This window comes from Salvelinus alpinus, chromosome 25 (genome assembly GCF_045679555.1).
Source record: "Salvelinus alpinus chromosome 25, SLU_Salpinus.1, whole genome shotgun sequence".
NCBI lineage: Eukaryota > Metazoa > Chordata > Actinopteri > Salmoniformes > Salmonidae > Salvelinus > Salvelinus alpinus.
This window is the reverse complement of record NC_092110.1, coordinates 40,155,016-40,219,236: the sequence shown is the minus strand read 5'-3', so window position 1 is coordinate 40,219,236 and position 64,221 is coordinate 40,155,016. Positions and strand designations below refer to the sequence as shown.

The following is a 64,221-nucleotide window of genomic DNA, read 5'->3' as shown; positions in this document are numbered from 1 at the left end:
CGACTCATGACACTCACCTGGACTCCATCACCTTCCTGATTACCTCCCATATATCTGTCACTCCCATTGGTTCTTTCCTCGGGTGTTATTGACACTGTTTTTGTTGCATGTCTGTTTGCTTTTCCTGTTTCTTGTTTTGTACTATGTTCTATTTATTATAAAATTTGCACTCCCTGTACTTGTTTCCCGACTCCCGGCAGACACGTTACAATGCTATTTGGCCATAAACAGAGAGTACACAGTGGCAGAATACCTGATCATTGTGACTGACCCAAACTTAAGGAAAGCTTTGACTATGTACAGACTCAGTGAGCATAGCCTTGCTATTGAGAATGGCCGCCGTAGGCAGACCTGGCTCTCAAGAGAAGACAGGCTATGTGCACACTGCTGTCGTCATAGGACATGAAGGTCAGTGAATCTGGAAAAGTTCAAGAACTGTGAAATTTTCTTCAAGTTCAGTCGAATAAACCATCAAGCGATATGATGAAACTGGCTCTCATGAGGACCGCCACAGGAAAGGAAGACCCAGAGTTTCCTCTGCTGCAGAGGATACGTTCATTAGAGTTACCAGACTCAGAAATTGCAGCCCAAATAAATGCTTCACAGAGTTCAAGTAACAGACACATCTCAACATCAACTGTTCAGAGGAGAATGTGTGAATCAGGCCGTCATGGTCGAATTGCTGCAAAGAAACCAAGAAACGCGAGCAATGGTCATTAGACCAGGTGGAAATCTGTCCTTTGATCTTTTGGTTTGGTTCCATTCTTTGTGAGACGCAGAGTACCTGAACCGATGATCTCCGCATGTGTTGTTCCCACCGTGAAGCATGGAGGAAGAGATGTTATGGTGTGGGAGTGCTTTGCTGGTGACACTGTCTGTGATTTATTTAGAATTCAAGGCACACTTAACCAGCATGGCTACCACAGCATTCTGCAGCGATATGCCATCCCATCTGGCTTGAACTTAGTGGAACTATCATTTGTTTTTCAACAGGACAATGACCCAACACACCTCCAGACTGTGTAAGGGCTATTTGACCAAGAAGGAGAGTGATGGAGGGCTGCATCTGATGACCTGGCCTCCACAATCACCCGACCTCAACCTAATTGATTGAGATGGTTTGGGATGAGTTGCACCGCAGAGTGAAGGAAGAGCAGCCAACAAGTGCTCATCATATATGGGAACTCCTTCAAGACTGTTGGAAAAGCATTCCAGGTGAAGCTGGTTGAGAGAATGCCAAGAGTGTGCAAAGCTGTCATGAAGGCAAATGGTGGCTAATTTGAAGAATCTTAAATATATAATATGTTTTGATTTGTTTAACACTTTTTTGGTTACTACATGATTCCATATGTGTTATTTCATAGTTTTGATGTCTTCACTATTTTTCTACAATGTATAAAATAGTAAAAATAAAGAAAACCCCTTGATTGAGTAGGTGTGTCCAAACTTTTGACTGGTACTGTATGTAAATGTGATATTTCAATGTTTTATTTTTAATACGTTTGCAAAAAATGTCTAAAAACCTGTTTTTGCTTTTTTCATTATGGGGTATTATGTGTAGATTGATGAAGGAAAAAAACGATTCGATTTTAGAATAAGGCTGTAACGTAACAAAGTGTGTAAAAAGTCAAGGGGTCTGAAATTTAGGGATAGCCAGGGCCACACTCCAAAACTCAGACATCATACGAAGCATTTATGTTTAGTGAGTACGCCAGATCAGAGGCAGTAGGGATGACCAGGGATGTTCTCTGTTTAGTGAGTCCTCCAGATCAGAGGCAGTAGGGATGACCAGGGATGTTCTCTTGATAACATTTACATTTACATTTAAGTCATTTAGCAGACGCTCTTATCCAGAGCGACTTACAAATTGGTGCATTCACCTTATGATATCCAGTGGAACAACCACTTTACAATAGTGCATCTAACTCTTTTAAGGGGGGGGGGGGGGGGTTAGAAGGATTACTTTATCCTATCCTAGGTATTCCTTAAAGAGGTGGGGTTTCAGGTGTCTCCGGAAGGTGGTGATTGACTCCGCTGACCTGGCGTCGTGAGGGAGTTTGTTCCACCATTGGGGTGCCAGAGCAGCGAACAGTTTTGACTGGGCTGAGCGGGAACTGTACTTCCTCAGAGGTAGGGAGGCGAGCAGGCCAGAGGTGGATGAACGCAGTGCCCTTGTTTGGGTGTAGGGCCTGATCAGAGCCTGAAGGTACGGAGGTGCCGTTCCCCTCACAGCTCCGTAGGCAAGCACCATGGTCTTGTAGCGGATGCGAGCTTCAACTGGAAGCCAGTGGAGAGAGCGGAGGAGCGGGGTGACGTGAGAGAACTTGGGAAAGTTGAACACCAGACGGGCTGCGGCGTTCTGGATGAGTTGTAGGGGTTTAATGGCACAGGCAGGGAGCCCAGCCAACAGCGAGTTGCAGTAATCCAGACGGGAGATGACAAGTGCCTGGATTAGGACCTGCGCCGCTTCCTGCGTGAGGCAGGGTCGTACTCTGCGAATGTTGTAGAGCATGAACCTACAGGAACGGGTCACCGCCTTGATGTTAGTTGAGAACGACAGGGTGTTGTCCAGGATCACGCCAAGGTTCTTAGCACTCTGGGAGGAGGACACAATGGAGTTGTCAACCGTGATGGCGAGATCATGGAACGGGCAGTCCTTCCCCGGGAGGAAGAGCAGCTCCGTCTTGCCGAGGTTCAGCTTGAGGTGGTGATCCGTCATCCACACTGATATGTCTGCCAGACATGCAGAGATGCGATTCACCACCTGGTTATCAGAGGGGGGAAAATAACTGATAACTGAGGAAAATGTACCATTTTCCTGCCCTGCTAAGCATTCAAAATGCAATGAGTACTCTTGGGTGTCAGGGATGTAATTGCATAAAAAGTACATTATTTTAGGAATGTAGTGAAGTAAAAGTGAAAGTTGTCAAAAATATAAATAGTAAAGTACAGGTACCCCAAGAAAATACTTAAGTAGTACTTAAAGTTATTTTTACTTAAGTACTCTATACCACTGGCGGACAGAGGCAGGCAGGTGCAGGTCAAGCTCCCCGTCCCGGGTGTAGGGTGAGGTCGACCTTAGACAATGTTCGGATTGGGGGAAAGGAAACTGATCCTAAATCTGTACCTAGAGGAAACTTAACCCCTGATCCTAGATCCCATATGCATGTCCTGTTTCTAAAGTCCAGCATGTCAAAAAAACACCCTCCATTCCAGAACATTGGAAAAAAACTTATATGGCATCACTTCTGATGGCACAACATACACTAAGGTCCTAAAGTATTAACATCCTATATGAGCAATAACATCAAACATCAAATATGAGCAATAATTACTGTTTCAGAATATTTTGTGCCCAATAGAAATGAGTGGTAAATAACGTATTGTGTCTTTTTGGAGTCACTTTTAAATGTAAATAAGAATAGAATATGTTTCTAAACACTTTGGGTATTCATGTGGATGCTACCATGGTTACGGATAATCCTGAGTGAATCGTGAATAATGATGAGTGCAAAAGTTACAGAGGGTCACAGATCATACTCCCAATACATGCTAACCTCTCACTCTTACCAATTATTATGATATGGGCACATGCGACAGTTGAAAAGTGAGTAAATAGCGCCCTCGTGTGTCAACTGTAAAATAGGTTTATTAGTGCATTTAAGTTACTTCTCTCCTGCACTGTTGTGAACTCAGAACTGCGGAAGGACAATTCCTCTATCCTCGACTATGTTCCCTGCCCCCCGCCCCCCCCACTCCTCCCCGTCATACCCAAATTAAAAATGATATTTTTAATACAATGTGGGCGTGCTGTCGTCATATGTTCCAAAATCAGGAAGTAACGATACAGCCTGGGTGTGGCTTAGAAGTGTCAGAAGATTTCTTCACTACCGGCTGTAATTGTCACAAACACAAATACAGACAGCAGAGAGAGAGAAAGGCCTGTAGGCTGTGTATTATCCTTTACCGTCATCTCCTCTCCGCCACAATAACGGGTGCATGCATGGCAGAACTTTTAGGATACAGCGCGGGTTTTGAGCAGGTGGGTGAATTCAGTCATGTAATTGCGCACAGTCAGAGTACGGTCTCGATATTATGCTCTTAATATGTTGGCTCTGCCTACAATGTGTATATTATATCGATTATCAAAATGTTTGGTTCCTTATCAGAAGTTATTCTTCCTGTTAAGCCTATAGATTTAGATCGATAGATATAGTCGGATGTTGTACTGTCACTTTTACTTTTTATGTCCTGCATTAAGTTAAAACCAACCTTTTCATGTTCTTCCCTCTAAGGTTTATGCAGTTTATGGTGTATTATAGCAGCCTAGAGGGTTAACATGGTAGATAGATGGTTATTCCCCCCCCAAATGATATATATATATTTTAAGGAACTCAATTCTGCTTTCAACTTACTCTTGAAAGTTGTAATAGTAAAATGCACAAGGTGCAATTTCGAAATTGGGTAGTACATCTTCAGTTCCTCTTGTCATGTGTAAAGTACTTAAGTAGTTTTTGGGGGTATTTTTACTTAAGTAGTACTTTAAAGTATCTGTAATTTACTTTAGTATTTATATTTTCGACAACTTTTACTTCACTACATCCCTAAAGAAAATAATGTACTTTTTACTCCATACATTTTCTCTGACACCCAAAAGTACTCGTTACATTTTAAATGCTTAGCAGGACAGAAAATTGTCCAATTCACACACTTATCAAGAGAACATCCCTGGTCACCCCTACCTCCTCTGATCTGGCGGACTCACTAAACACAAATGCTTCATTTGTTAATGATGTCTGAGTGTTGGAGTGTACCCCTGGCTATCTGTACATTTTTTTTTTTAAACAAGAAAATTGTGTCGTTTAGTTTTCTTAATATAAGGAATTTTAAATGATTCATACTTTTACTTTTGATACTGAAGTATATTTAAAACCAAATACTTTTAGACTTTTACTCAAGTAGTATTTTACTGGGTGACTCACTTTTACTTGAGTGAATTTCTATTGTGATATCTTTACTTTTACTCAAGTATGATAATTGGGTACTTTTTCCACCCCTGAATTCATACCTTAAAGAGATATTAATAACTTGTCAGAAAAGTCCAGATCAACTACCACATGTCAGCTAACATTTTTTTTTTAGATAGATACATAGATTTTGTTGTCGTGTTTGAGTCACTCGAATATCACATGTATACACATAAGACGTGGCAAAATGTGTAGAATTGCAGGAAAATGTGCTTTTTAAACTGCACAATTCTCTTCACCCCATGACAAAATGTGTATAATTGCAGGAAATAAGCTTTAATCTTGCAAAATGTTCTCTCCGCCAACAAGGGGTGTGTGAACAGTTTGTGTCGTGAATAGTGCTTGTGTCTATAGAAATAGACCTGGGGGGGTGTTGGATGTACCCCAATGCTGGAGGGGGGGAGGGGGTGTTGGATGTATCCCAATGCTGGAGGGGGGGGGGGTGTTGGATGTACCCCAATGCTGGAGGGGGGGGGGGGTTGGATGTACCCCAATGCTGGAGGGGGGGGGGGGGGGGGGGGGGGTTGGATGTATCCCAATGCTGGAGGGGGGAGGGGGGGTTGGATGTACCCCAATGCTGGAGGGGGGGGGGGGGTTGGATGTATCCCAATGCTGGAGGGGGGAGGGGGTGTTGGATGTACCCCAATGCTGGAGGGGGGGGGGGGGGGGTTGGATGTACCCCAATGCTGGAGGGGGGGGGGGGTTTGGATGTATCCCAATGCTGGAGGGGGGAGGGGGTGTTGGATGTACCCCAATGCTGGAGGGGGGAGGGGGTGTTGGATGTACCCCAATGCTGGAGGGGGGGGGGGGGTTGGATGTATCCCAATGCTGGAGGGGGGAGGGGGTGTTGGATGTACCCCAATGCTGGAGGGGGGAGGGGGTGTTGGATGTACCCCAATGCTGGAGGGGGGGGGGTTGGATGTACCCCAATGCTGGAAGTGGAGGGGGGAGGGGGTGTTGGATGTACCCCAATGCTGGAAGTGGAGGGGGGGGGGGGGTGAGTGAAAATGTTTGGGAGCCCCTGGGCTAGGAGATAGTATGTGTATTACTAGTAATTATATTACTTTTGAAAGTTAGTGGTGTGCAGAGGTGACACACACATACACATACAGAGTGACTGACACAGGTAGTGTAGGATGGTGACGGATGGTAGGATGGTAGTGTAGGATGGTAGTGTAGGAGGGTGTGTTATCTGGAAGTTCTGATGTTTCCACGGTGATGTTGTCATATCGTAACTAAGGTAGCCCGCAGATATATTTCAAATGTACTGATTCAATTCAATACATTTCCAATTGCGAAACATCTTTCCCTCAGACTGGAGGTATACACAACCCTCTGCTCTCCTCTGCTCCCCTTTCACAGTGGTGGAAGTGATGGTTTGTGGTAGTGATGGTTGGTAATGTACCACAGTGCAGACAGGGTTTCCATCTGTCTCTGTCACTTCCTCTTCCTGTCCTCCTCTGTTTCCTCTTTTGTTTAGTGTGCATGTGTTTCTTTACCACCGCCTGTCTTTTTAGGTCTGAATTGACCGTGTTTTATCTGAAGTCAGAGCTTCCAAATCAGCTGGAGGTCCTCTGTAGCTCAGTCGGTAGAGCGCGGCACTTGGAATGCCAGAATAGTGGGTTCGATTCCCGGCACCACCCGTAAGGGGGAAAAGGTGTGTGTGTGTGTGTGTGGCTGTACATTTTATTTTGTATAAGAGCGTGTGCTAAATGAAGGAATGACATATATAATTGTATTGCCCTCTAGGTCCTGTCTCAGCTAGTGAGTGTGTGGCGTGTCTACCTGGGTAACGTGTTGAGTAAACCCTGTTGTCGGCACGGATGTGGTTTCTAGTGTTGACTAAGGAGTGCCATAGGAGTCCACACCTTTTATGCGTACACATACACACGCACACACACACACAGGAAGCGTTGCTACATCCCCACATGTGTGTACACGCTCAGCTTGTGTAACACACACACACACACACGCTGGAAAACTAGGAAACGGTGGCAAGCTCCAGGAATGACTTACCCACAACACAGTTCGATGTTTGTTCCAGTCTAATGTATTGACCTCTCTCTTTCCCTTTCTCCAGGTGTGAAGTGGGGATGCTGTGAGTGTGTGAGTGTGTGTGTGTCGTGGTGACCGGGTGTGCTGTGATGTCAGGTGACAGCAGCACATTGTCTTGGAAGGTTGTGGAGACCTATGGCCAATCAAAGTCCTCGGACACTTCCCAGACGACGGTTGCTGGGGACGGCGGTCCAACAAAGATTGTCAAAGTGTGTTTCACCAGCAACAGTGCTAACTTGGGGAAGAACTTTAAACTAGTCCGCTGTCATGAGGGCATGACTGTACGGGTTAGTGACATTACTGTACTATCATTGTCATTATACTGTAGTGTGCATATATATATATATATATAATACTTTTGAACGATAGTATATATATATTCATTCAAAAGTTTGGGGTCACTTAGATATATGTCCTTGTTTTGAAAGAAAAGCACATTTTTCGGTCCATTAAAATAACATCAAGTTGATCAGAAATACAGTGTAGACATTGTTAATGTTGTAAATGACTATTGTAGCTGGAAATGGCAGATTTTTTATTGAATATCTACATAGGCGTACAGAGGCCCATTATCAGCATGACTGTACGGGTTAGTGACATTACTGTACTATCATTGTCATTATACTGTAGTGTGCATATATATATATATATATATATATATATATATATATATATATATATATATATGCTGCCTAGAAGGCCAGCATCCCAGAGTCGCCTCTTCACTGTTGACGTTGAGACTGGTGTTTTGCAGGTACTATTTAATGAAGCTGCCAGTTGAGGACTTGTGAGGTGTCTGTTTCTCAAAATAGACACTCTAATGTACTAAAGCAGTGTTTGTTGCCCAAATGGTACACATTTTAGTTTTACACACCTCAACTCATCATCAAACCTTTGATTGTTGGAATCAAATCAAATGTTATTCATCAGATGCTTCGTAAACAACAGGTGTAGACTAACAGTGAAATGCTTGGTAAACAACAGGTGTAGACTAACAGTGAAATGCTTGGTAAACAACAGGTGTAGACTAACAGTGAAATGCTTGGTAAACAACAGGTGTAGACTAACAGTGAAATGCTTGGTAAACAACAGGTGTAGACTAACAGTGAAATGCTTTGTAACAACAGGTGTAGACTAACAGTGAAATGCGTTGTAAACAACAGGTGTAGACTAACAGTGTAATGCTTTGTAACAACAGGTGTAGACTAACAGTGTAATGCTTTGTAACAACAGGTGTAGACTAACAGTGTAATGCTTTGTAACAACAGGTGTAGACTAACAGTGAAATGCTTACTTACGGGACCTTGGTTAGTTTCTTTTCCTCTGCTTAGTAATATTTCCAACAATGTGGAGAGAAAGAACATAGAGAAATAATAGAAAGGTAAACCATGTAATAGTAAATACATAATATGTAACAATATTTAACATTTGCATTTTAGTAATTTAGCAGATGCTCTTATCCAGAGTGACTTACAGTTAGTGAGTGCATTCATCTTAAGATGGCCAGGTGGGACAACCACATCACAAAAGTCAGAGCTCGAAATGTTGTGAGTCAAGTGCAAGTGTTGGTGAATGTTTTATTGTTGTTGGGTTTTTTTTTTGGGGGGGGGGGGGGGTTTCTTTCAGATTCTCTTTTGAAGAGGTAGGGTTTCAAATGTTTTCAGGAGATGGGCAGGGACTCTGCTGTCCTAGCTTCAGGGGGAAGATGGGCAGGGACTCTGCTGACCTAGCTTCAGGGGGAAGATGGGGAGGGACTCTGCTGTCCTAGATTCAGGGGGAAGATGGACAGGGACTCTGCTGTCCTAGCTTCAGGGGGAAGATGGGCAGGGACTCTGCTGTCCTAGCTTCAGGGGGAAGATGGACAGGGACTCTGCTGTCCTAGCTTCAGGGGGAAGATGGACAGGGACTCTGCTGTCCTAGCTTCAGGGGGAAGATGGGGAGGGACTCTGCTGTCCTAGATTCAGGGGGAAGATGGACAGGGACTCTGCTGTCCTAGCTTCAGGGGGAAGCTGGTTCCACCATTGGGGTGCCAGGACAGAGAAGAGCTTGGACTGGGCTGAGCGGGATCTTCCCTCCCGTAGGCATGGGAGGGCCAAGAGACCAGAGATGGCAGAATGGAATGCTCGAGTTGGGGTGTAGGGTTTGAGCAGAGCCTGAAGGTAGGGAGGGGCAGTTCCTCTTGTTGCTCCGTAGGTAAACACCATGGTGGAGTGTGTGGAGGAGTGAGGTGACATGGGAGAATTTGGGAAGGTTGAACACCAGGCGGTCTGCAGCGTTCTGGATAAGTTGCAGGGGTTTAATGGCACAGCCGTGGAGCCCAGCCAACAGCGAGTTGCACTAGTCTAAACGGGAGATGACAAGAGCCTCAATTACAGTTTATATAAAGGAAATCAGTCCATTGAAATAAATTCATTAGGTCCTAATCTATGGATTTCACATGACTGGGAATACAAATATGCCTCGGGTTGGTCACAGATACCTTAAAATAAAAAGGTAGTGCCCGTCGATCAGAACACCAGTCAGTGCCTGGTGTGACCACCATTTTCTTCATGCAGCATGACACATTTCCTTCACGTAGACTTGATCAGGCTGTTGATTCTGGCCTGTGGAATGTTGTCCATCTCCTCTTCAATGACTGTGTTGAAGTTGCTGGATATTGGCGGGAACTGGAACACGCTGTCGTACACATCGATCCAGAGCATCCCAAACATGCTCAATGGGTGACATGTCTGGTGAGTATGCAGGCCATGGAAGAACTGGGACATTTTCAGCTTCCAGGAATTGTGTACAGATCCTTGCGACATGGGGCCGTGCATTATCATGCTGAACACGAGGTGATGGTGGTGGATGAACGGCACCACAACGGGCCTCAGGATCTCGTCACCGTATCTATGTGCATTCAAATTGCCATCAATATAATGCAATTGTATTGGTTGTCTGTAGCTTATGCCTGCCCATACCATAACCCCACCACCACCATGGGGCATTCTGTTCACAACGTTGACATCAGCAAACCTCTCGCCCACATCACGCCATACATGTTGTCTGCGGTTGTGAGGCCAGTTAAACAAAATGCCAAATTCTCTAAAATGACATTGGAGGCGGCTTATGGTAGAGAAATGAACATTCAATTCTCTGGCAACAGCTCTGGTGGACATTCCTGCAGTCAGCATGCCAATTGCATGCTCCCTCGAAACCTGAGACATCTGTGGCATTGTGTTGTGTGACAAAACTGCACATTTTAGAGTAGCCTTTTATTGTCCCCAGCACAAGGTGCACCTGTGTAATGATCTTGCTGTTTAATCATTTTCTTGATATGCCACACCTGTCAGGTGGAAAGGCGAAATGCTCACTAACAGGGATGTCAACAAATTTGTGCACAACATTTTAGAGAAATAAGCCTTTTGTGCATATAGAACATTTCTGGGATCTTTTATTTCAGCTCATGAAACGTGAGACCAACACTTTACATATTCTTTATATATTTTTTCAGTTATCATACTTAGTGACAGTACAATATTGGCACCATTTCAATTAACTTTCATATAACGTCCACTTAGCAGCGCAGAGACAGCATTCAAATGTGTGCAGGCCCGGTACAACTTTAGCTTTAATCACCAAGAGATTTTGCCTGTCTGTGACCAAGAGAAAGTGGTCTTGTTTCCATTATATGAAATGGTTTAGAATATCACAGTGTGATGAGAACACAGCTATTTGATTTTCTAGACTGTCACCTTTCATATGCCGTCTCCCAGGCTGGGCTCTGTCGCTTAGAAGGAGAGCGAATTCATTATTTTGTCAGGATAGGCCATAAAATGTGACACATTGTGCCACACCCTGTTCAAATGTGGTGTCTGAAACCTGACACTTCAAGTCACCTCCACGGAGAGAGTGGAAACAGAGAGCAGACAGATGGGTCTTTCTGGCATTATAAAGCACGGGACCTTACGGCTTTCACACACCGCTCTGTACACCAACACGTCAGTCTGAACCGGTTCAGAACTTCTCAACGTCCCCCATATACACTGGAAAAGAAGGGTTCTTCAGGCTGTACCCATAGGAGAACCCTTTTGGGTTCCAAGTAGAACCCTCTGTGGAAAGGTTTCTACACAGAACGCAAAATGGTTTTACCTGGAACCAAAACAGTTCGACCTAGAACCAATAAAGGTTCTTCAAAGGGTTCTCCTATGGGAACAGCCAAAGAACCATTTTAGGTTCTAAATAGCACCTTTTTTTCTAGGGAGTGTAGGGAACTTAACATCTAAACTACTAGTTTACTGTAGAGAGTACTGAACTCTATGGGTCACTACTATATATACAGTATACTATTATTATAGTATTGACGTACTAATATTACTACTGTAGTATTATTCATATTTCTACTATAATATATTTCCCCTATAATATATTTATACTATAATATATTTCCACTAATATATTTCTACTATAATATATTTCTTATATTTCTACTATAATATATTTCCGCTATAATATATTTCTACTATAATATTATTATGTTACGGTGTTGTCCTCTGGATGTGTGGGTCCAGACATTCAACATACCCTCTGCTACGACCCCCTACACTACTATACTGTATCGTGTACTATAATACCTTAACCGTTCCAGAATATAATACCAGACATTCAACATACCTACGACCCCCTACACTACTATACTGTATCGTGTACTATAATACCTTAACCGTTCCAGAATATAATACCAGACATTCAACATACCTACGACCCCCTACACTACTATACTGTATCGTGTACTATATTACCTTAACCGTTCCAGAACATAATACCAGACATTCAACATACCTACGACCCCCTACACTACTATACTGTATCGTGTACTATATTACCTTAACCGTTCCAGAATATAATACCAGACATTCAACATACCTACGACCCCCTACACTACTATACTGTATCGTGTACTATATTACCTTAACCGTTCCAGAATATAATACCAGACATTCAACATACCCTCTGCTACGACCCCCTACACTACTATACTGTATTGTGTACTATATTACCTTAACCGTTCCAGAATATAATACCAGACATTCAACATACCTACGACCCCCTACACTACTATACTGTATCGTGTACTATAATACCTTAACCGTTCCAGAATATAATACCAGACATTCAACATACCTACGACCCCCTACACTACTATACTGTATCGTGTACTATATTACCTTAACCGTTCCAGAACATAATACCAGACATTCAACATACCTACGACCCCCTACACTACTATACTGTATCGTGTACTATATTACCTTAACCGTTCCAGAACATAATACCAGACATTCAACATACCTACGACCCCCTACACTACTATACTGTATCGTGTACTATATTACCTTAACCGTTCCAGAATATAATACCAGACATTCAACATACCTACGACCCCCTACACTACTATACTGTATCGTGTACTATATTACCTTAACCGTTCCAGAATATAATACCAGACATTCAACATACCCTCTGCTACGACCCCCTACACTACTATACTGTATTGTGTACTATATTACCTTAACCGTTCCAGAATATAATACCAGACATTCAACATACCTACGACCCCCTACACTACTATACTGTATCGTGTACTATAATACCTTAACCGTTCCAGAATATAATACCAGACATTCAACATACCTACGACCCCCTACACTACTATACTGTATCGTGTACTATATTACCTTAACCGTTCCAGAACATAATACCAGACATTCAACATACCTACGACCCCCTACACTACTATACTGTATCGTGTACTATATTACCTTAACCGTTCCAGAATATAATACCAGACATTCAACATACCTACGACCCCCTACACTACTATACTGTATCGTGTACTATATTACCTTAACCGTTCCAGAATATAATACCAGACATTCAACATACCCTCTGCTACGACCCCCTACACTACTATACTGTATTGTGTACTATATTACCTTAACCGTTCCAGAATATAATACCAGACATTCAACATACCTACGACCCCCTACACTACTATACTGTATCGTGTACTATAATACCTTAACCGTTCCAGAACATAATACCAGACATTCAACATACCTACGACCCCCTACACTACTATACTGTATCGTGTACTATAATACCTTAACCGTTCCAGAACATAATACCAGACATTCAACATACCTACGACCCCCTACACTACTATACTGTATCGTGTACTATAATACCTTAACCGTTCCAGAACATAATACCAGACATTCAACATACCTATGACCCCCTACACTACTATACTGTATCGTGTACTATATTACCTTAACCGTTCCAGAATATAATAACAGCGGTGTTGTCCAGTGGATGTGTGGGTCCAGACATCCAACACTCCCTCTGCTACGGCCTGCTGCTGAAACACCTGAAGTCAGCTGAGGTCCACTGGCTGCACCCCGGCCTCACCGTGTCAGAACTGCAGCTACGCTACGAACAACAGCATCTGGAGGCAGAGTGGAGGTAACTCCTGACCTCTAGCACATGATCTCTTGCTCCGGGTTCCCACTACATCGCCAAGCAAAGTCAAAATTGGCTATATTGTAAAACTATATGAAAACTAAAATGTGCTTTTCGGTCTTAATGTAAGATTAGGGTTATGAATAAGGTTTGTAGTGTGGTTAAGATTAGGGTTAAAGTTAGGTTTAAAATCTGATTTTTAAGAGACATTTTAGAACTAGGCATGGCTTACAACTTTGTCATTTGTCCAGATAGTGACTGCCTCTTTCTCCTGATCTCTAAACCTTAACCTCTAACCCCTGTGTGTGTCCAGATAGTGACCTCTAAACCTTAACCTCTAACCCCTGTGTGTGTTCAGATAGTGACCTCTAAACCTTAACCTTTAACCCCTGTGTGTGTCCAGATAGTGACTGCCTCTTGCTCCTGACCTCTAAACCTTAACCTCTAACCCCTGTGTGTCCAGATAGTGACCTCTAAACCTTAACCTCTAACCCCTGTGTGTGTCCAGATAGTGACTGCCTCTTGCTCCTGACCTCTAAACCTTAACCTCTAACCCCTGTGTGTGTCCAGATAGTGACCTCTAAACCTTAACCTCTAACCCCTGTGTGTGTCCAGATAGTGACTGCCTCTTTTTCCTGACCTCTAAACCTTAACCTTTAACCCCTGTGTGTGTCCAGATAGTGACTGCCTCTTGCTCCTGACCTCTAAACCTTAACCTTTAACCCCTGTGTGTGTCCAGATAGTGACCTCTAGACCTTAACCTCTAACCCCTGTGTGTGTCCAGATAGTGACCTCTAAACCTTAACCTTTAACCCCTGTGTGTCCAGATAGTGACCTCTAAACCCTAACCTCTAACCCCTGTGTGTCCAGATATGACCTGCGCATTAGGTACATCCCTGCTGACTTCATAGAGAAGTTTAAAGAGGACAGAACCACACTGCTCTACTTCTACCAGCAGGTTGGTGACTGTTGCAGACTGTCTCTCTCTCTGACTGTCTCTCTGACTGTCTGTCTGTCTCTCTGACTGTCTCTCTGACTGTCTCTCTGACTGACTGCCTGTCTGACTGTCTGTCTCTCTCTCTGACTGCCTCTCTGACTGTCTCTCTGACTGACTGCCTCTCTGACTGTCTGTCTCTCTGACTGTCTGTCTGTCTGTCTGTCTCTCTCTCTCTCTCTCTCTCTCTCTCTCTCTCTGACTGTCTGTCTAACTGTCTGTCTGTCTGTCTGTCTGTCTGTCTGTCTGTCTGTCTCTCTCTCTCTCTCTGACTGTCTGTCTGTCTAACTGTCTGTCTGTCTAACTGTCTGTCTGTCTGACTGCCTCTCTGTCTGTCTGTCTGTCTGTCTGTCTGTCTGTCTGTCTGTCTGTCTGTCTCTCTGACTCTCTATGACTATCTCTCGGACTGTCACTGTCTGACTGTCTGTCTGTGGTGTTTTACTTGTAAGCAGGATTGTTGTACAGTTCTGATCCTTAAAGTGTATTTTTTTAAACACCTTGTCAGGTGAGAAGTGACTACATGCAGCACTATGCCAGTAAAGTGAGTGATGGGATGGCCTTGCAGTTAGGTTGTCTGGAGATCAGGTAACAACCCTCCGACACAAACATATTACTTTTACTATCCTTGTGGGGACTAAACAATTAATTCCCATTCAAAATCGTATTTTTTCTAACCCTTAACCTAACCCTTTTAACCCTAAATAACACACACAACCTTCCATTAAATCCACCCAATACTCACATGCGTGTGTTTCTCCCTACAGGAGATTCTATAAAGACATGAACCCCAATGGACTGGAGAAAAAGTCCAACTATGAACTGTTAGAGTAAGTACTGCCTGGGAAGGTTGGTTATGGTTCTGTAATTGGGTGTGGTGGGGGCTCATTGATTGTGTGTGTAAGTAATGGAAGGTTTGTTATGGTTCTGTAATTGGGTGTGGTGGGGGCTCATTGATTGTGTGTGTAAGTAATGGAAGGTTGGTTATGGTTCTGTAATTGGGTGTGGTGGGGGCTCATTGATTGTGTGTGTAAGTAATGGACGTTGTGTCTGTTTTTGCTTGCGTCTGTACAGGAAGGATGTAGGGCTGGGACTGTTCTTCCCCAAGGAGATGACTGACACCATGAAGGTACTGGATTGATTTAATTATTTTATTTTATTGACTTTAACATTTTATATTGATAACTAGTTGGTCCAGCAACTATTCCAGAGGTATTAGTTATCTATTCACCATGTGTTGATAAGTGATGTATATATGTATTAAGTGATGTATTGACAAGTATGTATGTATTGATAAGTCGCTCTGGATAAGAGCGTCTGCTAAATGACTTAAATGTAAATGTAAATAAGTGATGTATTCACCATGTGTTGATACGTGATGTATAGATTATTGATGTATATATTTTTTTTATTTATCCTTTATCTAACTAGGCAAGTCAGTTAAGAACAAATTATTATTTTCAATGACGGCCTAGGAACAGTGGGTTAACTGCCTGTTCAGGGGAAGAATGACAGATTTGTACCTTGTCAGCTCGGGGATTTGAACTTGCAACCTTTCGGTTACTAGTCCAACGCTCTAACCACTAGCCCCATATGTGTCGAGCATGTGTTGTTAAGTGATGTACAGTTGAAGTCGGAAGTTTACATAAACTGAGTTTAAAGGTCTTTCACAATTCCTGACATTTAATCCTAGTAAAAATTCCCTGTTTTAGGTCAGTTAGGATCACCACTTTATTTTAAGAATGTGAAATGTCAGAATAATACTGGAGAGAATGATTTATTTCAGCTTTTGTTTCTTTCATCACATTCCCAGTGGGTCACAAATTAGTATTTGGTAGCATTGCCTTTAAATTGTTTAACTTGGGTCAAACATTTTGGGTAGCCTTCCACAAGCTTCCCACAATAAGTTGGGTGAATTTTGGCCCATTCCTCCTGACAGAGCTGGTGTAACGGAGTCAGGTTTGTAGGCCTCCTTGCTCGCACACGCTTTTTCAGTTCTGCCCACAAATGTTCTATAGGATTGAGGTCAGGGCTTTGTGAAGGCCACTCCAATACCTTGACTTTGTTGTCCTTAAGCCATTTTGCCACAACTTTGGAAGTATGCTTGGGGGTCATTGTCCATTTGGAAGACCCATTTGCGACCAAGCTTTAACTTCCTGACTGATGTCTTGAGATGTTGCTTCAATATATCCACATCATTTTCCTTTCTCATGATGCCATCTATTTTGTGAAGTGCACCAGTCCCTCCTGCAGCAAAGCACCCCCACAACATGATGCTGCCACTCCCGCGCTTCACGGTTGGGATGGTGTTCTTCGGCTTGCAAGCATCCCCCCTTTTCCTCCAAACATAAAGATGGTCTTTATGGCCAAACAGTTCTATTTTTGTTTCATCAGACCAGAGGACATTTCTCCAAAAAGTACAATCTTTGTCCCCATGTGCAGTTGCAAACCGTAGTCTGGCTTTTTTAATGGCGGTTTTGGAGCAGTGGCTTCTTCCTTGCTGAGCGGCCTTTCAGGTTATGTCGATATAGGACTCGTTTTACTGTGGATATAGATACTTCTGTACCTGTTTCCTCCAGCATCTTCACAAGGTCCTTTGCTGTTGTTCTGGGATTGATTTGCACTTTTCGCACCAAAGTACGTTAATCTCTAGGAGACCGAACACGTCTCCTTCCTGAGCGGTATGACGGCTGCGTGGTCCCATGGTGTTTATACTTGCGTACTATTGTTTGTACAGATGAACGTGGTACCTTCAGGCGTTTGGAAATTGCTCCCATGGATGAACCAGACTTGTGGAGGTCCACAATTTTTCTTCTGAGGTCTTGGCTGATTTCTTTAGATTTTCCCATGATGACAAGCAAAGAGGCACTGGGTTTGAAGGTAGGCCTTGAAATACATCCACAGGTACACCTCCAATTGACTCAAATGTTGTCAATTAGCTTATCAGAAGCTTCTAAAGCCATGGCATCATTTTCTGGAATTTTCCAAGCTGTTTAAATGCACAGTCAACTTAGTGTATGTAATCTTCTGACCCACTGGAATTGTGATACAGTGAAATAATCTGTCTGTAAACAATTGTTGGAAAAATTACTTGTGTCATGCACAAAGTAGATGTCCTAACCGACTTGCCAAAACTATAGTTTGTTAACAAGAAATTTGTGGAGTGGTTGAAAAATGAGTTTTAATGACTCCAACCCAAGTGTATGTAAACTTCCGACTTCAACTGTATATATTGACCATGTGTTGATAAGTGATGTATTGATGTATAAACTCAGCAAAAAAAGAAACATCCTCTCAAAGTCAACTGCACTGGTGATAAGGCCTGCCAAGAAACGTCCTCTCACTGTCAACTGCATTTATTTTCAGCAAACTTAACATGTGTAAATATTTGTATGAACATAAGATTCAACAACTGAGACAAACTGAACAAGTTCCACAGACATGTGACTAACAGAAATGGAATAATGTGTTCCTGAACAAAGGGGAGGGGTCAAAATCAAAAGTAACAGTCAGTATCTGGTGTGGCCACCAGCTGCATTAAGTACTGCAGTGCATCTCCTCCTCATGGACTGCACCAGATTTGCCAGTTCTTGCTGTGAGATGTTACCCCGCTCTTCCATCAAGGCACTTACAAGTTCCTGGACCTTTCTGAGGGGAATGGCCCGAGCCCTCACCCTCCGATCCAACAGGTCCCAATGGGATTGAGATCCGGGCTCTTCGCTGGCCATGGCAGAACACTGACATTCCTGTCTTGCAGGAAATCACGCACAGAACAAGCAGTATGGCTGGTGGCGTTGCCATGCTGGAGGGTCATGTCAGGATGAGTCTGCAGGAGGGGTACCACTTGAGGGAGGAGGATGTCTTCCCTTTGAGATTGCCTGCAATGACAACAAGCTCAGTCCGATGATGCTGTGACACACCGCCCTTGACCATGACGGACCTTCCCTCAAAATCAATCCCACTCTAGAGTATAGTTGTTGTTACACGTGGTCTGCCACTGCGAGCACGATCAGCTATCCATCCTGTCTCCCTGTAGTGTTGTCTTAAGCGTCTCACAGTACGGACGTTGCAATTTATTGCCCTGGCCACATCTGCAGTCCTCATGCCTCCTTGCAGCATGCCTAAGGCACGTTCACACAGATGAGCAGGGACCCTGGGCATCTTTCTTTTGGTGTTTTTCAGAGTCAGTAGAAAGGCCTCTTTAGTGTCCTAAGTTTTCATAACTGTGACCTTAATTGCCTACCGTCTGTAAGCTGTTAGTGTCTTAACGACCGTTCCACAAGTGCATGTTCATTAATTGTTTATGGTTCATTGAAAAAGCATGGGAAACAGTGTTTAAACCCTTTGCAATGAAGATCTGTGAAGTTATTTGGATTTTTACAAATGATCTTTGAAAGACAGGGTCCTGAAAAAGGGACGTTTCTTTTTTTGCTGAGTTCATATGTATTGACCATGTAGTGATGTGTGTGTGTGTGTGTGTGTGTGTATATATATATATATATATATATGTTACGTACACCTCTTGGAGGGAGCACAACACCCTGCTACACCCAACTCCCCGTGGAGGTAAAGAGGTATGTGATTGTAGGTGCGGGTAAGGATGAAAAAGGCAGAGAATATTACCGTTTACTGGGAATATATTTCCTTAACACGGTAATGTGGGGAAAAGGGTCTGGACCGAACCAAAGAAAAGTAAAAGTTAGAGTCCCCTCTCCTACCTTACCCATAATCCATTACTTACCTCTCTTAGCACCACCTGGCGCGCTAACCAAAATACAGGGAATGGTCCGCCCAGGTCTTATCTAGTGTGCATAGACATAGTAAATACTACAGGTATATGTATGCCCGCAGGCCTCTTGCCTAAGCACTCCCATGGTGCCTTCCCCTTCCCCCCTGGGAACAAATGAAACAGAATAAGTCACCAAACTCCGTGAACAATTTGAATAAACAAAAAAAACACTAGGTACTATGGCAAAAACATACCTCTGCAGGAGCGGCTACAGAATACTTTCAACAACTTTACAGACCAGTACAGAACATACCAAGAAGGTATTCCTAACAAAGGAACACTGACTTTCCAAGCTGCAGAAGGAGTCGGTAATTGTAGACAGCTGTATCCCCTGACGAGAAGGCAGGTCAGAGTGCCAATCTGCAAGGGGCCAATCAGCTTCTTGGAATCCAGGAAGCCATCCTGAAACACACACATACACACCCAAAACAACACAGAAACTGGCGAATGTAACTATATATGTATTGACCATGTGTTGATAAGTGATGTATATATGAATTGACCATGTGTTGATAAGTGATGTATTGACCATGAGTTGATAAGTGATGTATTGACCATGAGTTGATAAGTGATGTATTGACCATGTGTTGATAAGTGATAGACACAACCGGTCAAAAGTTTTAGAACACCTACTCATTCAAAGGTTTTTCTTTATTTTTTACTGTTTTCTACATTGTAGAATAATAGTGAAGATATCAAAACTATGAAATAACACATATGGAATCATGTAGTAACCAAAACATTGTTAAACAAATCAAAATATTTGATGACAGCTTTGCACACTCTTGGCATTCTCTCAACCAGCTTCATGAGGTAGTCACCTGGAATGCATTTCAATTAACAGTTGTGCCTCCTTAAGTTAATTTGTGGAATTTCTTTCCTCCTTAATGCTTTTGATCCAATCAGTTGTGTTGTGACACGGTGGAGGGGGGTATACAGAAGATAGCCCTATTTGGTAAAAGACCAATTCCATAATATGGCAAGAACAACTCAAATAAGCAAAGAGAAACGACAGTCCATCATTACTTGAAGACATGAGGGTCAGTCAATGTAGAATATTTCAAGAACTTTGATCGTTTCTTCAAGTGCAGTCGCAAAAACCATCAAGCGCTATGATGAAACTGGCTCTCATGATGACCTCCACAGGAATGGAAGACCCAGAGTTACCTCTGCTGCAGAGGATAAGTTCATTAGAGTTACCAGCCTCAAATTGCAGCCCAAATAAATGCTTCAGAGAGTTCAAGTGACAGACACATCTCAACATCAACTATTCAGAGGAGACTGTGTGAATCAGGCCTTCATGGTCAAATTACTGCAAAGAAACCACTACTAAAGGACACCAATAATAAGAAGAGACTTGCCTGGGCCAAGAAACACGAGCAATGGACATTAGACCGGTGGAAATGTGTCCTTTGGTCTGGAGTTCAAATTTGAGATTTTTGGTTCCAACCGCCGTGTCTTTGTGAGACTCAGTGTGGGTGAACGGATGATCTCTGCATGTATATTTCCCACCGTGAAGAATGGAGGAGGTGGTGTGATGGTGTGGGGGTGCTTTGCTGGTGACACTGTCTGTGATATCTTTAGAATTCAAGGCACACTTAACCAGCATGGCTACCACAGCCATGTGCAACGATACACTGTCCCATCTGGTTTTGGCTTAATGGGACGATCATCTGTTTTTCAATAGGACAATGACCCAACACACCTCCAGGCTGTGTAAGGGCTATTTTACCAAGAAGGAGAGTGATGGAGTGATCAGATGACCTGGCTTCCACAATCACCTGACCTCAACCCAATTTAGATGGTTTGGGATGTGAAGGAAAAGCAGCCATCAAGTGCTCAGCATATGTGGGAACTCCTTCAAGATTGTTGGAAAAGCATTCCAGGTGAAGCTGGTTGAGAGAATGCCAAGAATGTGCAAGGCTGTCATCAAGGCAAAGGGTGGCTATTTGAAGAATCTCAAATATAAAATGTTTTCAATTGTTTAACACTTTTTTTGGTTACTAATTTGTTATTTCATAGTTTTGATGTCTTCACTATTATTCTACAATGTAGAAAATAGTAAAAATAAAGAAAACCCCTTGAATGAGTAGATATTCTAACACTTTTGACCGGTCGTGTGTGTATATATATATATATATGTGTATATGTGTATGTGTATTGACCATGTGTTGATAGGTGATGTGTGTGTATAAATGTATTGACAAGTGATTAATTGATGTATACAGTGGGCTCCAAAACTACTGGCACCACTGACTGGCAATTCACAAACAATACTTTAAAACATATAAACAATATAATTATAGAGAGAAACTCAAAATACCACTTTAAAAAATATATAATTTAATTCATCTAAGTCTTAAGGAACTATATTAAGCCATTACATCACTTCCTGTTTCACTAAGGTATAAAAATGAGGTAACACGCCTGTAATATCCCACTGTCATCCAACACCATGAAGAAAACAAAAGAACTGGCAGTTCAAAAGAGACAGATGGTTGTAGACCTTCATAAATCTGTTAATGGCAACAAGAAGATCCACAAACGATTGAATATACCACTGTATTTGTATTTCTTATGGAGTCCTATTAGCTACTCTTCCTGGGGTCCAGCAAAATTAAGGCAGTTTATACAGTTTTAAAAACACCGAGTACTGCCAGGGCAATTATTAAAACATTCTAAAGATATGGAACAGTTGAAAACCTCACGGGTAGAGGATGCAAATTCATTTCGCCCCCCAGGATAGAGAGGAGGATGGTGAGAGAGAAGGCACAACATCCCCAAGAATCACTGTAAAAGAATTGCAGGCCTTGGTGGCGTCTTGGGGTCATCAGGTTTCAAAAAGCACCATCAGACGCCACCTCCACAACCACAGGCTCTTTGGAAGAGTTGCCAGAAGACGCCACCTCCACAACCACAGGCTCTTTGGAAGAGTTGCCAGAAGAAAGCCCTTTCTGACCCCAAGACACAGACGCAAGCGCTTGGAGTTTGCCAAACGTCATTTCAATTATGACTGGAAGAAGGTGCTCTGGTCAGATGAGACCAAAATTGAATGTTTTGGTCAGGTACAGTATCATCATGTTTGGTGTCGAAACAGAGATGCATACAAGGAGAGGCACCTCATACTCACGGTGAAATATGGAGGGGGGGTCAGTGATGTTTTGGGGCTGTTTTAATTCCAGAGGTCCAGAGGCACTGGTTAAGATTGATGGCATAATGAATTCCACCAAGTATCAGGCAATTTTGGCTGACAATCTGGTTGCCTCTGCCAGAGGGCTGGGACTTGGCCGTAGGTGGACTTTCCAACAAAACAATGACCCAAAACATACCTCAAGAACCACACAGAAATGGTTCTGTAACAACAAAATCAATGTTCTGCCATGGCCATCTCAGTCGCCGGACCTCAATCCAATCAAAAACCTGTGGTCTGAGTGGAAGAGGGCAGTTGATAAGCGCAAACCCAAGAATGTGAAGGATCTTGAAAGGATCTGCATAGAGGAATGGTCCAAAATCCCTCCAAATGTGTTCCTTAACCTTGTCAAACATTACAGGAAAAGACACCATGTGGTTATCCTTGCCAGAGGTGGTGGCACTAAGTACTAAATGAGGAGTGCCAATAATTATGGAACCTTGATTTTGGCTAAATTTATTTTGTATTAAATAATTGAATGATTTTGGTTGGTTCCATTGAAAGATTAATAAAATACAGTATTTCTCACATGTTGGTATTTTGAGTTTCTCTCTATAATTCTATTGTTTATATTTTTTTTTACGTATTGTTTGTGCATTGCCAGTCATGGGAAACAGTCATTTTGGAGCTCACTGTATCTGTTTTGATCCCCAGTCGAAGGCTCTACGTAAGATGATTCAACAGACGTTCCAGAGGTACTCGTGTCTGAAGGAGGAGGAGTGTGTTGTGAAATTCTTTACCACGCTAGCAGACTGCTATGACTACATACAGGAGAGTTTCACCTGTCAGTTAGTGGTGAGTCATACACACACACACACACACACACACACACACACATAGAGTACACACCCTGAATCCTATTCTCCACTCAAACCCTTGTCCCTCTGTCTCTCTCTCCAGCAAGGCTGGAGTCTGGCGGTGGACCTGGTCATTGGGCCTGAGGGGATCCGCCAACGTACAGATAAAAACTCTGTGGTGAGTTGTAGTTGGCAAACAACATATTTGCCCCATCCATAGACCTGTACACTCTTAGGGGGAAAAAAAGGTGCTATCTAGAACCTAAAACGTTTCTTCAGCTGTCCCCATAGGAGAACCCTTTTGGGTTCCACGGAGAACCCTTTCCTACAGAGAGTTCTACCTGGAACCAAAAAGGGTTCTACCTGGAACCAAAAAGGGTTCTACCTGGAACCAAAAAGGGTTCTACCTGGAACCAAAAAGGGTTCTCCTATGGGGACAGCTGAAGAACCCTTTTGGAATGTCCCATCCTGCCCTAACCACACACAACATTCACACTCAGCCCTTGGTAGTTGTTACTCTTAGCATTCAGACAGTACTAAACTCTTGGTAGTTGTTACTCTTAGCATTCAGACAGTACTAAACTCTTGGTAGTTGTTACTCTTTGCATTCACACAGTACTAAACGCTTGGTAGTTGTTACTCTTTGCATTCACACAGTACTAAACTCGTGGTAGTTGTTACTCTTAGCATTCAGACAGTACTAAACTCTTGGTAGTTGTTACTCTTTGCATTCACACAGTACTAAACTCTTGGTAGTTGTTACTCTTAGCATTCAGACAGTACTAAACTCTTGGTAGTTGTTACTCTTTGCATTCACACAGTACTAAACGCTTGGTAGTTGTTACTCTTAGCATTCACACAGTACTAAACGCTTGGTAGTTGTTACTCTTTGCATTCACACAGTACTAAACTCTTGGCAGTTGTTACTCTTTGCATTCACACAGTACTAAACGCTTGGTAGTTGTTACTCTTTGCATTCACACAGTACTAAACTCTTGGTAGTTGTTACTCTTTGCATTCACACAGTACTAAACGCTTGGTAGTTGTTACTCTTTGCATTCACACAGTACTAAACGCTTGGTAGTTGTTACTCTTTGCATTCACACAGTACTAAACGCTTGGTAGTTGTTACTCTTAGCATTCACACAGTACTAAACGCTTGGTAGTTGTTACTCTTTGCATTCACACAGTACTAAACTCTTGGTAGTTGTTACTCTTTGCATTCACACAGTACTAAACTCTTGGTAGTTGTTACTCTTTGCATTCACACAGTACTAAACGCTTGGTAGTTGTTACTCTTAGCATTCACACAGTACTAAACGCTTGGTAGTTGTTACTCTTTGCATTCACACAGTACTAAACTCTTGGTAGTTGTTACTCTTTGCATTCACACAGTACTAAACGCTTGGTAGTTGTTACTCTTAGCATTCACACAGTACTAAACTCTTGGTAGTTGTTACTCTTAGCATTCACACAGTACTAAACTCTTGGTAGTTGTTACTCTTAGCATTCAGACAGTACTAAACTCTTGGTAGTTGTTACTCTTAGCATTCAGACAGTACTAAACTCTTGGTAGTTGTTACTCTTAGCATTCAGACAGTACTAAACTCTTGGTAGTTGTTACTCTTAGCATTCAGACAGTACTAAACTCTTGGTAGTTGTTACTCTTTGCATTCACACAGTACTAAACTCTTGGTAGTTGTTACTCTTTGCATTCACACAGTACTAAACTCTTGGTAGTTGTTACTCTTTGCATTCAGACAGTACTAAACTCTTGGTAGTTGTTCCTCTTAACATTCAGACAGTACTAAACTCTTGGTAGTTGTTACTCTTATCATTCTTCACATTTCCGAGAATCAGACAACCATTCAGGGTCAAACCACAATTACCCTGCACTCAAACCAAACACAATGAACTGTTCAAAGTAAATGCATATGTGTGTGTCTCTGTCCCTGTCTTTCTCTGTCCCTGTCTCTGTCCCTGTCTTTCTCTGTCCCTGTCTCTGTCTCTCTGTCCCTGTCTCTCTCTGTCCCTGTCTCTGTCCCTGTCTTTCTCTGTCCCTGTCTCTCCCTGTCCCTCTCTGTCCCTGTCTCTGTCCCTGTCTTCCTCTGTCTCTCTGTCCCTGTCTCTCTCTGTCCCTGTCTTTCTCTGTCCCTGTCTCTGTCTCTCTGTCCCTGTCTCTATCTGTCCCTGTCTCTCTCTGTCCCTGTCTCTCTCTGTCCCTGTCTTTCTCTGTCCCTGTCTCTCTGTCCCTGTCTGTCTCTGTCCCTGTCTCTCTGTCCCTGTCTCTCTGTCCCTGTCTCTGTCTCTCTGTCTCTGTCTTTCTGTCCCTGTCTCTATCCCTGTCTCTCCCTGTCCCTGTCTCTGTCCCTGTCTCTGTCTCCCTGTCCCTGTCTCTGTCCCTGTCTCTGTCTCTCTGTCCCTGTCTCTCTCTGTCCCTGTCTCTGTCCCTGTCTTTCTCTGTCCCTGTCTCTGTCTCTCTGTCCCTGTCTCTCCCTGTCCCTCTCTGTCCCTGTCTCTGTCCCTGTCTTCCTCTGTCTCTCTGTCCCTGTCTCTCTCTGTCCCTGTCTTTCTCTGTCCCTGTCTCTGTCTCTCTGTCCCTGTCTCTATCTGTCCCTGTCTTTCTCTGTCCCTGTCTCTGTCCCTGTCTTTCTCTGTCCCTGTCTCTGTCTCTCTGTCCCTGTCTCTCTCTGTCCCTGTCTCTGTCCCTGTCTTTCTCTGTCCCTGTCTCTGTCTCTCTGTCCCTGTCTCTCCCTGTCCCTCTCTGTCCCTGTCTCTGTCCCTGTCTTCCTCTGTCTCTCTGTCCCTGTCTTTCTCTGTCCCTGTCTCTGTCTCTCTGTCCCTGTCTCTATCTGTCCCTGTCTCTCTCTGTCCCTGTCTCTCTCTGTCCCTGTCTTTCTCTGTCCCTGTCTCTCTGTCCCTGTCTCTCTCTGTCCCTGTCTCTCTCTGTCCCTGTCTCTCTCTGTCCCTGTCTTTCTCTGTCCCTGTCTTTCTCTGTCCCTGTCTCTCTGTCCCTGTCTGTCTCTGTCCCTGTCTCTCTGTCCCTGTCTCTATCCCTGTCTCTCCCTGTCCCTGTCTCTGTCCCTGTCTCTGTCTCTCTGTCCCTGTCTCTATCCCTGTCTCTCTCTGTCCCTGTCTCTCTCTGTCCCTGTCTCTCTCTGTCCCTCTCTGTCCCTGTCTCTGTACCTGTCTGTCTCTGTCTCTGTCCCTGTCTCTGTCTCTGTCCCTGTCTCTCTCTGTCCCTTTCTCTGTCTCTGTCCCTTTCTCTGTCTCTGTCCCTTTCTCTGTCTCTGTCCCTTTCTCTGTCTCTGTCCCTTTCCCTGTCCCTGTCCCCCTCTGTCCCTATCTCTCTCTGTCCCTGTCCCTGTATCTCTCTGTCCCTGTCCCTGTATCTCTCTGTCCCTGTCCCTGTCTCTCCCTGTCTCTGTCCCTGTCTGTCCCCGTCTCTCTCTGTCCCTGTCTGTCCCTGTCCATGTCTCTCTCTGTCCCTGTCTGTCCCTGTCCATGTCTCTCTCTCTGTCCATGTCTCTCTCTGTCCCTGTCTGTCCCTGTCCATATCTCTCTCTGTCCCTGTCTGTCCCTGTCCATGTCTCTCTCTGTCCCTGTCTGTCCCTGTCCATGTCTCTCTCTGTCCCTGTCTGTCCCTGTCCATGTCTCTCTCTGTCCCTGTCTGTCCCTGTCCATGTCTCTCTCTGTCCCTGTCTGTCCCTGTCCATGTCTCTCTCTGTCCCTCTCTGTCTTTGTACCTCTCTCTCTATCTGTGTGTGTGTGTGTGTGTGTGTGTAGCCTGTCTGCTTGGCCAGTTTCTCTCAGGTCCGCAGTATCAGATGCTCTCAGCAGAACGATGGCCAAGCGCTGCTAACAGTTGACATACAGGGAGCCAAGCAGGTAAACACACACACACACACACACACACACACACACACACACACACACACACACACACACACACACACACACACACACACACACACACACACACACACACACACACACACACACACACACACACTAACCTGTGCCCTCCACAGCCTCTGTCAGTGACCACAGACTGTCTGGCTACAGCTGAAAACATGGCGGACCTGATAGACGGCTACTGTCGACTGGGAACTTCCTCTGACACCTCCCTCATCATCAGAACTAACAAAGGTACCACACACATACACACACACACACAGAGACAAAGACAGAGAGAGACAGGGGCAGAGACACACACACACACACACACACACACACACACACACACACACACACAGAGACACACACACACAGAGACACACAGAGACACACACACACACACAGAGACACACACACACACAGAGACACACACACATACACAGAGACACACACACATACACAGAGAAACACACAGACACACACACACACACACACACACACACACACACACACACACACACACACACACACACACAGAGACACAGAGACACACACCTCCCTTATCATCAGAACTAACAAAGGTACCGCTAACAGGCTTACGTAATGAAAGCAGTCTGTTAGCCTAGAATCAGGCTTACGTAATGAAAACAGTCTGTTAGCCTAGAATCAGGCTTACGTAATGAAAGCAGTCTGTTAGCCTAGAATCAGGCTTACGTAATGAAAACAGTCTGTTAGCCTAGAATCAGGCTTACGTAATGAAAACAGTCTGTTAGCCTAGAATCAGGCTTACGTAATGAAAACAGTCTGTTAGCCTAGAATCAGGCTTACGTAATGAAAACAGTCTGTTAGCCTAGCAATGTTAGCATCTCTAACTAAAGATTTAAAGTTAAGTCTGATGTGATTCAACCCACAGAGAGAGACTCCAATTTCGCCCTGCCTGCTATCCCTACAGGGTGAGATCACTGTCTGTTCTCTCTGTCTGTGTCTCTCTCTGTGTGTCTCTCTCGGTCTCTCTCTTTCTCTCTCTGTCTCTCTCTCTCTGTGTGTCTGTCTCGCTCTCTCTGTGTCTCTCTCTGTGTGTCTGTGTCTCTCTCTGTGTGTGTCTCTCTCTCTCTCTCTCTCTGTGTGTGTCTGTCTCGCTCTCTCTGTGTCTCTCTCTCTGTGTCTGTGTGTGTCTCTCTCTCTCTCTGTGTCTCTATGTCTCTCTCTCTCTCTGTGTCTCTCTGTCTCTCTCTCTCTTTGTCTCTCTGTCTCTCTCTCTCTCTCTCTCTCTCTCTCTCTCTCTATGTCTCTCTCTCTGTGTCTCTCTCTCTCTGTCTCTCTCTCTCTCTCTGTGTCTCTCTCTCTCTCTATGTCTCTCTCTCTGTGTCTCTCTCTCTGTGTCTCTCTGTCTCTCTCTCTCTCTCTGTGTCTCTCTCTGTGTCTCTCTCGCTCTCTCTCTATGTCTCTCTCTCTGTGTCTCTCTCTCTGTGTCTCTCTCTGTGTCTCTCTGTCTCTCTCTTTCTCTATGTCTCTCTCTCTGTGTGTGTCTCTCTCTCTCTCTCTCTCTCTCTCTCTCTCTCTCTCTCTCTCTCTCTCTGTCTCTCTGTCTCTCTCTCTCTCTATGTCTCTCTCTCTATGTCTCTCTCTCTGTGTCTCTCTCTCGGTGTCTCTCTCTCTCTCTGTGTCTCTCTCTCTCTGTCTCTCTCTCTCTCTGTCTCTCTCTCTCTCTCCGTGTCTCTCTCTGTGTCTCTCTGTTTCTCTCTCTCTCTGTGTCTCTCTGTTTCTCTCTCTCTCTGTATCTCTCTCTGTGTGTGTGTCTCTCTCTGTTTCTCTCTCTCCCTCTCATTGTCTTTGTCTCTGTCTCTGTGTGGGTTCAGTAGAATATGTTTTATGTTTATATGTGGTTAGCTATGTTAGTCAGTCGAATGGTGTGTGTTAGCATGCGGTTAGCTGCAAGTGTGTCAGTTACATGTTGTTTTCACACCAGACTGTTCCAGTTACTGCTCTCTCTGTGAGACACTTTCCAAGAGGACCACAATGGAAATAAAACTTCACGCCTCATTGTGTTTTTATCTTCAACCATTTATTTGTTTATGTACGTAAATGTCTCTGAAGCAGCCTGCTACTTAGAATGTTTCTAATAAATTCAATGAATGAATGAATCTGTAACAGAGGGAGTAAAGATGTCCCCAGGAAGAGTGTAAACAACAGACAAGGTGAGTGTAAACAACAGACAAGGTGAGTGTTTCCTGAACGAATCCTCTCTCTATAGTTGTATTTCTTCATACTGGTCCCGGGGACCCAAAGGAGCAAAAAAAACAGAAACCCTTTTTAGGTCCACTGGATCAGAATTAAGAAACACAGAGACATTATCTGGTGCTGAATCTAATTCTAGTCCTAATCTACCTGTAGGTTCAGACATCTACGCTGAGATCTCCGAGGAGAAGCCAGACTCTGGTAAGTGACATCACATTTCCAAGCCACGTGCTTCTACACCTGCATTGCTTGCTGTTTGGGGTTTTAGGCTGGGTTTCTGTACAGCACTTTGAGATATCAGCTGATGTAAGAAGGGCTTTATAAATACATTTGATTTGATATGACAGAGGAGCAGTGATTCAGTGAGATGGAATAATAGTTATTTTATATATCATGTTCACAAATTTAAAATGTGTGTGTGTGTGTGTGTGTATCAGGGTGCAGGTATAGCCTCTCCAGAGATGAAATTTACCTGGGGCGTATCCTGGGGGAGGGCTTCTTCGGAGAGGTGCATGATGGAGTCTACAAAAGCCCGGCAAGTCTTTGACATCACTTCCCCTCTGGCTCTGACATCACTTCCCCTCTGTCTCTGACATCACTTCCCCGCTGGCTCTGACATCACTTTCCATTTCTAAAATCAATTCTCCTCTCTGCAACTCAATTCTTCTAAATTGGATTCCTCTCCTGTGTGTGTGTGTGTGTGTGTGTGTGTGTGTGTGTGTGTGTGTGTGTGTGTGTGTGTGTGTGTGTGTGTGTGTGTGTGTGATGTAGACAGGGGAGCGTGTACGTGTAGCAGTGAAGACATGTAAAGACTGTTCTGCTGACGTAAAGGAGAAGTTTATGAGTGAAGCTGGTGAGTACTCTTTTCATTTTAGCCAACCAAAAGTAGTTCTGAAAGAACCAAAAGTAGTTCTGAAAGAACCAAAAGTAGTTCTGAACCAAAAGTGGTCCCTGAAAATGGCGTACTACGTCACGAATGTGAACCACGTTATTACTCTCTCTCTCTCTCTCTCTCTCTCTGTCTCTCTCTCGCTGTGTCTCCATCTGTGTGTCTCTCTGTCTCTCTCTCTCTCTGTGTCTCTCTCTGTCTCCATCTGTGTCTCTCTCTCTCTATCTCTCTTTCTGTATCTCTGTCTCTGTCAGTGTTGATGAAGACTCTAGATCATCCTCACATTGTACGTCTGATCGGCGTCATTGAGGTGGACCCTGTGTGGATCGTCATGGAGCTGTACGAGTACGGAGAGGTGAGGGTCCCGAGACCAGTTCACGAGGGGTCAGAGGTTTTGTGTGATGTCACCAGTCTACCTCATAAATATGAAGTCACGCACTGGCCCAGAATGCATCACATCAAGGAGTAGAGCAAGATAATGTATAGAAATAACCCACATCTCTCTGTGTGTGTGTGTGTGTGTGTGTGTGTGTGTGTGTGTGTGTGTGTGTGTGTGTGTGTGTGTGTGTGTGTGTGTGTGTGTGTGTGTGTGTGTGTGTGTGTGTGTGTGTGTGTGTGTGTGTGTGTGTGTGTGTGTGTGTGTGTGTGTGTGTGTAGTTGGGCACCTACCTTGTGGAGCAGCAGAGGTCTCTGACCAGTGTGACTCTGGTCCTGTATAGTCTACAGGTCTGTAAAGCCCTGGCTTACCTAGAGGGGCTGAACATGGTACACAGGTAACAAACGCGCTACATTCACGTCCCTGCTTTCCTGGCTTCGCACATCTGAATGTCATGTTGTTTAGAGGAAGTAGTTTAAAGGGGAAATCACCATTTTAAATGAATAACCTCTAAATGCCTCATGAGCTCAACAGCTCCATTAGAACCCAACGTATCAGCTCTTTTTATTCTGTTTGTGAACAAATGTATTTTTAACCCCTCAGCTTTCCTATGAATTCCTTCAACCCCTCAGCTGGCAGGGTGACTGCTTTGTTGTTGTTTGAACTGCAGATTTCCCCTTTTAACCCAGAGAGGAAGTGAATGCCTGTTTCATCAGCCCCATAAGCATCATACCACTTCTGCAGTCAGCCCTCAAAGTCTGCTTCCTCATTGGCTGAATGATTCATTTCTGACTGTGTTTCTCTCTTATTGGTCAACCTTGGTTAATATGGTTTCATCCCGGCATTGTGGATTGGTTAAAGGCCCAGTGCAGACAAAAGTGTGATTTTCTTGTGTTATATTTCCACACTATGAGGTTGGAATAATACTGTGAAATGGTGAAAATGATGATAATGTCATTTTAGTGAAAGACCTGTTTGAAAAGACCTACCTGAAATTTCTGCCTGTTTTGGTGGGATGGAGTTCTGGCCTGGTGACATCATCAGGAGGTAAATTAATGAATAGTCCAATAAGAAAAAGAGTTCCAAACCTCTCTGCCAATAACAGCTGGTTTTCAGTTTTCCCACTCAGACCACTACTACATTCTTATTTGAGAAAGTTGGTTTTCTTTGCTAAGAAGCTTTTTTGTTGCTTACATTTTTTTTGGGGGGGGGGGGGGGACAAGATACTTAAAGGGGCAATCGGTATCATTACTGCATCTATTTTTGGATTTATAAATTAATGATATGTAAATATTGATTCTTGACGAATATATAAATGTATAAATGACTCGTGAGCTTGGTTGAACTGTCGTAACCAAAATATAAACTTATTTTATAGTTTTACTTGTAAACAAAAGGTAATGTAAAGAAACACTATATATAGCCTCAAACATGGTTAAAACGATCATTTTCAGATCATGGATGGTCAGTCCTTGCATCCATTGTTCTGTCTATGAATTTGAGAGTGGTTACATTTCTCCAGCCCCCTCATCCCTCAGCTTTTTACCAAAACAGGGGCGGGGAAAACTTTGTTATTGTTTTCTACTGCTGATTGCTGCTTTAATTGTTACCTAGAAATGCTAACGGCTCCATTGGATCTTTTGATATTGTTTAGTTTCTCTATTGTGATTGGTTAATATAGTTCAATTTCTCTATTGTGATTGGTTAGAGACATAGCTGTGAGGAACGTGTTGGTGGCGTCTGCAGACTGTGTCAAACTGGGAGACTTTGGGCTGTCACGATACGTAGAAGAAGAAGAGTACTATAAAGGTATTAACACAAACATTAATAATAGTGATATATAGTAACTATAATATAATAACACAAACATTAATAATAGTGATATATAGTAACTATAATATAATATAATATATTAACACAACCATATAGGGCATTTAGAAAGTATTCAGACCCCTTTGACTTTTTCCACATTTTGTTACGTTACAGCCTTATTCTAAAATGGATTAAATAAAACAATTCCTCATCAATCTACACACAATAATAACCTATAATGACAAAGCGAAAACATTATTTTTAATTTTTTTTGTGTCATTTTCAGAAATACCTTATTTACATAAGTATTCAGACCCTTTGCTATGAGACTCTAAATTGAGTTCAGGTGCATCCTGTTTCCATTGATCATCCTTGAGATGTTTCTACTTGGAGTCCACCCGTGGTAAATTCAATTGATTGGACATGATTTGGAAAGGCACACACCTGTCTATATAAGGTCCCACAGTTGACAGTACATGTCAGAGCAAAAACCAAGCCATAAGATCGAAGGAATTGTCTGTAGAGCTTCGGGACAGGATTGTGTCAAGGCACAGATCTGGGGAAGGGTACCAAAACATTTCTGCTGCATTGAAGGTCCCCAAGAACACAGTGGCCACCTGAAGAAGTTTGGAATCACCAAGACTCTTCGTAGAGCTGGCCGCCCAGCCAAACTGAGCAATCGGGGAGAAGGGCCTTGGTCAGGGAGGTGACCAAGAACCCGATGGTCACTCTGACAGAGCTCCAGAGTTCCTCTGTGGAGACGGAAGAACCTTCCAGAAGGACAACCATCTCTGCAGCACTCCACCAATCAGGCCTTTATGGTTGAGTGGCCAGACGGAAGCCACTCTTCAGTAAAAGGCACATGACAGCCCGCTTGGAGTTTGCCAAAAGGCACCTAAAGACTCTCAGACCATGAGAAACAAGATTCTCTGGTCTGATGAAAGCAAGATTGAACTCTTTGGCCTGAATGCCAAACGTCACATCTGGAGGAAACCTGGCACCATCCCTACGGTGAAGCATGGTGGTGGCAGCATCATGCTGTGGGGATGTTTTTCAGCGGGAGGGACTGAGAGACTAGCCAGGAACGAGGGAAAGATGAACGGAGCAAAGTACAGAGATCCTTGATGAAAACCTGCTCAAGACCTCAGACTGGGGCAAAGGTTCACCTTCCAACAGGACAACGACCCTAAGCACACAGCCATGACAATACAGGGGTGGCTTTGGGACAAGTCTCTGAAGGTCCTTGAGTGGCCCAGCCAGAGCCCGGAATTGAACCCGATCGAACATCTCTGGAGAGACCTGAAAATAGCTGTGCAGCGACGCTCCCCATCCAACCTGACAGAGCTTGAGAGGATCTGCAGAGAAGAATGGGAGAAACTCCCCAAATACAGGTGCGCCAAGCTTGTAGCGTCATACCCAAGAAGACTCAAGGCTGTAATCGCTGCCAAAGGTGCTACAACAAAGTACAGAGTAAAGGGTCTGAATACTTATGGAAATGTGATATTTCAGTTTTTATTTTTATTGTATTGTTTGCAAAAATGTCTAAAAAGCCTGTTTTTACTTTGTCATTATGGGGTATTGTGACATCATTGTGGGGTATTGTGACGTCATTGTGGGTTATTGTGACGTCATTATGGGGTATTGTGATGTCATTACGGTGTATTGTAATGTCATTATGGGGTACTGTGTGTAGATTGAGGAAAAAAATAACAAATGTAATTTGTAGAATAAGGCTGTAACATAACAAAATGTGGATAAAGTCAAGCGGTCTGAATACTTTCCGAATGCACTACCTACAACTACACACACACACACACACACACACACACACAATTACATACAAATATACACACACACACACAATTACACACACACACACACACACAATTACATACAAATACACACACGCATAAACACTTCCAAAGCTGCGTTCAGATGCTTAAACAAATAGTGTGTTTTCTCTGCAGCGTCTCTTAGCAGATTACCTATCAAATGGATGGCCCCAGAATCCATCAACTTCAGACGTTTCACCACAGCTAGTGATGTCTGGATGTTCGGTGAGTCACTCATCGTTCAATGGTTTGTGTTCCTTTGTTTGTTCGTAATAACGAGGTGTGTGTATTCGTAACATTGTGGTGTGTGCGTGCGCATGTGTGCGCTTGTAATAACGAGGTGTGTGTGTGTGTGTGTTGCAGGGGTGTGTGTGTGGGAGGTGATGTCCCTAGGTCAACAGCCGTTCTTCTGGTTGGAGAACGGGGAGGTGATCAACCAACTAGAGGGTGGTGTCCGTCTGCCCAAACCCTCCCTCTGTCCCCCAACCCTCTACACACTTCTCACACACACCTGGAGTTACGACCCACACACACGACCCTCCTTCACAGAGCTGGTCTGCAAGCTCAGGTACATACACAAATACACACACACACACACCCACACCCACACCCACACCCACACCCACACACACACACACACACACACACACACACACACAGCCACACGCAATCATTGCATGCTAGCAGCAGAAATACATGACAGGTATGTGTGTAAATGTTAGACTTTAAAGTGTGTGTGTGTGTGTGTAGTGATATTCACAGGATGGAGAAGGAGCAGGAGGGAGAGAGGATGAGACAGAGAGCTCGATCCATGACACCATACGACTCCAAGACCACCGAGCCCCCACCCAAGGTAGTAAACACCCACACAGAGGAGGAGTAAACACACCCACACAGAGGAGGAGTAAACACACCCACACAGAGGAGTAGTAAACACACCCACACAGAGACGTAGTAAACACACCCACACAGAGGAGTAGTAAACACACCCACACAGAGGAGTAGTAAACACACCCACACAGAGGAGGAGTAAGCACACCCACACAGAGGAGGAGTAAACACACCCACACAGAGACGTAGTAAACACACCCACACAGAGGAGTAGTAAACACACCCACACAGAGGAGTAGTAAACACACCCACACAGAGGAGTAGTAAACACACCCACACAGAGGAGGAGTAAGCACACCCACACAGAGGAGGAGTAAACACACCCACACAGAGGAGTAGTAAACACACCCACACAGAGGAGTAGTAAACACACCCACACACAGAGGAGTAGTAAACACACCCACACAGAGGAGTAGTAAACACACCCACACAGAGGAGTAGTAAACACACCCACACAGAGGAGGAGTAAGCACACCCACACAGAGGAGGAGTAAACACACCCACACAGAGGAGGAGTAAGCACACCCACACAGAGGAGGAGTAAACACACCCACACGGAGGAGGAGTAAACATACCCACACAGAGGAGTAGTAAACACACCCACACAGAGGAGGAGTAAACACACCCACACACAGAGGAGTAGTAAACACACCCACACAGAGGAGTAGTAAACACACCCCCACACAGAGGAGTAGTAAACACACCCACACGGAGGAGGAGTAAACACACCCCCACACAGAGGAGTAGTAAACACACCCACACAGAGGAGTAGTAAACACACCCCCACACAGAGGAGGAGTAAACACACCCACACAGAGGAGTAGTAAACACACCCACACAGAGGAGTAGTAAACACACCCACACACAGAGGAGTAGTAAACACACCCACACGGAGGAGGAGTAAGCACACCCACACAGAGGAGGAGTAAACACACCCACACAGAGGAGTAGTAAACACACCCACACAGAGGAGTAGTAAACACACCCACACAGAGGAGTAGTAAACACACCCACACAGAGGAGTAGTAAACACACCCCCACACAGAGGAGTAGTAAACACACCCACACGGAGGAGGAGTAAGCACACCCACACAGAGGAGGAGTAAGCACACCCACACAGAGGAGGAGTAAACACACCCACACAGAGGAGTAGTAAACACACCCACACAGAGGAGGAGTAAACACACACACACAGAGGAGTAGTAAACACACCCACACAGAGGAGTAGTAAACACACCCACACGGAGGAGGAGTAAGCACACCCACACGGAGGAGGAGTAAGCACACCCACACAGAGGAGGAGTAAACACACCCACACAGAGGAGTAGTAAATACACCCACACAGAGGAGTAGTAAATACACCCACACAGAGGAGTAGTAAACACACCCCCACACAGAGGAGTAGTAAACACACCCACACGGAGGAGGAGTAAACACACCCACACAGAGGAGTAGTAAACACACCCACACAGAGGAGTAGTAAACACACCCCCACACAGAGGAGTAGTAAACACACCCACACAGAGGAGGAGTAAACACACCCACACAGAGGAGTAGTAAACACACCCACACAGAGGAGTAGTAAACACACCCACACAGAGGAGTAGTAAACACACCCACACGGAGGAGGAGTAAGCACCCCCACACGGAGGAGTAGTAAACACACCCACACGGAGGAGGAGTAAACACACCCACACAGAGGAGTAGTAAGCACACCCACACAGAGGAGGAGTAAACACACCCACACAGAGGAGTAGTAAGCACACCCACACAGAGGAGGAGTAAGCACACCCACACAGAGGAGTAGTAAACACACCCACACAGAGGAGTAGTAAGCACACCCACACAGAGGAGGAGTAAACACACCCACACAGAGGAGGAGTAAACACACCCACACAGAGGAGTAGTAAACACACCCACACAGAGGAGTAGTAAACACACCCCCACACAGAGGAGTAGTAAACACACCCACACGGAGGAGGAGTAAACACACCCACACGGAGGAGGAGTAAACACACCCACACGGAGGAGTAGTAAACACACCCACACGGAGGAGGAGTAAGCACACCCACACAGACACACCCACACAGAGGAGTAGTAAACACACCCACACAGAGGAGTAGTAAACACACCCCCACACAGAGGAGTAGTAAACACACCCACACAGAGGAGGAGTAAACACACCCACACAGAGGAGGAGTAAACACACCCACACAGAGGAGGAGTAAACACACCCACACAGAGGAGTAGTAAACACACCCCCACACAGAGGAGGAGTAAACACACCCACACAGAGGAGGAGTAAACACACCCACACAGAGGAGTAGTAAACACACCCACACAGAGACGTAGTAAACACACCCACACAGAGGAGGAGTAAACACACCCACACAGAGGAGTAGTAAACACACCCACACAGAGACGTAGTAAACACACCCACACAGAGGAGGAGTAAACACACCCACACGGAGGAGGAGTAAACACACCCACACAGAGGAGTAGTAAACACACCCACACAGAGGAGGAGTAAACACACCCACACAGAGGAGTAGTAAGCACACCCACACAGAGGAGGAGTAAGCACACCCACACAGAGGAGTAGTAAACACACCCACACAGAGGAGTAGTAAGCACACCCACACAGAGGAGGAGTAAACACACCCACACAGAGGAGGAGTAAACACACCCACACAGAGGAGTAGTAAACACACCCACACAGAGGAGTAGTAAACACACCCCCACACAGAGGAGTAGTAAACACACCCACACGGAGGAGGAGTAAACACACCCACACGGAGGAGGAGTAAACACACCCACACGGAGGAGTAGTAAACACACCCACACGGAGGAGGAGTAAGCACACCCACACAGAGGAGGAGTAAACACACCCACACAGAGGAGTAGTAAACACACCCACACAGAGGAGTAGTAAACACACCCCCACACAGAGGAGTAGTAAACACACCCACACAGAGGAGGAGTAAACACACCCACACAGAGGAGGAGTAAACACACCCACACAGAGGAGTAGTAAACACACCCCCACACAGAGGAGGAGTAAACACACCCACACAGAGGAGGAGTAAACACACCCACACAGAGGAGTAGTAAACACACCCACACAGAGACGTAGTAAACACACCCACACAGAGGAGGAGTAAACACACCCACACAGAGGAGTAGTAAACACACCCACACAGAGACGTAGTAAACACACCCACACAGAGGAGGAGTAAACACACCCACACGGAGGAGGAGTAAACACACCCACACAGAGGAGTAGTAAACACACCCACACAGAGGAGGAGTAAACACACCCACACGGAGGAGGAGTAAGCACACCCACACAGAGGAGTAGTAAACACACCCACACAGAGGAGGAGTAAACACACCCACACAGAGGAGTAGTAAACACACCCACACAGAGGAGTAGTAAACACACCCACACAGAGGAGGAGTAAGCACACCCACACAGAGGAGTAGTAAACACACCCACACAGAGGAGGAGTAAACACACCCACACAGAGGAGGAGTAAACACACCCACACAGAGGAGTAGTAAACACACCCACACAGAGGAGGAGTAAACACACCCACACAGAGGAGTAGTAAACACACCCCCACACAGAGGAGGAGTAAACACACCCACACGGAGGAGGAGTAAACACACCCACACGGAGGAGGAGTAAGCACCCCCACACAGAGGAGGAGTAAACACACCCACACAGAGGAGGAGTAAACACACCCACACAGAGGAGTAGTAAACACACCCACACAGAGACGTAGTAAACACACCCACACAGAGGAGGAGTAAACACACCCACACAGAGGAGTAGTAAACACACCCACACAGAGACGTAGTAAACACACCCACACAGAGGAGGAGTAAACACACCCACACGGAGGAGGAGTAAGCACACCCACACAGAGGAGTAGTAAACACACCCACACAGAGGAGGAGTAAACACACCCACACAGAGGAGTAGTAAACACACCCACACAGAGGAGTAGTAAACACACCCACACAGAGGAGGAGTAAACACACCCACACGGAGGAGGAGTAAGCACACCCACACAGAGGAGTAGTAAACACACCCACACAGAGGAGGAGTAAACACACCCACACAGAGGAGTAGTAAACACACCCACACAGAGGAGTAGTAAACACACCCACACAGAGGAGGAGTAAACACACCCACACAGAGGAGGAGTAAACACACCCACACAGAGGAGTAGTAAACACACCCACACAGAGGAGTAGTAAACACACCCACACAGAGGAGTAGTAAACACACCCACACAGAGGAGGAGTAAACACACCCACACAGAGGAGGAGTAAACACACCCACACAGAGGAGTAGTAAACACACCCACACAGAGGAGGAGTAAACACACCCACACAGAGGAGGAGTAAACACACCCACACAGAGGAGGAGTAAACACACCCACACAGAGGAGTAGTAAACACACCCACACAGAGGAGTAGTAAACACACCCACACAGAGGAGTAGTAAACACACCCACACAGAGGAGTAGTAAACACACCCACACAGAGGAGTAGTAAACACACCCACACAGAGGAGTAGTAAACACACCCACACAGAGGAGGAGTAAACACACCCACACAGAGGAGTAGTAAACACACCCACACAGAGGAGTAGTAAACACACCCACACAGAGGAGTAGTAAACACACCCACACAGAGGAGTATGAAGTTGGCTTTAGCTTGTTCAGATAGGTTCCCAATCTTCCAACATCAAAACTAGCTACCAAGAGGCAATTTCAGGCTATCTATCAAGCTTGTCTAACTATCTTAGCTGGCAAGGTTGGTAGTTTTTTTTTTTTTAAAGTAACCACCAGTCAGGAGGATAAAGATAGCTCAAGAGCTATGCTTAGATATGCAAAAAAAAAAAAAATTGTGTGTGTCTGACTGACTGACAAATTCTCCAACCACCCGCAAGCCGTCCTCACGTCCACACACACAGATGATATACTCCCATGCACACAGCCTAACTCTCTCTCCTTCTCCTCTCTCTCTCTCTCCTTCTCCTCTCCTCCTCTCTCTCTCGTCCTCCTCTCCTCCTCTCTCTCCTTCTTCTCTCCTCCTCTCTCCTCTCCTTCCTTCTCCTCTCTCTCTCTCCTTCTTCTCTCCTCCTCTCTCCTCTCCTTCCTTCTCCTCTCTCTCTCTCCTTCTCCTCTCCTCCTCTCTCTCTCCTCCTCTCTCTCTCCTTCTTCTCTCCTCCTCTCTCTCTCTCCTTCCTTCTCCTCTCCTCTCTCCTCTCCTTCTCCTCTCCTCCTCTCTCTCCTTCTTCTCTCCTCCTCTCTCTCTCTCTCCTTCCTTCTCCTCTCCTCTCTCTCTCTCCTTCCTTCTCCTCTCCTCTCTCCTCTCCTTCTCCTCTCCTCCTCTCTCTCCTTCTTCTCTCTCTCCTTCCTTCTCCTCTCCTCTCTCCTCTCCTTCTCCTCTCCTCCTCTCTCTCCTTCTTCTCTCCTCCTCTCCTTCCTTCTCCTCTCTCTCTCTCCTTCTTCTCTCCTCCTCTCTCCTCTCCTTCCTTCTCCTCTCTCTCTCTCCTTCTCCTCTCCTCCTCTCTCTCTCCTCCTCCTCTCCTCCTCTCTCTCTCCTTCTTCTCTCCTCCTCTCTCTCTCTCTCCTTCCTTCTCCTCTCCTCTCTCTCTCTCTTTCTCCTTCTCTCTCTCTCGTAGCCATCAAGGAAACCTGGTTTCCAGAGCAACACCCTCAGACCTGGCATGAGAATACAGGTAGCTCAACGGTTTGTGAAAGTGGAGTAAGACCTGCTATGCACTGTCCTGTAGCGCTGTCCTGTAGCGGTGTCCTGTAGCGCTGTCCTGTAGCACAGTTCAGGGTATACATATACAGTCTACTGTGTGACTGGTACTGGTCTACATTTTCATGTTAATACAGACTGTGTGTTAGCTAGTTCCATTTAGTGTGAGATTGTGTGTGCACAGCATTTCCTGCCGCTAGCATGTGACTTTAAAGTAGCTGTGGCGCATAGCTTTTGTTTTTATGGCTGTGTGTGTGTGTGTGTGTGTGGTGTGTGTGTGTGTGTGTGTGTGTGTGTTTTAGCTACCTGGCTCTCTGTGTGCCAGCTCTCCTGTTCTTGCTAGCCCCCCCAGGGCCTGTGATGTCACCACAGCCTATCCTATGTCTCCACGGCGATGCAGTGTCGGGGTAAGACCCGTAACCATGACTTCACTACATGGCCAAGCTGTTATAACCGTCCTATTATAAAGTTAGGGTTCATAATCAGATGTTTAAGACGGTTTCTGATTTTGCAATTTGGCCACATAGTGATGACCGATTAACCTCTCCGCTGCTTCCTGTTGAAATGCATTGTGGGTAGTTGAGCTGCCTGTGCAGTATGGGGATCTAGCTGTACTCAAGGCCTATAGACAGATGTTTTCAAACATCGCAACATGGCATCAAACAGGTGTGTGTGTGTGTGTGTGTGTGTGTGTGTGTGTGTGTGTGTGTGTGTGTGTGTAGGAGCCATGTGGGGAGGGGGATGCGAGGTCTGTCTGGGAGAGGGAGAGGGTGGAGGATACTCTTCGTCGACAAAGAGAGGACATGCTGACAGACAGCCGGTGGCTGGAGCAGGAGGAGAAACACCTGGTAAGAATACAGACATACAGACAGACAGACAGACAGACAGACTTTTTGTATACAGACACATAGACAGACAGACAGACAGACAGACAGACAGACAGACAGACAGACAGACAGACAGACAGAATTTTTGTATTCAGACACAGACAGAGAGACAGACTTTTTGTATTCAGACACAGACAGACAGACAGACAGAATTTTTGTATTCAGACACAGACACATAGACAGACAGACAGACAGACAGACAGACAGACAGACAGACAGACAGACAGACAGACTTTTTGTATACAGACAAATAGACAGACACACAGACAGACAGACTTTTTGTATACAGACACATAGACAGACACATAGACAGACACATAGACAGACAGACAGACATACTTTTTGTATTCAGACACAGACACATAGACAGACAGACATACTTTTTGTATTCAGACACAGACACATAGACAGACACATAGACAGACACATAGACAGACAGACAGACAGACAGACAGACAGACAGACAGACTTTTTGTATTCAGACACAGACACATAGACAGACACATAGACAGACACATAGACAGACAGACAGACAGACAGACAGACAGACAGACAGACAGACAGACAGACAGACAGACAGACTTTTTGTATTCAGACACAGACACATAGACAGACACATAGACAGACAGACAGACAGACAGACACATAGACAGACAGACAGACTTTTTGTATTCAGACAGATACAGATGCTTACTAATACTTGATTTGACCAGTATTGTCGCAGCAAAATAATCCTGCAGCAACAGGATGTGAACATTTAGTCCATAATGTTGATGGGTGGTTAGGCTGTTAGCTGGCCAACAGTAGGTCACATGAAAAGTACGACACTGTTAATATAGCCATGTGTTAGTGTGGATTTCACTGAATTTATGTACATCATGAAGCTCATCTACATTTCGTGCGGGGGCAGGAAAATTCTCAGCAATGATAGTGATCGAATTAAGATCCTACATTTTGCAACATTCTTTATTCCTGAATGGACGCACGGTCAGCACTTCCCCGTTTCTAATGTATTTCTAATGTACGTGTCCTTGCAGGATCCTGTGCAAGTTCAACAGGAGTTCAGAACAGCTATGGTATGTTGTATTAGTAGTTGTTGTATTGGTTATGCCAGGATTCAATCCGATCGCACGTTATCGACAGTGCAAGTCTTAAAGGCAAAGACCACATTCACAGAAAACACTGCATTATGTCGGCTCAATCGGAAAATGACCTTTTAAATGACTGATTGTCCAAATCCGCCATCGGATTGAATCCCGGCCTCAGTTTTTCCTGTTGTCGTCTACAGCACGAGGAGGAGCCAGCAGACGAAGCCACACCTCCGGACAAACCACCAAAGGCCTCGGCTCCACAGGTAACAACAAGCAGCCATTATAAAGCTGTCCTTCTCTTTTAAACTGGTTTCAAATATTTCACTTCCATGTTATAAACTGGGTGGTTCTATCCTTGAATGCTGATTGGATGACAGCCGTGGTATATCAGATCGTATACCATGGGTTATGATAAAATATTTATTTTGACTGCTCTAATTACGTGGGCAACCAGTTTATAATAGCAATAAGGCATTGTGTTGTGCCTAAGAACAGCCCTAGCTGTGGTATATTGGCCGTATACAGTTGAAGTCGGAAGTTTACATACACTTAGGTAGGAGTCATTAAAACTCGTTTTTCAACCACTCCACAAATTTCTTGTTAACAAGCTTTAGTTTTGGCAAATCATTTCAAAAGTATCTATATCCACTGTAAAACATGTCCTTTATCGACATAACTCCATAAAAAAGCCATAAAAAAGCCAGACTACGGTTTGCAACTGCACATGGGGACAAAGATCGTACTTTTTGGAGAAATGTCCTCTGGTCTGATGAAACAAATATAGAACTGTTTGGCCATAATGACTATCATTATGTTTGGAGGAAAAAGGGGGAGGCTTGCAAGCCGAAGGACATCATCCCAACCGTGAAGCATGGGGGTGGCAGCATCATATTGTGGGGGTGCTTTGCTGCAGGATGGACTGGTGCACTTCACAAAATAGATGGCATCATGAGGAAGTAAAATTATGTGGATATATTGAAGCAACATCTCAAGACATCAGTCAGGAAGATAAACTGTGTCGCAAATGGGTCTTCCAAATGGACCCCAAGCATACTTCCAAAGTTGTGGCAAAATGGCTTAACCTTTCACGAGCCTCTACCCCGGGTCCGGGATCACCCCCCACCCCCCCCACACACTGATTAGCATAGCTAGCATAGCTTCACAAGTAGATAGTAGCATCTAAATATCATTAAATCACAAGTCCAAGACACCAGATGAAAGATACAGATCTTGTGAATAAAGCCACCATTTCAGATTTTTAAAATGTTTTACAGGGAAGACACAATATGTAAATCTATTAGCTAAACACGTTAGCAAAATACACAATTTCTTTGTCCACCATTTTTTCTCTCCACCAGTAGCTATCACCAATTCGGCTAAACTAAGATATTGATAGCCAATAACCAATAAAAAACCTCATCAGATGACAGTCTGATAACATATTTATGGTATAGGATAGGTTTTGTTAGAAAAAAGTGCATATTTCAGGTAGAAATCACAGTTTACAATTGCACCGACCATCACAACTCGACTAGAATTACTATAGAGAGCAACGTGTATGACCAATTTACTCATCATAAAACATTTCATAAGAATAGACAAAGCATAGCAATGGAAAGACCCAGATCTTGTGATTCCAGACAATATTTCAGATTTTCTAAGCGTTTTACAGCGAAAACACAATAAATCGATAAGTTAGCATACCACATGTGCAAACGTTACCAGAGCATCGATTCAAGCCAAAGAGAGCTATAACGTAATCATCGCCAAAATATATTAATTTTTTCACTAACCTTCTCAGAATTCTTCCGATGACACTCCTGTAACATCATTTTACAACATACATATAGAGTTTGTTCGAAAATGTGCATATTTAGCCATACAAAACCGTGGTTAGACAATGAAAATACTGGCAAATCAAGCCTCAAAATGTCGGACGTCATCTTTCAGAGTGATCTAGTTTAATCGAAAGCTAATCATATACTTGACTAAAAAATACAGGGTTGACAGGAATCGAAAGACAAATTAGTTCTTAATGCAACCGCTGATTTACATTTCTAAAATTATCCTTACTGTGCAATACAGGGTTCGCCAAGTGAAGCGATAACAAACAAAATGGCGGATTATGCGTTTAAAATATTTCGACAGAACAACGATTTATCATATTAAATATTTCTTACTATGAGGTGATTTTCCATCAGATTCTTGGGCAATGTATCCTTTCTTGGGTCTAATCTTCTTTTGGTCGATAGATGTCCTCTGTCCTTCGAAATGTCCACTAACATCGACCGAGACCCCGAAACGTGACCAAAGCTTCAAAGTGCACGACAAAGAAATTCCTCAAAATCGCACTAAACGGATATAAATTGCTATAAAACGGTTCAAATTAACTACATTATGATGTTTTTAACAACTATAACGACTAAAAACATGACCGGAGAAATATCACTGGCTAAACAACCATTTGGAAAGAGGCAAGTCCGATGTTCATCTTGCGTAAAACGCGCGAAGGGAAAGGACGGTACTTCCACGTCTTCTTGTTTTATAGTGGCTCTGATTGTGCAATCGACTCCATTCAAAGCGTGATGACGTACTGACACCCAGAGGAAGACGTAGGCAGTGTCGGTTTCTCTATATCATTTTCAGGCACCTTAAAACCGACCCCAGATCAGGGGTCAAAATTTCTGAAATCTGACTCCCTGTCAGGAAAAGTGCTGTAGAAGTAGTTCTGTACCACTCAGAGACAAAATTCCAACGGCTATAGAAACTAGAAAGTGTTTTCTATCCAATAATAACAATAATATGCATATTGTACGATCAAGAATTGAGCACGAGGCAGTTTAATTTGGAGACCAAAAAATGCTAATGCGGAACAGCACCCCCTATAGTTGCAAGAAGTTATTAAGGACAACAATGTCAAGGTATTGGAGTGACCATCACAAAGCCCTGTCCGCAATCCTATAGAAAATGTGTGGGCAGAACTGAAAAAGCATGTGCGGGCATGGAGGCCTACAAACCTGACTCAGTAACACCAGCTCTTTCAGGAGGAATGGGCCAAAATTCACCCAACTTATTGTGGGAAGCTTGTGGATGTAACGGCTGTCAATGTCGTTCTCCTCCTCAGACGGGGAGGAGCATGGATCGGACCAAGATGCGGAGTAGGAGGTATTCATGATTTTAATGGCAAACCAACAAACACTACAAATAAACAAAACAACAAACGTGACTAACCTGCAACAGTCCTGTGTGGCCCAAACGCTAACACAGGAAACAAACACCCACAAAACACCAGTGAAACCCTGGCTGCCTTAGTATGACTCTCAATCAGAGACAAACGATACACACCTGTCTCTAATTGAGAATCATACCAGGCCGAACACAAAACCCAACATAGAAATACAAAACATAGACTGCCCACCCAACACTCACGCCCTGACCAATAAAGACATACAAAACAAGAGAAAACAGGTCAGGAACGTGACATAACCCCCCCCTTAAGGTGCGAACTCCGGGCGCACCAGCACAAAGTCTAGGGGAGGGTCTGGGTGGGCATCTGACCACGGTGGTGGCTCAGGCTCTGGGCGAGGTCCCCACCCCACCATAGTCACTCCCCGCTTCCGTATCCCCCTCCCAATGACCACCCTCCAACTCAACCCACCTAAATGAAGGGGCAGCATCGGGATAAGGGCCAGCACCGGGATAAGGGGCAGCAGCTCCGAGATAAGGGGCAGCAGCTCCGGGATAAGGGGCAGCAGCTCCGGGATAAGGGGCAGCAGCTCCGGGATAAGTGGCAGCAGCTCCGGGATAAGTGGCAGCTCATGACTGGGTGGCAGCTCATGACTGTAGGGCAGCTCATGACCGTAGGGCAGCTCATGACTGTAGGGAAGCTCATGACTGTAGGGCAGCTCATGACTGTAGGGCAGCTCATGACTGTAGGGCAGCTCATGACCGTAGGGCAGCTCATGACTGTCTGGCGTCTCTGGCAGCTCCTGACTGGCTGGCGTCTCTGGCAGCTCCTGACTGGCTGGCGTCTCTGGCAGCTCCTGACTGGCTGGCGTCTCTGGCAGCTCCTGACTGGCTGGCGTCTCTGGCAGCTCCTGACTGGCTGGCGTCTCTGGCAGCTCCTGACTGGCTGGCGTCTCTGGCAGCTCCTGACTGGCTGGCGTCTCTGGCAGCTCCTGACTGGCTGGCGTCTCTGGCAGCTCCTGACTGGCTGGCGTCTCTGGCAGCTCCTGACTGGCTGGCGTCTCTGGCAGCTCCTGACTGGCTGGCGTCTCTGGCAGCTCCTGACTGGCTGGCGGCTCTGGCAGCTCCTGACTGGCTGGCGGCTCTGGCAGCTCCTGACTGGCTGGCGGCTCTGGCAGCTCCTGACTGGCTGGCGGCTCTGGCAGCTTCTGACTGGCTGGCTGCTCTGGCAGCTCCTGACTGACGGACGGCTCTAGCGGCTCCTGACTGACGGACGGCTCTAACGGCTCGCGACAGACGGGCGGCTCTGATGGCTCGTGGCAGACGGATGGCTCAGATGGCGCTTGGCAGACGGATGGCTCAGACGGCGCTGGGCAGACGGATGGCTCAGACGGCGCTGGGCAGACGGATGGCTCAGACGGCGCTGGGCAGACAGATGGCTCAGACGGCGTTGGGCAGACAGATGGCTCAGACGGCGTTGGGCAGACAGATGGCTCAGACGGCGTTGGGCAGACAGATGGCTCAGACGGCGTTGGGCAGCCGGGCAGTTCAGGCACCGCTGGGCAGACGGGCAGTTCAGGCACCGCTGGGCAGACGGCAGACTCTGGCCGGCTGAGACGCACAATAGGCCTGATGCGTGGTGCCGGAACTGGAGGTACCGGGCTGAGGGCACGCACCTCAGGGCGAATGCGGGGAGGAGGAACAGGGCTCTGGAGATGCACTGGAAGCCTGGTGCGTGGTGTAGGCACTGGTGGTACTGGGCTGGGGCGGGAAGGTGGCGCCGGATATGCCGGACCGTGAAGGAGGACACGCGCTCTTGAGCACCGAGCCTCTCCAACCTTACCAGGTTGAATGGTCCCCGTAGCCCTGCCAGTGCGGCGAGGTGGAATAGCCCGCACTGGGCTATGCAGGCGAACCGGGGACACCACCTGTAAGGCTGGTGCCATGTACGCCGGCCCGAGGAGACGTACTGGAGGCCAGATACATTGGGCCGGCTTCATGACATCCGGCTCGATGCCCAACCTAGCCCTCCCAGTGCGGCGGGGTGGAATAGCCCGCACTGGGCTAAGCACGCGTACTGGGGACACCGTGCGCTTTACCGCATAACACGGTGTCTGACCAGTACGACGCCCTCTCACTCCACGGTAAGCCCGGGGAGTTGGCTCAGGTAACCAACCCGGCTTCGCCACACTCCCCTTTAGCCCCCCCCAAGAAATTTTTGGGTGAGCCTCTCGGGCTTCCAGCCTCTCTTACGTGCTGCCTCCTCATACCAGCGCTCCTGGGCTGTGGCTGCCTCCTTCTCCTCCCGAGAGCGGCGATTCTCTCCCACCTTAGCCCAGGGTCCTTCTCCGTTGAGTATTTGCTCCCATGTCCATTCCTCTTCTCTCCATTGCTTTTGTTCCTGCCTTCCTTCTCCAATCCGCTTGGTCCTGGTTTGGTGGGTGTTTCTGTAACGGCTGTCAATGTCGTTCTCCTCCTCAGACGAGGAGGAGCATGGATCGGACCAAGATGCGGAGTAGGAGGTATTCATGATTTTAATGGCAAACCAACAAACACTACAAATAAACAAAACAACAAACGTGACTAACCTGCAACAGTCCTGTGTGGCCCAAACGCTAACACAGTAAACAAACACCCACAAAACACCAGTGAAACCCTGGCTGCCTTAGTATGACTCTCAATCAGAGACAAACGATACACACCTGTCTCTAATTGAGAATCATACCAGGCCGAACACAAAACCCAACATAGAAATACAAAACATAGACTGCCCACCCAACACTCACGCCCTGACCAATAAAGACATACAAAACAAGAGAAAACAGGTCAGGAACGTGACAGTGGAAGGCTACCCGAAACGTTTGACCCAAGTTAAACAATTTAAAGGAAATGCTACCATCAATCAAATGTATTTATAATGCCCTTCTTACATCAGCTGATGTCTCAAAGTGCTGTACAGAAACCCAGCCTAAAACCCCAAACAGCAAGCAATGCAGGTGTAGAAGCACAGTGGCTAGGAAAAACTCCCTAGAAAGGCCAGAACCTAGGAAGAAACCAAGTGGATCTCCACCCGACATAGCCAGAAGAGGACTGGCCACCCCTCATAGCCTGGTTCCTCTCTAGGTTTCTTCCTAGGCATCAGAACATGGCCAAGATGTCCATAGGTGACCAGCAGGGTCAAATAATAATAATCACATTGGTTGTAGAGGGTGCAACAGGTCAGCACCTCAGGAGTAAATGTCAATTGGCTTTTCATAGCCGATCATTCAGAGTATCTCTACTGCTCCTGCGGTCTCTAGAGAGTTGAAAACAGCAGGTCTGGGACAGGTAGCACGTCTGGTGAACATGTCAGGGTTCCATAGCTACAGGCAGAACAGTTGAAACTGGAGCAGCAGCACAACCAGGTGGACTGGGGACAGCAAGGAGTCATCAGGCCAGATAGTCCTGAGGCATGGTCCTAGGGCTCAGGTCCTCCGAGAGAAAGAAAGAAAGAAAGAAAGAAGAGAAAGAGAGAGAGAATTAGAGAGCATACTTAAATTCACACAGGACACTGGATAAGACAGGATAAATACTCCAGATATTACAGACTGACCCTAGCCCTCTGACACATAAACTACTGCAGCATAAATACTGGAGGCTGAGACAGGAGGGGTCGGGAGACACTGTGGCCCCATCCGACGATACCCCCGGACAGGGCCAAACAGGCAGGATATAACCCCACCCACTTTGCCAAAGTACAGCCCCCACACCACTAGAGGGATATCTCCAACCACCAACCTACCATCCTGAGACGAGGCCGAGTATAGCCCACAAAGATCTCCCACACGGCACAACCCAAGGGGGGGAGCCAACCCAGACAGGAAGATCACGTCAGTGACTCAACCCTCTCAAGTGACACACCCCTCCTAGGGATTGCATGAAAGAGCACCAGTAAGCCAGTGACTCAGCCCCTGTAATAGGGTTAGAGCCAGAGAATCCCAGTGGAGAGAGGGGAACCGGCCAGGCAGAGACAGCAAGGGCGGATCGTTGCTCCAGTGCCTTTTCGTTCACCTTCACCACCCTGGGCCAGACTACACTCAATCAGAGGACCTACTGAAGAGATGAGTCTTCAATAAAGACTTAAAGGTTGAGACCGAGTCTGCGTCTCTCACATGGATAGGCAGACCATTCCATAAAAATGGAGCTCTATAGGAGAAAGCCCTGCCTCCAGCTGTTTGCTTAGAAATTCTATGGACAATAAGGAGGCCTGCGTCTTGTGACCGTAGCGTACGTGTAGGTATGTACGGCAGGACCAAATCGGAGAGATAGGTAGGAGCAAGCCCATGTAATGCTTTGTAGGTTAGCAGTAAAACCTTGAAATTAGCCCTAGCCTTAACAGGAAGCCAATGGAGAGGATAGCACTGTAGTAATGCGATCAAATTTGTTGGTTCTAGTCAGGATTCTAGCAGCCGTATTTAGCACTAACTGAAGTTTATTTAGTGCTTTTTCCGGGTAGCCAGAAAGTAGAGCATTGCAGTAGTCTAACCTAGAAGTGACAAAAGCATGGATAAATGTTTCTGCATCATTTTTGGAGAGAAAGTTCCTGATTTTTACAATGTTATGTAGATGGAAAAAAGCTGTCCTTAAAACAGTCTTGATAGGTTCGTCAAAAGAGAGATCAGGGTCCAGAGTAACGCCGAGGTCCTTCAGTTTTATTTGAGACGACTGTACAACCATCAAGATTAATTGTCAGATTCAACAGATGATCTCTTTGTTTCTTGGGACCTAGAACAAGCATCTCTGTTTTGTCCAAGTTTAATGGAAGCTGAAATGTCTGAAACACAGGCTTCAGGGAGGGCATTTTTGGGGCTTCACCATGTTTCATCGAAATGTACAGCTGTGTGTCATCCGCATAGCAGTGAAAGTTAACATTATGTTTCCGAATGACATCACCAAGAGGTAAAATATAAATATATATATATATAGTGGTCCTAAAACGAAACCTTGAGGAACACGGAATTTTACAGTTGATTTGTCAGAGGACAAACCATCCACAGAGACAAACTGATATCTTTCCGACAGATAAGATCTACACCAGGCCAGAAAATATCCATGTAGACCAATTTGGGTTTCCAATCTCTCCAAAAGAATGTGGTGATCGATGGTATCAAAAGCAGCACTAAGATCTAGGAGAACGAGGACAGATGCAGAGCCTCGGTCTGACGCCATTAAAAGGTCATTTACCATCTTCACAAGTGCAGTCTTAGTGATATGATGGGGTCTAAAACCAGACTGAAGCATTTCGTATACATTGTTTGTCTTCAGGAAGGCAGTGAGCACAGCTTTTTCCATTTTTTTTGAGAGGAATGGGAGATAGTTTTTTATATTTTCTCGGTCAAGTATTGGCTTTTTCAAGAGAGGCTTTATTACTGCCACTTTTAGTGAGGTTGGTACACATCCGGTGGATAGAGAGCCGTTTATTATGTTCAACATAGGAGGGCCGAGCACAGGAAGCAGCTCTTTCAGTAGTTTATTTGGAATAGGGTCCAGTATGCAGCTTGAAGGTTTAGAGGCCATGATTATTTTCATCATTGTGTCAAGAGATATAGTACTAAAACACTTGAGTGTCTCCCTTGACCTTGGTCCTGGCAGAGTTGTGCAGACTCAGGACAACTGAGCTTTGGAGGAATACGCAGATTTAAAGAGGAGTCTGTCATTTGCTTTCTAATGATCATGATCTTTTCCTCAAAGAAGTTCATGAATTTATCGCTGTTGAAGTGAAAGCCATCCTCTCTTGGGGAATGCTGCTTTTTAATTAGCTTTGCGACAGTATCAAAAATAAATTTTTCCTCAATTAACTTCTTATGGGCAGGTGGGAGGGTAGTGTGAAATTGCAGAGCGCGAAATCCAAAAGACAGTATTATAAATATTTTACTTTCATAAAACCACAAGTGTAAACATCAAAATAAAGCTTAACTTCTTGATAATCCAGCCGCTGTGTCAGATTTTTAAAAAGTACGGCGAAAGCAAACGATGCGATTATCTGAGGACATCGCCCCGCTTACCAACACATGAAAAACATATTTCAACCAGGCAGGTGTGACACAAAAGTCAGAAATAGCGATATAGAAAATGGCTTACCTTTGATGATCTTCTTCTGTTGGCACTCCAAAAGGTCCCAGTTACATTACAAATGGTCCTTTTGTTCGATAATGTCCTTCTTTATATCCATAAAAACTCAGTTTAGCTGGCGCGCTTCAGTCAATAATCCACCCAGTTTCCCTCCATCAAAATGCATACAAAATGAATCCCAAACGTTACTCATAAACTTTTCCAAACAAGTCAAACAACGTTTATAATCAAACCTTCGGTACCCCAATACGTAAATAAACGATCAAATTTAAGACTGAGTATCGTTATTGTCTTTACCGGAGAAAAATACCAAAGAACGCGCTCTCTTCCACGCGCTTGGAAACACTACAGACAAAATGGGAGCCACCTAGAAAAACTACAATTTCTGTCTCATTTTTCCAAAAACCAGCCTGAAACTCTTTCTAAAGACGGTTGACATCTAGTGGAAGCCCTAGGAACTGCAATCTGGGAGGACTTGGCCTTATAATAAAAGTGATCGCCATTGAAAATAGTGGTAGGCTGATTCTTTTTTTTTGGGGGGGGGGTTTGTCTTTGGGGTTTCGCCTGCCATATCAGTTCTGTTATACTCACAGACATAATTTTAACACTTTTAGAAACTTTAGAGTGTTTTCTATCCAAATCCACCAATTATATGCATATCCTAGCTTCTGGGCCTGAGTAACAGGCAGTTTACTTTGAGCACGCTTTTCATCCTGACAAAACACTGCCCCCTACCCCAGAGAGGTTAAGCCATGTTTCATTCAGGCCAATCACATCAACATGATGATCAGTGATTAATTAATTGACTATAACTGCCTTGGAAGTGAGGGATCTAACATTAAGTAGCCCTATTTTGAGATGTAAGGTATCACAATCTCTTTCAATAATGGCAGGAAAGGAGGAGGTCTTTATTCCAGTGAGATTGCTAAGGCGAACACTGCCATGTTTGGTTTTGACCAACCTAGATCGAGGCACAGACACGGTCTCAATGGGGATAGCTGAGCTGACTACACTGACTGTGCTAGTGACAGGCTCCACTAAGCTGGCAGGCTGGCTAACAGCCTGCTGCCTGGCCTGCACCCTATCTCACAGTGGAGCTGGGGGAGTTAGAGCCCTGTCTAGGTTCATAGATAAGATGAGAGTACCCCTCCAGCTAGAATGGAGTCCGTCACTCCTCAACAGACCAGGCTTGGTGGGTGAGTCCCAGGCTTGGTTGGTGAGTCCCAGAAAGAAGGCCAATTATCTACAAATTCTATCTCTTGGGAGGGGCAGAAAACACTTTTCAACCAGCGATTGAGTTGTGAGACTCTGCTGTAGAGCTCATCACTCCCCCTAACTGGGAGGGGGCCAGAGACAATTACTCAATGCGACACATCTTTCTAGCTGATTTACAGGCTGAAGCTATGTTGCGCTTGGTGACCTCTGACTGTTTCATCCTAACATCGTTGGTGCCGACGTGGATAACAATATCGCTATACTCTCTACACTCGCCAGTTTTAGCTTTAGCCAGCACCATCTTCAGGTTAGCCTTAACGTCGGTAGCCCTGCCCCCTGGTAAACAGTGTATGATCGCTGGATGATTCGTTTTAAGTCTAATACTGTGGGTAATGGAGTCGCCAATGACTAGGGTTTTCAATTAGTCAGAGCTAATGGTGGGAAGCTTCGGCGTCTCAGACCCCGTAACGGGAGGAGTAGAGACCAGAGAAGGCTCGGCCTCTGACTCAAGACTCGCTGCTTAATGGGGAGAACCGGTTGAAAGTTTCTGTCGGCTGAATGAGCGACACCGGTTGAGCATTCCTACAGCATTTCCCTCCAGAAGCCATGAGAAAGTTGTCCGGCTGTGAGGACAGTGCGAGGGGATTTATACTAACGTTAATATCTGTACTTACTGGTGGCACAGACGCTATTTCATCCTTTCCTACACTGAAATTACCCTTGCCTAACGATTTGCGTCTGAAGCTGGGCTTGCAGCACAGCTATCCTCACCGTAAGGCGATCGTTCTCTTGTATTTTATGAGTACAGCGACTGCAATTAGAAGGCATCATGTTAATGTTACTACTTAGCTTCGGCTGGTGGAGGTTCTGACGAACCATTACCAGATACCAATCGAGTGTATGTAAACTTCTGACCCACTGGGAATGTGATGAAAAAAATAAAAGCTCAAATAAATCATTCTACTATTATTCTGACATTTAACATTCTTAAAATAAAGTGGTGATCCTAACTGACCTAAGACAGGGACTTTTTACTAGGATTAAATGTCAGGAATTGTTAAAAACTGAGTTTAAATGTATTTGGCTAAGGTGTATGTAAACTTCCGACTTCAACTGTACCACACGGGGGGTGCCTTATTGCTTAAATAGATACCTTACCGATAGCTGATTGGTTGGACCGAGTTTATTGACAGATGTGTGTGTTGACCAGCCTACAGCCACGGCAGAGCTCGACAGGACAGATGACCAGGTGTATGTGGGTGTCATGGCGATGGTGAGAGATGTGGTGCAACTGAAGAATGATGTCAACACACTGCCCCCCTCAGAATACCCAAACGCTGTCAAGGTAAGGCTTGGTGTGTTTGAGTGTCTTTGTGTGTGTGTTTGCACAGTCTTCAGTTCCAATCCCTCTGAATTTGTTTTTTTGTATCTCTCTCCTCTCTCTCTCTCTCTCTGTCTGTCAGGCCGTGGGGTTAACTCTTCGTAGTCTGATCCGTAGTGTTGATGACGTTCTACCATCACTACACAGCTCTGCCAGAACAGAGGTAACCATATGGCTCTGTTTATTATATTTACATTGACCCCAACCAAAACCAACACGGCCTCGTGCCACACAGCAGGGAACCTCTCAGGAGGATCTCATTTGCATTTCCTTGATTACTCAGAGGGGAGGGACTTCTAATTTAATGGGTTTTGAGGAGGCAAGAAATCAAGGAAATGTAATTAAGATTCTCCTCCCTCCCCCCCTTCTCTCCTCCTCCCTCCCCCTCTCCCGCCTTCCTCCTCCCTCCCCCTCTTCTCTCCTCCAGATCGAGGGAACTGAGAGGCTACTGAATAAGGATCTGGGGGAGTTAATCGCTAAGATGAGATTGGTCCAGCAGAACTCTGTGACATCACTGAAGGGGGAGTGTCAGAGGCAGATGTTGGGCGTTGCCCACACCTTGGCCCTGGACTCCAAGAACCTTCTAGATGCCGTGGACCAGGCTAGGATTAAAGCTAACCTGACCAAGCCATAAACCACACACACACCGAGGCACGTGTGGACACACACACACACACACACACACACTTCACTTCCTTCATGTACCTTATAGAACATTTTACAGATGCTGATTTAGATTTTCAGGAAGACATTTAGCAGAGCTTGTTGTCCCTATTTGAATGTCTTCTATATTTTACTGTATGGGCTTTTTTTTTTACTGTGTTTTATTGTAGATGTTTGGTACGGAGAGACAGAGAGATAGTAAATAAACAGTGTTTCATCATGGTAATCAAAGGGTGTGTGTGTGTGTGTGTGAGAGAAGCTGAGTCTCAGTGGTCTCACTGCTGAGAGACTAGATATGGCTTCCGGTCCCACTAACCACTTTTATACAGGTACATAAGCTGTGAAAAGATGCCCTGACCTTAGATAAATCACCTCTCTGCCCTCCCACCCGTACGGGAGGACAGCTCCAGCTCAGCCCAGTCAAAGCTCTTCTTTTTTCTGGCACCCAAAGGTGGAAACAGCTTCCCCCTGAAGCTAGGACAGCAGAGTCCCTGCCCATCTTCCCCCTGAAGCTAGGACAGCAGGGTCCCTGCCCATCTTCCCCCTGAAGCTAGGACAGCAGAGTCCCTGCCCATCTTCCCCCTGAAGCTAGGACAGCAGAGTCCCTGCCCATCTTCCCCCTGAAGCTAGGACAGCAGAGTCCCTGCCCATCTTCCCCCTGAAGCTAGGACAGCAGAGTCCCTGCCCATCTTCCCCCTGAAGCTAGGACAGCAGAGTCCCTGCCCATCTTCCCCCTGAAGCTAGGACAGCAGAGTCCCTGCCCATCTTCCCCCTGAAGCTAGGACAGCAGAGTCCCTGCCCATCTTCCCCCTGAAGCTAGGACAGCAGAGTCCCTGCCCATCTTCCCCCTGAAGCCAGGACAGCAGAGTCCCTGTCCATCTTCCCCCTGAAGCCAGGACAGCAGAGTCCCTGTCCATCTTCCCCCTGAAGCTAAGACAGCAGAGTTCTTTATATAAACTGTAACTCAGTAACATCTTTTAAAGTGTTGCATGTTGCACCTCGAGCTCAACTTCGACAAGATGGAACTACTCTTCCTCCCGGGGAAGGCCTCCCCGCTCCAAGATCTCTCCATCACGGTTGATATCTCCACGGTGTCCCCCTCCCAGAGTGCAAAGAACCTTGGCATAACCCTGGACAACAAAAAACCCTGTCGTTCTCTGAAAACATCAAAGCAGTGACTCGCTCTTGCAGGTTCATGCTCTACAACATCCGTAGAGTACAACTCTACCTCACACAGGAAGCGGCGCAGGTCCTAATTGAGGCACTTGTCATCTCCCGTTTAGACTAGTGCAACTCGCTGTTGGCTGGGCTCCACGGCTGTGCCATTAAACCCCTGCAACTTATCCAGAACGCTGCAGACCGCCTGGTGTTTAACCTTCCCAAATTTTCCCATGTCACCTCACTCCTCCACACACTCCACCATGGTGTTTACCTATAGAGCAATAAGAGGAACTGCCCCTCCCTACCTTCAGGCTCTGCTCAAACCCTACACCCCAACTCGAGCATTCCATTCTGCCATCTCTGGTCTCTTGGCCCTCCCACCCCTATGGGTGGGCAGCTTCCGCTCAGCCCAGTCCAAGCTCTTCTCTGTTCTGGCACCCCACTGGTGGAACCAGCTTCCCTCTGAAGCTAGGACAGCAGAATCCCTGCCCATCTTCTGAAAACATCTGAAACCCTACCTCTTCAAAATGAGTAATAATCCCCCAGCACCACCTCCCTATCCCTTGCCCCGTAAAAAAAATTAAATACAAATAGTGATCTAAATCGTGACTTTTCCCCTTACTAGCTCTGACTGCTGATAGTAACTCTGATGGAAAGTGTACTGACTAAGACTGATATGTGGTTGTCTCACCTAGCTATCTGAATATACTAACTACTGTGATATGTGGTTGTCCCACCTAGCTATCTGAAGATGAATATACTAACTACTGTGACATGTGGTTGTCCCACCTAGCTATCTGAAGATGAATATACTAACTACTGTGACATGTGGTTGTCCCACCTAGCTATCTGAATATACGAACTACTGTGATATGTGGTTGTCTCACCTAGCTATCTGAATATACTAACTACTGTGATATGTGGTTGTCCCACCTAGCTATCTGAATATACTAACTACTGTGATATGTGGTTGTCCCACCTAGCTATCTGAAGATGAATATACTAACTACTGTGACATGTGGTTGTCCCACCTAGCTATCTGAAGATGAATATACTAACTACTGTGACATGTGGTTGTCCCACCTAGCTATCTGAAGATGAATATACTAACTACTGTGATATGTGGTTGTCCCACCTAGCTATCTGAAGATGAATATACTAACTACTGTGACATGTGGTTGTCCCACCTAGCTATCTGAAGATGAATATACTAACTACTGTGATATGTGGTTGTCCCACCTAGCTATCTGAAGATGAATATACTAACTACTGTGATATGTGGTTGTCCCACCAAGCTATCTGAAGATGAATATACTAACTACTGTGATATGTGGTTGTCCCACCTGGCTATCTGAAGATGAATATACTAACTACTGTGATATGTGGTTGTCCCACCTGGCTATCTGAAGATGAATATACTAACTACTGTGATATGTGGTTGTCCCACCTAGCTATCTGAAGATGAATATACTAACTACTGTGATATGTGGTTGTCCCACCTAGCTATCTGAAGATGAATATACTAAGTACTGTGATATGTGGTTGTCTCACCTAGCTATCTGAAGATGAATATACTAAGTACTGTGATATGTGGTTGTCTCACCTAGCTATCTGAAGATGAATATACTAACTACTGTGATATGTGGTTGTCTCACCTAGCTATCTGAAGATGAATATACTAACTACTGTGATATGTGGTTGTCCCACCTAGCTATCTGAAGATGAATATACTAACTACTGTGATATGTGGTTGTCCCACCTAGCTATCTGAAGATGAATATACTAACTACTGTGATATGTGGTTGTCCCACCTAGCTATCTGAAGATGAATATACTAACTACTGTGATATGTGGTTGTCCCACCTAGCTATCTGAAGATGAATATACTAACTACTGTGATATGTGGTTGTCCCACCTAGCTATCTGAAGATGAATATACTAACTACTGTGATATGTGGTTGTCCCACCTAGCTATCTGAAGATGAATATACTAACTACTGTGATATGTGGTTGTCCCACCTAGCTATCTGAAGATGAATATACTAACTACTGTGATATGTGGTTGTCCCACCTAGCTATCTGAAGATGAATATACTAACTACTGTGATATGTGGTTGTCCCACCTAGCTATCTGAAGATGAATATACTAACTACTGTGATATGTGGTTGTCCCACCTAGCTATCTGAAGATGAATATACTAACTACTGTGATATGTGGTTGTCCCACCTAGCTATCTGAAGATGAATATACTAACTACTGTGATATGTGGTTGTCTCACCTAGCTATCTGAAGATGAATATACTAACTACTGTGATATGTGGTTGTCTCACCTAGCTATCTGAAGATGAATATACTAACTACTGTGATATGTGGTTGTCCCACCTAGCTATCTGAAGATGAATATACTAACTACTGTGATATGTGGTTGTCCCACCTAGCTATCTGAAGATGAATATACTAACTACTGTGATATGTGGTTGTCCCACCTAGCTATCTGAAGATGAATATACTAACTACTGTGATATGTGGTTGTCCCACCTAGCTATCTGAAGATGAATATACTAACTACTGTGATATGTGGTTGTCCCACCTAGCTATCTGAAGATGAATATACTAACTACTGTGATATGTGGTTGTCCCACCTAGCTATCTGAAGATGAATATACTAACTACTGTGATATGTGGTTGTCCCACCTAGCTATCTGAAGATGAATATACTAACTACTGTGATATGTGGTTGTCCCACCTAGCTATCTGAAGATGAATATACTAACTACTGTGATATGTGGTTGTCCCACCTAGCTATCTGAAGATGAATATACTAACTACTGTGATATGTGGTTGTCCCACCTAGCTATCTGAAGATGAATATACTAACTACTGTGATATGTGGTTGTCCCACCTAGCTATCTGAAGATGAATATACTAACTACTGTGATATGTGGTTGTCTCACCTAGCTATCTGAAGATGAATATACTAACTACTGTGATATGTGGTTGTCTCACCTAGCTATCTGAAGATGAATATACTAACTACTGTGATATGTGGTTGTCCCACCTAGCTATCTGAAGATGAATATACTAACTACTGTGATATGTGGTTGTCCCACCTAGCTATCTGAAGATGAATATACTAACTACTGTGATATGTGGTTGTCCCACCTAGCTATCTGAAGATGAATATACTAACTACTGTGATATGTGGTTGTCCCACCTAGCTATCTGAAGATGAATATACTAACTACTGTGATATGTGGTTGTCCCACCTAGCTATCTGAAGATGAATATACTAACTACTGTGATATGTGGTTGTCCCACCTAGCTATCTGAAGATGAATATACTAACTACTGTGATATGTGGTTGTCCCACCTAGCTATCTGAAGATGAATATACTAACTACTGTGATATGTGGTTGTCCCACCTAGCTATCTGAAGATGAATATACTAACTACTGTGATATGTGGTTGTCCCACCTAGCTATCTGAAGATGAATATACTAACTACTGTGATATGTGGTTGTCCCACCTAGCTATCTGAAGATGAATATACTAACTACTGTGATATGTGGTTGTCCCACCTAGCTATCTGAAGATGAATATACTAACTACTGTGATATGTGGTTGTCCCACCTAGCTATCTGAAGATGAATATACTAACTACTGTGATATGTGGTTGTCTCACCTAGCTATCTGAAGATGAATATACTAACTACTGTGATATGTGGTTGTCTCACCTAGCTATCTGAAGATGAATATACTAACTACTGTGATATGTGGTTGTCCCACCTAGCTATCTGAAGATGAATATACTAACTACTGTGATATGTGGTTGTCCCACCTAGCTATCTGAAGATGAATATACTAACTACTGTGATATGTGGTTGTCCCACCTAGCTATCTGAAGATGAATATACTAACTACTGTGATATGTGGTTGTCCCACCTAGCTATCTGAAGATGAATATACTAACTACTGTGATATGTGGTTGTCCCACCTAGCTATCTGAAGATGAATATACTAACTACTGTGATATGTGGTTGTCTCACCTAGCTATCTGAAGATGAATATACTAACTACTGCAATATGTGGTTGTCCCACCTAGCTATCTGAAGATGAATATACTAACTACTGTGATATGTGGTTGTCCAACCTAGCTATCTGAATATACTAACTACTGTGATATGTGGCTGTCCCACCTAGCTATCTGAATATACTAACTACTGTGATATGTGGTTGTCTCACCTAGCTATCTGAAGATGAATATACTAACTACTGTAATATGTGGTTTTCCTACCTAGCTATCTGAATATACTAACTACTGTGATATGTGGTTGTCCCACCTAGCTATCTGAATATACTAACTACTGTGATATGTGGTTGTCCCACCTAGCTATCTGAATATACTAACTACTGTGATATGTGGTTGTCTCACCTAGCTATCTGAAGATGAATATACTAACTACTGTGATATGTGGTTGTCTCACCTAGCTATCTGAATATACTAACTACTGTGATATGTGGTTGTCTCACCTAGCTATCTGAAGATGAATATACTAACTACTGCAATATGTGGTTGTCCCACCTAGCTATCTGAAGATGAATATACTAACTACTGTGATATGTGGTTGCTCTGGATAAGAGGGTCTGCTAAATGACTAACATGCTGTAATCAGGACTTTTTGGAGTATAAAAATGTTTAACCATTACAAATTATATATTTCCCTAATCCCTAAACCTAACCCTTAAGCATAAAATAGCACTTGAACAAATTCAGGACCTGACTTTTCAAAACAGTTCTTGTTTTCCTACCTTTTCAGGATATTAAGGTGATATGTGAGGACATTGGGGTGCTGATAATGTAGGAAAACTGGTGCGCACCCACAAACAACACAAAGCCTCCCTTTCCAGTTCTCACCAGCAGAGGGGGCGCTTTGTTACCTTTTGTCTAAGAGTGTAGGGGCCGTCGCTAACTGCTAACCCAGAGAACACAGACCAATCAGCCCAGAAATACTCTGCTGTGTTCCCATTCTCTACCCTTTGCCCAGAAGTGTGCACTCATTCACTTCCCCTCATGCATTTAAAAACATTGGATATGTGCAAGCATCCCTCCAGCTCTACCTCCCTCACCCCCCCCCCCCCCATCCCTCTATCTTCCTCTCTCTCTGCTCTTCATCGGCAGACCTATCTATACAAATCAAATCAAATCAAATCAAATTTTATTAGTCACATACACATGGTTAGCAGATGTTAATGCGAGTGTAGCGAAATGCTTGTGCTTCTAGTTCCGACAATGCAGTAATAACCAACAAGTAATCTAACCTAACAATTCCACAACTACTACCTTAAACACACACACAAGTGTAAAGGGATGAAGAATATGTACATAAAGATATATGAATGAGTGGTGGTACAGAACGGCATGGCAAGATGCAGTAGATGGTATAGAGTACGGTATATACATATGAGATGAGTACTGTAGGGTATGTAAACATAAAGTGGCATAGTTTAAAGTGGCTAGTGGTACATGTATTACATAAAGATGGCAAGATGCAGTAGATGATATAGAGTACAGTATATACATATGAGATGGGTAATGTAGGGTATGTAAACATAAAGTGGCATTGTTTAAAGTGGCTAGTGGTACATTTTTACATAATTTCCATCAATTCCCATTTTTAAAGTGGCTGGAGTTGAGTCAGTATGTTGGCAGCGGCCGCTAAATGTTAGTGGTGGCTGTTTAACAGTCTGATGGCCTTGAGATAGAAGCTGTTTTTCAGTCTCTCGGTCCCTGCTTTGATGCACCTGTACTGACCTCGCCTTCTGGATGATAGCGGGGTGAACAGGCAGTGGCTTGGGTGGTTGTTGTCCTTGATGATCTTTATGGCCTTCCTGTGACATCGGGTGGTGTAGGTGTCCTGGAGGGCAGGTAGTTTGCCCCCGGTGATGCGTTCTGCAGACCTCACTACCCTCTGGAGAGCCTTACGGTTGTGGGCGGAGCAGTTGCCGTACCAGGCGGTGATACAGCCCGACAGGATGCTCTCGATTGTGCATCTGTAGAAGTTTGTGAGTGCTTTTGGTGACAAGCCGAATTTCTTCAGCCTCCTGAGGTTGAAGAGGCGCTACTGCGCCTTCTTCACAACGCTGTCTGTGTGGGTGGACCAATTCAGTTTGTCCGTGATGTGTACACCGAGGAACTTAAAACTTTCCACCTTCTCCACTACTGACCCGTCGATGTGGATAGGGGGGTGCTCCCTCTGCTGTTTCCTGAAGTCCACAATCATCTCCTTTGTTTTGTTGACGTTGAGTGTGAGGTTATTTTCCTGACACCACACTCCGAGGGCCCTCACCTCCTCCCTGTAGGCCGTCTCGTCGTTGTTGGTAATCAAGCCTACCACTGTAGTGTCATCCGCAAACTTGATGATTGAGTTGGAGGCGTGCATGGCCACGCAGTCGTGGGTGAACAGGGAGTACAGGAGAGGGCTCAGAACGCACCCTTGTGGGGCCCCAGTGTTGAGGATCAGCGGGGTGGAGATGTTGTTACCTACCCTCACCACCTGGGGGCGGCCCGTCAGGAAGTCCAGGACCCAGTTGCACAGGGCGGGGTCGAGACCCAGGGTCTCGAGCTTGATGACGAGTTTGGAGGGTACTATGGTGTTAAATGCTGAGCTGTAATCGATGAACAGCATTCTCACATGGGTATTCCTCTTGTCCAGATGGGTTAGGGCAGTGTGCAGTGTGGTTGCGATTGCGTCGTCTGTGGACCTATTGGGTCGGTAAGCAAATTGGAGTGGGTCTAGGGTGTCCGGTAGGGTGGAGGTGATATGGTCCTTGACTAGTCTCTCAAAGCACTTCATGATGACGGAAGTGAGTGCTACGGGGCGGTAGTCGTTTAGCTCAGTTACCTTAGCTTTCTTGGGAACAGGAACAATGGTGGCCCTCTTGAAGCATGTGGGAACAGCAGACTGGGATAAGGATTGATTGAATATGTCGTAAACACACCAGCCAGCTGGTCTGCGCATGCTCTGAGGACGCGGCTGGGAATGCCGTCTGGGCCTGCAGCCTTGCGAGGGTTAACACGTTTAAATGTTTTACTCACCTCGGCTGCAGTGAAGGAGAGCCCGCAGGTTTTGGTAGGGGGCCGTGTCAGTGGCACTGTATTGTCCTCAAAGCGGGCAAAAAAGTTGTTTAGCCTGTCTGGGAGCAAGACATCCTGGTCCGCGACGGGGCTGGTTTTCTTTTTGTAATCCGTGATTGACTGTAGACCCTGCCACATACCTCTTGTGTCTGAGCTGTTGAATTGCGACTCGATTTTGTCTCTGTACTGGGACTTAGCCTGTTTGATTGCCTTGCGGAGAGAATAGCTACACTTTTTGTATTCGGTCATGCTTCCGGTCACCTTGCCCTGGTTAAAAGCAGTGGTTCGCGCTTTCAGTTTCACGCGAATGCTGCCGTCAATCCA

General features: G+C 45.1%; 1 protein-coding gene across 2 annotated transcripts; it reads left to right on the top strand.

Moving 5' to 3' along the window:
• The first annotated feature begins 3,904 nt into the window (after window positions 1-3,904).
• On the top strand, window positions 3,905-55,826 carry ptk2ba (protein tyrosine kinase 2 beta, a). Of its 2 annotated transcripts, XM_071366773.1 has the most exons (30): window positions 3,905-4,042; window positions 7,108-7,369; window positions 13,408-13,586; window positions 14,454-14,541; window positions 15,083-15,162; window positions 15,342-15,404; window positions 15,649-15,703; window positions 23,208-23,348; window positions 23,454-23,528; window positions 27,137-27,238; window positions 27,382-27,499; window positions 28,161-28,200; window positions 29,402-29,445; window positions 29,642-29,686; window positions 29,923-30,020; window positions 30,257-30,338; window positions 30,629-30,729; window positions 31,032-31,147; window positions 32,459-32,559; window positions 34,530-34,619; window positions 34,758-34,962; window positions 35,145-35,247; window positions 40,984-41,040; window positions 41,369-41,473; window positions 41,789-41,914; window positions 42,991-43,029; window positions 43,242-43,307; window positions 54,767-54,901; window positions 55,020-55,100; window positions 55,365-55,826. In XM_071366773.1, exons 2-30 carry the CDS (start codon window positions 7,172-7,174, stop codon window positions 55,569-55,571), a joined length of 2,940 nt encoding a protein of 979 aa, XP_071222874.1. In that variant the 5' UTR covers window positions 3,905-4,042; window positions 7,108-7,171; the 3' UTR covers window positions 55,572-55,826. The 2 variants fall into 2 exon arrangements, with proteins under 2 accessions (XP_071222874.1, XP_071222875.1); XM_071366774.1 differs by lacking the exon at window positions 41,369-41,473.
• Window positions 55,827-64,221: the final 8,395 nt, after the last annotated feature.

Bases quoted from the DNA above. Each gene is read 5' to 3' on its own strand.
- ptk2ba (XM_071366773.1), top strand. From the start codon at position 7,172: ATGTCAGGTGACAGCAGCACATTGTCTTGGAAGGTTGTGGAGACCTAT. The intron at 14,542-15,082 runs GTTGGTGACTGT...ACACCTTGTCAG, and splicing joins TGCTCTACTTCTACCAGCAG to GTGAGAAGTGACTACATGCA. The intron at 41,474-41,788 runs GTAAGACCCGTA...GTGTGTGTGTAG, and splicing joins CACGGCGATGCAGTGTCGGG to GAGCCATGTGGGGAGGGGGA.